This window comes from Quercus lobata, chromosome 6 (assembly GCF_001633185.2).
Source record: "Quercus lobata isolate SW786 chromosome 6, ValleyOak3.0 Primary Assembly, whole genome shotgun sequence".
In the NCBI taxonomy this organism is placed as follows: domain Eukaryota; kingdom Viridiplantae; phylum Streptophyta; class Magnoliopsida; order Fagales; family Fagaceae; genus Quercus; species Quercus lobata.
In genome coordinates, this window is record NC_044909.1 from 46842631 (window position 1) to 46914719 (window position 72089).

The window sequence follows — 72089 nt, forward strand, 5'->3', positions numbered from 1 at the left end:
TTGCTACAGTGTTTTCAGTTTTCAGTTTTCAATTTCAGCAACAATAAATTCAATCCAAACGGACCATTCATATGCATTTCTCGTCTTGTCTAGTTGCTCGCCGTTCTTGGGCTTTTATAGCTAGTTTGCTTGTCAGCCTTGGTTTTTATAATTGATTGTGATTGTTGGGTTTTTGACACTATTGGTGTCTAGTTTTTTGTAATCTTTATTACTAGATTTTGTTATTTTTTTACTAAGTCAATGCCAATGGCTTTCCTAACTTAACACATCACCAGACCGTTTGTCTTGTCAGCTTCTTTTCTCCATCAAATGGTTCTATTTGACCTTCTCTTCCACGCAAATTGATTATCTCTCTCGAGTAAGAACAAATCATTTTAATTCTTCTTTTATCTTGAATGAATATGCTTTATAGAAAAGTGTTTGGAAGCGACTAAATTTCTCGGTTGGAAATAAGTCAAACAAGTGAAATAGTTTCACAAATGCGAATTTGTATTGATGATTGTGTGGTACAATTCTTTGTGATTACAAAAGAGTTATCCTCTGATTCGATCTCCTTAAAAGACTTTGTTGATTGGATTTGTGGTAATGTGATTTTGATTCGAACACCCAATATACTTCAATTTGGCTGAAGAATAGATCGAAGATCTTTGGAACAGAATTATAATGAATCTCTGGCTATGAGCTTGTTGGAAATCCCTTGTTCTTCACGTTCTTCGTGTTCTTCGTGTGTTCTTCGTCTTCGAAGGTTTGTGGTGTAAGTTCTTCGGTGCTTTAGAGGCTTAAATTAGTGGAGCTTCACTGATTTGTGGTTGTTTGAGGTTTCTGGAGGCTTTTGAGCTTGATTCCAGTGAACTTTGAGATCTAGGCAGATAGTTTGGATGATTCTGCTTCGAATGTTCTTTGTATTTGAAGATTTGTGGTGGAAGTTCTTCGGGGCTTCGGAGGCTTGAATCCGTAGAGCTTCACTGTTTTATGATTTGATGATGTTTTCGGACCTTTGAGCTTGATTCCCGCAAACTTTAGGATCTAGGCAGATGATCTGGATGATTCTGCTTCGAATGTTCTTCGATTTTGGGGTTGAAGTTCTTGAAGTTCCTGGAGGCTTCAGGGCTTGATTCCAGCAGGGCTTTTTCACTTTTGAATCCTGTTCCTCTGAATCTTCGTCCTCTGAATCTTTTAGGAAGGCTTCTATTTATAGGAGTTTGGGGGTGGGTGAGTGACATGTGGCGAAGCTTGATTGGTGACACATGTCACAGCCTGATTGGTCCGCTTAAGTCATCGCTTACTCGTGCGAGGTTGCTTGTGTCATCGCTTATACGTGTGAAACTGCTTGTGTCATTGCTTACACGTGCGAGGTTGCTTGTGTCATCGCTTACATGTGCGCTAATGTGTGATTGGTTTTTGCATGACACTTAGAGAATTTCCATTGGCTTTTGAATAGTGATAGCAAAATCTAGTAGCAATACATGGTATTCTGTAATCGGCTGTATTTTGTGGACTTGATAATGCGACGTGTCAGCTTGTGATAGGTCGGGAATTTTCCCTCTCTACAAATGCCCCCTCGAGACTCGTTTACGCACACAGTCTCGGAGTGTGGTGTGGGAATGAGTTTTGAAACAATGGATTTTTGGTACTTGACTCTTTAAGTGAAGTAGTTGAAGGTGGTGAAGCTATTGAAGGTGGTGGAGCTATTGAAGGTGGTGGAGCTTTCAGAAGGATGAGATAATTTCCAAAGAGTAGACCCACCGATATGAAAGGCATTGATGAGACTGAAAAAGGGTCTACAAGTATTTGAACGTACTTGCGTGATGGAGCCTTCTTAGCAGATGTTAAGTTGAAGTAGTTTCAAAAGAGTATTTTGGATCGTTGGCGGCGATCACAAGATGTTGAAGATGGGGAAGATGAGAGAATGGTGGCTGGATATAACATGCAGGGTCATGGAGCTAGCCTCGTGTTCTTAAGAACTTCTGGTGAAGTTATTTCAGAAGATCATGCTTCATATTACAACAAGGACAGGTGGGAAAGTGGTTGAATGCGCATGCGTAACTGTATCACTCAAGTTAAGTTGAGGTAATTTCAGAAGCTTATGGATTCTGGGTATGCTGGTGGTGGCAATGAAGAAGATGGAGATGAAGCAAAGCAAATGGGCAAAACTTACACCACCATTGTGCTGGCCCTGTATGCTAGGACCCTTCTGGTGTAGATGTTTATGGGAAGTACATCTTTGAATATGGGACTGACTGTATGTTGAATGAGGTCCGGCAACAAGTAATTGAATGTGCCTGTGTAATGGGACCATGCTGACGGACGTTAAGTTGAAGTAATTTCATAAGAGTATCTTTTGAAATCCTTCAAGCTGATTTTAAGTTGGAGTAATTCCAGAAAATGAGTTTTAAGGTACCAGCAACGATGACCTTTAGGTCCCATAGTAGTGGGAACATGGAATAAGGCTTTGGTGACCATTTACCGGCACCAAAGGTTGAATTCTGATGAGCTGGCGCCTTGGAGGTTGTTTTAAGTGTTGGATGGAAAACAATTTGTAGGATACCCCAACACTTTTTACCATCTTCATCTATTGCCATTTGGTGGAAAAGCACAGAAAAAATGAAAGATGGAGCTAACTTGTGAACCTGGTTTGGAAACCAAACAAGTTGCTGTTTTTCCTGAACCACTACTTCTGCTGGAAGATCAAGCAATTGGAAAGAGACTACAGGAGCCCTGAGGTTAGGAACAGGCGTGTCCGCTAGACTTGGGTTTCCTGGCCAACCAAGTCCACGGAAGCATGGGAGGACAATGCAGGCCTTGTTATGAGTAATTTTATGGACAAAGGTGGTCGTTAAGTGGAGAAACAAAGTTTGTTTGGATCTCAAAACTGCAATGATATTGTAAATAGGGTTTCGACCAAACCATGGGAGGGTTGATCTCAAACTGATTATGAAGCAAAATCGGTTGCTAGGTATTGAGAATGATGAGGTCATAGTGAGAAATGGTTGTGAAAAGGAGGATTTGAAAATCTGAAAGAAGCAAATCTTCATTTCATGATTCAGTGTTTTTTTTTTTTTTTTGGATGAGTTTTTGATGAACCCGACCCTCCTATTTGTAGTAGAGAGATGAAGAATGGTAGGTAGGTAGTTAAGAATGGTAGTTGAGAATTTTTGGTGAGAATGGTAGGTGGGAACGGTAGGTGGGAATGGTAGGTGGGAATAGTAGGCACCGAACGGGAATGGTAAGTTGGAGACTGGTAGGCACCGAACGGGAATAGCAGATTGAACTAATGACCTAGTGTAATTTCAAGACACACTTGTGAGAGTTCATTTGTACTTTGAAAGGTAAGTCTTGATGAAATCTGGAGAATAACCTTCAGGGGATCCCAATTAAATGGATGAATCTCAAATTTTGATCTCAGGAGCTTAAGTTTGGACATCGTCAATACTTCAAAGATGTGGGTTTGATTGGTGATCACCAAGTCCAAAACAAATAAGTGGATTTCAAAATTAGAATCTTTGTGAAAGTCCGAATAGGACAAGCTTTGCTTGAACGTCTTGATTCTTGGTCAAAGTTCACTTTAAAGCCAATAGTTGTAGAATCACACCATTTGAGCAATTTTGGATTCTCAAATGAAGAAATAGACCCCAAATTCAGAATGTACATGAAAAATTGAGTAAGGCAAGTGTGGCTTGAAAATTTTGACTTTAGGTTGATTTCAACATAAAAGTCAATTATTTTGGAATTTGAGCCATTTGTGCAATTTTTGAGTCTCAAATGATGGAACGGACTCCAAAATCGGAATGTACATGAAAAATTGAGCAAGATAGGTCCATCTTGAAAAATTTGACGTTTGGTCAACATTTGCACAAAAGTCAACTTTTTGGAAATTGGACGTTTGCACAATTTTCAAGCCTCGAATGAAGAAATGGGTCTCAAAATCAAAATTTACTCGAAAAATTGAGCGGGACAGATTCGTTTTGAAATTTTTGACTTTTTGGTCATGGTCAAAGGTCCGCTTAATCAAAGAACCCCATTTTTTTTTTTTTTTTTTAATTTCAGGCGGTTCAGATCCGGGTCAAACCGGGTCGGTCCAGGTCAAAGGGTCAGACCGTAGTGGGTGGTGACGTCATGGATGACGTCACTGCTCTAGACACGTGTGGCACGAGTGGAGGATGACGTCATCCATGACGTCATAGGGCACGTGTGGCACGTACGAGCGCCTGGCTGTCAGTGTCGGCGCGTGAAACTGAAGGCAGCATTTGTCGGAGCTTCAAGAGGCGCGTGGCGGCGCGTGGCTGTGTTTCTGGCCTTGAATTTTTCAGGTTTTGTAGTTCTAAGGCAGTAAAAGACCCCTGTATGGTCAGTTTTGTAAAATTCTGAGCAGGTTTGCACAAATTTGAAAGCCTAGGTCGCGGTTCATTGAGATATTGTGGCGGCGCGTGGTGGAGTGTGCAGCCGGTTTTGGGCTTGAAATTTTTGGGTTTTGTTTATCGTGGGCCGATGGATCTAGTGATGGCACCCGTTTTGTGAAAATTTTCTCAGACTTGTGCAGATTTGAATGAGAAACCGGCGGGACGTTTTGGAGTTTGTGGCGGTGCGTGGCGGCTCCGTTGCTGAAGATCTTCCTGGGTTTTGTTCATCAAAGTCCTTAGAAGATTTCTGTGGGTTGATTTTTTGTGAAATCTTGTTAGAAATTGTAGAAATCTAAAATGGGAGACCGCAGCCATTGTTGGACGTGTTGCCACCTTGGTCTTCTTTGGCGGTGGCCATCCTGACAATATTTGACAATCCAGGCAGGAGTGGCTTCAAAGTAACCACTGAGTGTCTCTGCTATTTCTCAAGGGGTTGGTGGCACAGTGAAACAAGAAGCTTCCCTTTGCCGGCCTAGAACCTCATTCACAGTCTAGTGCTATAGTTTTTTCCTCTCTGTAGGCCAATAGGTTGTTTTTGAGGTCTAGTGTAATTTTTTTTTTCTTTCTGACAGCATGATACATTTATGAGCTTTTACATTTGTGATTTTTCAAATGGGTATGTCACCCTTTGAAAATATGGCACTTTTAACTTTTTACATGTGTTTTTCCTTTTGTCTGCTAGCTTCTGAGGATCTCTATATAAAGCCACTCAAGGCATGCACTAACTTGTACAAGCAGCATCTCTGATGGGTAGCATAATACTCTAAGTGTAGAGAAATTATGCCTTTTTTTTTTTTTTTTTAATTTTTAGATATATATATATATTTTTTTTATGACCTGCTTTATTCGTACTGATTTTTTTTTCACAAGCTAGATATTGGAAATGAAGCCTCTTTTTTTTTTTTTTTTTTTAGATGTGCCATGAGATTTTCTTCTGATAAGCTCTTTGTTGTTGCTTGTTTTTGTTATGCAGCATGCTCTCCTTGGCAATTAAGCTGCACCAACACTTTTCTTTTCAACGCAGCCATTTCAAGAGTCTTTGCAACGTGGCCGCATCAAGAGTTTTTACCACGAAGCCGTGCCAGCATCTGTCCTTGTATTGAAGCCGTGCCAACATTCAATTTTGTCATGAAGCAACGTCAACACTTCATTCGTGCCAACATTCATCTTTGTCAGAAAGTTGCCTCGACATTTTATTTGCATTGAGGCCACATCTACACTTCATCCATGTTGAAACTGTAAAAATATTCATCTTTGCCATGAAACCATGTCAACACTTCATTTGTGCCGAGGCCATGAAGTCACGTCAACACTCCATTTTCACCGAAGTCGTGCCAACGTTCATTTTTGCCATGAAGCTACGACAACACTTCATTTTTGTCAAAGCCATGAAGCCACGTCAACACTCCATTTTTGCCGAAGCCGTGCCAACATTCATCTTTGCCATGGAGCTACGACAACACTTCATTTGTGCCAAAGCCATGAAGCCACGTCAACACTCCATTTTCGTCGAAGCCGTGCCAACGTTCATCTTTGCCATGAAGCCATGACAACACTTCATTTGTGCCAAAGCCATGAAGTCACGTCAATACTCCATTTTCGCCGAAGCCGTGCCAACGTTCATCTTTGCCATGTTGCCACGACAACACTTCATTTGTGCCAAAGCCATGAAGCCACATCAACACTCCTTTTGCCGAAGTCATGCCAACGTTCATCTTTGCCATGAAGCCACGACAACACTTCATTTGTGCCAAAGCCATGTAGCCACGACAACACTTTATTTGTGCCAAAGCCATGAAGCCACGTCAACACTCCATTTTCACCGAAGTCATGCCAACGTTCATCTTTGCCATGAAGCCACGACAACACTTCATTTGTGCCAAAGCCATGAAGATGTTGAAACATGCTACCAAGAATTTTGATATTGCACGAACATGCTGGTAGAGGAGAGATGATGCCACACCGACTTCAGATATATAATTTATCATCATTCTGGAGGAAGTTGACGTCATCCAGATTTCAGAGACATGATGTGAAATGACACCACTCAGAAGGGAGATGATGTGGTTCTAATTTCAGGGCTATGAAGTGGCACAACCTAAAAGAGAGACGATGTAGCCTAGACTTGGAAGGTACAAAGAGATGCCCCCAGGAGATAAATGATGCAAAGTATACCTCAGAGATGTGGGAGGATGGCCACAGAAAATGAGCAATGCCATGAAGACTTCATTTCTTGCAAAAGAGGTTGGAGATTTTATTTTACTTCACAACCAAGCATCAACCTATGTTTATCATCATTTCAAAGAAAGTTAAGCAACATCAACTCCTTACAGTCTTCATTTTCTACTACGTCGATCTTTGGTCATTCTATTGAGCAATGCCTTGCCAACCAAAGAGACCTTAAAAGCGCATTAATGACTGTTGGAAAACTCCTCAAGTTAGACTAGTCATCCTTCTTCTTTTCATGTGACTGGCCATTCTATTAAGCTGCCTACGTACCCCGGAGAGGGATCAAGTCATCACGTAGTCCAAAAGATCTTTTTTTTTTTTTTTTGATGATTTCCTTTTTCTTTTTTTTGATCTTTTTTTTTTTTTTTGATGATTTTTTTTTCTTTTTCTTTTTATTTTTTTTTTTTTTTCAATAATTTTTTTTAGTGCGTGACTGAACTCAGCAAAAGATACTAAGTTGCCTACGTACCCTGAAGAGGGATCAAGTCATCACGTAGTTCAAAAGATTTTTTTTTTTTTTTTTTTTTTTTTTTTTTTTTTTTTTTTTTTTTTTTTTTTTTTTTTTTTTTTTTTGCAAAAAAAGGGGCGCAGTGTGTAATAGTGGGTATCACCATTGATCGAACCCGAGACCTTGGCCTCAAGGGAGACACGGGCGTCCAACCGTTACGCCACATTCGCAATTGTTGACATGGAGTGGAATTAATTTCTCCTTATTGGTACACTTTCAAGCCTAGAAGCATTTGAGGAACTTCCCATTGATGGGGCCGATCCTTGCATCATCATTGTTGATCAACTTGTGAGCTTGGTTAGTGTTTGCCCCCTACTTGAGAGTTGGAAGTACATCATAAGCAACGGTCATATGGTTCGACCTAACAACTTCATTGAAGTCTAGATCAATCTTGTTTTCTTTGGCAAAAAGGAGGGCTCACGTGTGTAATCCTCGCCCCATGCCCCACAGTTTTTCATGGGTACCAATTGTGCAATAGTGGGTATCACCATTAATCGAACCCAAGACCTTGGCCTCAAAGGCGACATAGGCATCCAACCACTATGCCACACTCACAAATGGTGCCATAAAGGGGGATTAATTTTTCTTTATTTGTACATTTTCAAAGGTAATGAGAAGACATCACGTACCCTTGCAGCGGTATAGTGGGTAGTTTAAGCTATTACCGAGGAGCAATTCTCGATTTTCAAGTGTAGAAGTGTTTAAGGAACTTCCCATTGATGGGGCCGATCCTTATGCCACTATTGTCAATTAATTTGTAAGCTCCAATGGTGTTTGCCCCCTGCCTGAGAGTTGGAAGTACATCACAAGCAACGGTCACGTGGTTTGACCCAACAGCTTCATCAAAGTTTAGATCAATCTTACTTTCTTTGGTAAGCTTCATGATTTGTTCTTTGAAGACAAAGCATTTTTGGATTGGGTGGCCAATGATGCGATGATATTTGCAGTAGTTAGGGTCATCAACTTTCCCCATGTCTTCTAGCCGCTTGCATTCTGGCAATTCAATCAACTTCAACTGCAATAGTTGTTCTAAGATGTTTGGCACATCTTCATCGGGGAACGGATATAGTTTTTGCTCACGTTCCTTAAAGGTCAAGCGACGCACTTCGTTCTTTTGCCATCCTTCGTTCTTTGAGGTTGCTTTTTGCATTCCTATCATTCCTCCTTACTTCCTTTATGCTTTCCTCAAGTATGGGAGGGTTTGTACTTCCGCGGCTAGCAATGCTCAACTCCATGTCATGAGCATGAGTTGCTAACTCTTCAAATGTTTGGGGCTTTATCCCTTGAAGGATGTAAAGAAGTCCCCAATGCATGCCTTGGATGCACATCTCTACAACAGATATTTCAGAAAGTCTATCCTTGCAATCTAGACTCAAAGAACGCCACCGATTGATATAATCGACCACTGGCTCATTTTCCCATTGCTTGGTATTAGTAAGCTCCATCATGCTCACCGTGCGACGTGCGCTATAGAATCGGTCAAGAAACTCTCTTTCAAGTTGCTCCCAACTGTCAATTGACTCAGGTTCTAAGTCTGTATACCAATCAAAGGCATTTCCCTTGAGTGAACGGACAAATTGCTTTACAAGGAGGCTTCCTTGAGTCCCTGCATTCTCACAAGTTTCTACAAAGTGAGCAATGTGTTGCTTAGGATTTCCTTTGCCATCAAACTGCAAGAACTTGGGGGTTGATACCCATTTGGCATTCTTATTTTGTCGATGCGCTTTGTGTAGGGTTTTGAATATGTGAGAGAACTTGTAGAAGAACCTCCATATTGTGCTCGGATGGTATTTGTTATCATGTCTTGTAATTGTTGGACTGACAATGAAGCAACTGAAGTAGATTGTTCTCGTCGGGGAGTGTTTTCAATTTCTCTCCCTTCGTCATCCTTTGCAGATGTGAATTTATGACCATGGCTTGATTCACCAAGATCTTGTACTTCAAGTTTGTTCATCAAAGTTGCAATTTGGAGGTCCTTATCTTCAAGTGCTTTTGTGAGAAGGACAACCCTTTGTTCCATTTCGGCCATCTTTTCTTCCATGGTAGAGGTGTTAGTCATCATGACTGACACAACTTCCCAAGATGATGGAGAAGAAAGTGATTTGATGTGAGCACGTGGAATCTCATCTTTTGGGTTCCCTTTGATGGGAGAGAAATCGTGTGACCAACTTCTTGTGAAGGAAGAAGGGGATTTGCCCCCATACTTGAAGTGTTCCAAGGTGGAGACGTCCTTGTTGATGACCTTGTTTCTTGTAAGAGGGTCTAAGGAGATGATTGTCTGGATCTTGGCTTCCTTGGTTGTTTGATATTGAAGTTGATTGTTTGCTTTGGGTTGGCTACAATTGATTACACCAATGCAGTTGTTGGTGGTAGCCGTACCAAGTTTAGTTGAAGCAGCTATTGTTGAAGCTTGAATGTTCTTGCTAGAAGCCATTGGAGCTGGTAGCAAGATGATGTAGATTTCTTTCTTTGAAGGAGAATGAGATGGGAGGCAGAGATGTCCCACTGGGCGTGCCAGAATTTGGAAGCGACTAAATTTCTCGGTTGGAAATAAGTCAAACAAGTGAAATAGTTTCACAAATGCGAATTTGTATTGATGATTGTGTGGTACAATTCTCTATGATTACAAAAGAGTTATCCTTTGATTCGATCTCCTTAAAAGACTTTGTTGATTGGATTTGTGGTAATGTGATTTTGATTCGAACACCCAATATACTTCAATTTGGTTGAAGAATGGATCGAAGATCTTTGGAACAGAATTACAATGAATCTCTGTCTATGAGCTTGTTGGAAATCCCTTGTTCTTCACGTTCTTCGTGTTCTTCGTGTGTTCTTCGTCTTCGAAGGTTTGTGGTGGAAGTTCTTTGGTGCTTTAGAGGCTTGAATCAGTGGAGCTTCACTGATTTGTGGTTGTTTGAGGTTTCTGGAGGCTTTTGAGCTTGATTCCAGTGAACTTTGAGATCTAGGCAGATAGTTTAGATGATTCTACTTCAAATGTTCTTTGTATTTGAAGATTTGTGGTGGAAGTTCTTCGGGGCTTTGGAGGCTTAAATCCATAGAGCTTCACTGATTTATGATTTGATGATGTTTTCGGACCTTTGAGCTTGATTCCCGCAAACTTTAGGATCTAGGCAGATGATCTGGATGATTCTGCTTCGAATGTTCTCCGATTTTGGGGTTGAAGTTCTTGAAGTTCCTAGAGGCTTCAGGGCTTGATTCCAGCAGAGCTTTTTCACTTCTGAATCCTATTCCTCTAAATCTTCGTCCTCTGAATCTTTTAGGAAGGCTTCTATTTATAAGAGTTTAGGGGTGGGTGAGCGACACGTGGCGGAGCTTGATTGGTGACACATGTCACAGCTTGATTGGTCCGCTTAAGTCATCGCTTACACATGCAAGGTTGCTTGTGTCATCGCTTACACGTGCGAAACTGCTTGTGTCATTGCTTACACGTGCGAGGTTGCTTGTGTCATCGCTTACATGTGCGCTGATGTGTGATTGGTTTTTGCATGACACTTGGCGAATTTCCATTGGCTTTTGAATAGTGATAGTAAAACCTAGCAGCAATACATGGTGTTCTGTAATCGGCTGTATTTTGTGGACTTGATAATACGATGTGTCAGCTTGTGATAGGTTGAGAATTTTCCCTCTCTACAGTGTTTTTGAATTTTGGTGTGTGGAATTGCGCCCAACATGAAGATCAATACTATAGTTTTATCTTGAAGCGCTATTCTGTATAAAAAAAAATATAAAATAAAAATAAAAAATCCATTTTATACGGAATTCTACTCCAAGTAAAAAACAGCCTTCAAAAACAACACATTCACTTAATTCTATAGTTAGTGAGATTTTTCAAATTAAACTTGCTCTTTAGTGTTAAAAACTAGTGCATTCACATAAATAAGTTCCAACAAAATCAAAATCTTCATAAAATGAAATGGCACTCTCCCCCTTCCCCTTATACAATGTTGTACACATTTGCTTAGTTTATGATCTAAGATTTACATTGCTATTGCTAGTACAATTTAAACTTAGAATTACTCTATTCTATTTACTACTATTTAAGGGTTTTCTCTTGGGATCCTCTTTTTTTTTTTTTTTTCCTTTTTTTGTTCAAAGATGCCCCTGCACTCCTATGTTTAAGTAAAAACAAAACTAAAGGACTATCCGATAAAAATACAACTCTAACTCTCACTAAAACATTGCCTAAAAATAAAATCACTCTCCTGTTGATTTTCAAATTACTTTATTCAATTATAAATTCTAAATGCAAAATATTAATGAGAAAATATGTAATCAACGTGCACTCTTGGTGTGATGGTCACTTCACAAGTATAAGTGTTTGTAGGGTGTGGAGGACAAGAATCAGGGTTCAAGTCTCCAGAAGGGAACTTTACACACATATACACTTAGATTATTCAAGAGTAAAATTTTTATCTTATATCAAAAAAATATTAATGAGAAAATGTGTAACCACGTAACCACCGCACACCCTATGTGCAGTGATTATTCCACAAGTGCTTGTCTGCGCGGTGGTTATTACACAAGTGCTTGTGGGATGTGGACGGTAAGAGTCGAGGTTCAAGTTTTTAGGAATAAGTTTCACACATATATACAGAGGTAATGTGCAAAACAACAATGCAAAAGAATTGTATATAGTTAGTTAGGCAACGTTTGAAACAATAAAAGAAAGTAGCATCTCAAGTTTTAGAAACTCGAGATCCATGTTAGAAAAAGGCCACATAGATCTCGAGTCTTTAAGACTCGAGTTTTATGCGAAAAAATTTCACCTATAGTGGCGTTTTTAAGCCTTTCAGTGACGTTTTAAATCCCTATAGCAACGTTTTCCTGGAAAAATTTTTCTTAAGTACAGATTTAATGAGTCCTATAGTGGCGTTTTTAAGCCCTATAGTGACGTTTTATAGACCTATAGCGGCGTTTTTATTCAATTAATGGAAATTGAGTCTTTAAAACTCGATTTTCAACTTAATTTTTTCCCACTTTAAACTAATCCACATACAAATCGAGACTTAAAAACTCGATTTTTATCTTGGAACTCGAGTTTTAGACACTCGAGATGCTAGTTTTCCACATTGTTTTGAAACGTGACCATTAACTAAATTTTTTAATATTTATTGTTATTTAGAAAAAAAATTTCATATATACACTTAGATTATGCTAGAATAGAATTTCTATTTTGTATAAAAATAAAATAAATAAATAAATAAATAAATAAAAATATATGAGAAAACCTATAAACCTTAAATTGGAATGAATGAAAAATTATAACACTAAAAAAAAATTACTCAAAGTCTCTGAGACTCTAAAAATAAATTAGAACAGTTGGAGTTCAGCACGTACGTTTGGAGGTGAGCACGAACATCAGCACTTACGTTTGAACTTTTTCTTTTTTTCTATCGTAGAAGTCAATGCGAGTCTGCGATCCCTTGCATACTGCATGACGAAATATCATATACAAAACCTATATAACTAATATAGAATTAACAAAGGAAATATAACTTCAAAAACAAAAACAAAGGAATGAGTCTGTCTAAAAAAGTTCATGAAAAAGTCAAACAAAGAGCCATTCATTTCACCTTTATTATATTGGGTTGGTGGTACGTACGCATCCATGACCATGAGACCAAGACAGTTGCTGATTATATATTTAAGGAACTCTGTTTTCCTTTGTTTGACACTTAGAAATAAGATAGTCTAACTCTCTGCTTTTCTTTAACCCATTAACCCACTAATTATTTTGAAATTATCTCTGAATGGCTCACAAAAGCAAGATTTTGATAATTGGAGGGACTGGATACATTGGAAAATACATAGTAGAGGAAAGTGCGAAAGCTGGGCACCCCACTTTTGCGTTGGTCAGAGAGAACACAGCTTCTAATCCTGAAAAGTCTAAACTCATTGAGAGCTTCAAGAGCTCTGGAGTGACACTTCTCAATGTATGTACAAAGTCTAGTTCTCCACAACTTGCGTGTGTTTAATACTTTGGCCTAGTATATTGATCTTGAAAGTCGTAATTTTTCACAGGGAGACATCTATCATCATGAGAGCTTGGTGAAGGCAATAAAGCAAGTCGATGTAGTTATCTCCGCAGTTGGAAATCAACAGACAGCTGATCAGGTGAATATTATTGCTGCCATCAAAGAAGCTGGAAATATCAAGGCAAGGCACATATCTTTCCTCAAACTTTTTCATATTTTCCAATTTTTTTTTTCCCTCTTTTCTAAATTTGCTTATTTAGTTTCAACAACCTTTGGCCTTTGTTACCAATCATCCTTTAAATTTAAAATGTTTTATTTAATCTCTTTACTTTCAAAATTGTTTCAAAAAGATACCAATCACCATAAAATAAATGAAAATTGAAGATGTGAGAAATGGAATTCATGTCATGTCATAAGCCCAACATCCTCAAAGTGACCTCAGTTTCATTAATTCATTTATTATTTCATCAACTTACTTTTATCAAATGATGGTAATGACTTTTTTGAAACATGTTAAGGCAAAAAAGCAAAAGTTGATGACCTAATATGCAATTTAACTTCTTCTATTACCTGTTTAGCTTGTAATTGTTGAACTAAATGAGAAATCAAGAAACTTACATTATATACAATGAAATATTGGTGGGTTTCAGAGGTTCCTCCCGTCCGAGTTTGGAAGTGCTGTGGATCCTGCCAAGGTAGTCGATCCAATTAAACATCATCTCGGGGTCAAGGCTAGCATCCGAAGATCCATCGAGGCCGAAGGAATTCCATACACCTACCTTGTGTCCAATGGCTTTGCTGGGTACTTTTTGCCCAACTTCGGAATTGCACTTACTGGTGGCACTGGCAGTCTCACAGCTCCTCCTAGGGACAAAGTAGAAATAATTGGAGATGGAAACACCAAAGGTATTAATATAAATTCAATCATCTTTCTCATTAAACTTGTCAAGACTTTCTCATTTGCTTATGTATGTGCGTGCGTGTGTGCACCTTTTACTAGATATAAGTCAACTAGATCAACTACTTTGGTTACAGATGACCAAGTAATTGTTATTTTCTATGTTAACAGTAATTTTTTCCAAAGAAGAGGATATTGCGACTTATACCATAAAAGCAGTGGACGATCCAAGAACCTTGAACAAGGTCCTTCATATTAGACCCCCGGCAAATATTTTGTCCTTCAATGAGATTGTTTCCCTATGGGAGAAGAAGATTGGCAAGACCCTTGAAAAAACTTATCTTCTGGAGGATCAACTTCTAAAGAAAATCCAAGGTTAGTAAGAACAATTTCACCTGTTGATTTATAGTGTTTTCTTATAGATCTAATTTGGTTTGGATCATATATCCCCTCCTCCCTTAGACGTGTGAGTTTTTTCGATCTAATTTGTTAGGACACACTTTGTTACCACATTCGGAATTTGGATAATTATTAAGGGAGTTGTATTATATTCTTCATTTCTTAGTACTGTTAGTCAAACCAGCTGACTGTAACACCAAAGATTCGCATATTAGAGACAATACTAAAAAAATTTAATTAGAAGTGACTATGTACACATTAGTTGTATTTGACTGTTTTTCTGAACGACTGACTTCATTTCATCAATATTTAGTGCATAACTTGTTTGGTTTCTGATTGAAAATTTTGGTTGGCATAAATATAATAAAAAAGGAAGTAATCCTCCTATTGATTTGAGCAGTTCCATGTGCTAGCCAGAGAATGTTGACAGTTTCATAGATGGTTGGGCTATCTGATACTTATTTTTGCTTTTCTGCAGAGTCTCCCAGTCCTTTAAACCTCTTCCTATCCATTGGCCACGCTACATTTGTGAAGGGAAATCTTACAAACTCTGAGGCTAAGGCTTCTTTTGGCGTGGAGGCTTCAGAGCTTTATCCAGAGGTGAAATACACCACTGCAGATGAATACTTGGACCAGTTTGTCTAAAACTTGGAACATTCCTTTGTGGCAATGTGTTTACTATCTTACAATGTACAATAAAAATAAAGGGAAATATCTATTGCACACACAGTGTTGTGTGTGAAATAGACATTGCTCAAAAATAAAATCTATGTTGTGTATGTGCCATTTGTTACTTGTTTGTTATGTCCTCGTTTGTGTCATGTAAACCTTTGGATTGGGTCCTTAATTTGTAAATTTGTTTCCCGGTGAATATGTTAGTCAAATTGTGCTTCTTGTGATGAAATTTTTAAAAATCCTTGTTATGAGGTTCTTTGTTGTAGAACATGTGAAGTACTCGGTGTCTCAAAGCAGATACTCTTTTGCTTTTGCTAATGGAGTGCCATAAAAAATTCATCCGAACCCGATGTTAGCTAGTAATTTGTGCATCGTGGGACTTGTGGTTATGAACTGTGCATCAATTAAAGTAAATATTTAGATCCAAGTATTGCAAAATAAGGTCTTTTGATAGGCTAGCAGTTTGCTTACTATGATAAAAAAGATTTTTGTTGTTCACTTGATATCTTTAAAAATTTTGTAAAATTACACTTTGCAATCAAACATGAATTTCTCTTAAATTTAATAATAAAAACAGAATTTATAAGTTTATTTTATTGATTTACAAAAAAAAAAAAAAAAAAAAAAATCCAATCATATTTTTGGGAGATTTGGTTATATTTGTTGGTGTGTGTTAACAACACTTGGCCATATGTTTAATCATATACTGCTATAATGGGCTTTTTTCTCTTTTCTTTTTTTTTTTTTTTTTAGGTAAGAAGCCTAGATGAGGTGTGAGTCCTATTTATTACAAACGTGTGTCTCACCTAGTCGCCTGTTTAGTTGCTTGTATTTCTTGGGCTTTAATAACTTGCCCCATCTTGTTGCTTATCATTCTTCGTTTTTATAGACACTAGTTGCTAACCTGGGAAAATTTAGAAAAATGTTCAAGAAATTCATTTTTTTTTTAATTCATCTTCCACTAGATTAATGAAAGCTATAAGATTAATAATTCCTAATATTCATGTACTTAAACAACAAATTTAAACGGTTAAATGTTGCAAGTTTGATGAATCCATAATTATAACCCTTAAAAATACTTCATTCCAAACTTACAAAAGTAAATTTATGAATTTTTACTCCTCCTTTGGCAAGCACAATTATTTTCCAATTAAATCTCCTTTCAAATAGTGTTTCTTAGTATTGGTACATTTTGTAGTTGGAAAAGAAATGCGCAATTCTAATACCCCTCATGGTTTTGTTCTCCCCCAAAGCACACAGTAGTGGGGGAAAAGGCCTCCACACATTAAAGGGAGGTTATTCCTTATAAACACATTCTCATGTGCTTCCCTAGGCGATGTGGGATTCCATGGAATGCAAGACCCCCCTTTTGGGTCACTACAATCCACCCCCCTTACGGGCACACACATCCTCGCGTGTGGGGCCCACACTTCCAGCTAAGGCATGGCTCTGATACTATCTGAAATGACTTCATCCCACCTGTGTAGATATTGTCCACTTTGGGGCCTCATACTCCTCACGGTTTTGTTCTTCCCCAAAGCACATAGCAATGGGGGAAAAGGTCTCTACCCATTAAAGGGAAGTCATTCCTTATAAACATATTCTCATGTGCTTCCCTAGGCGATGTGGGATTCCATGGAATGCAAGACCCCCCTTTTTGGGTCACTACAGATATATTTAATGAGGCATGTTATATAAACTAAAAAAAAAAAAAAAAAATTGTCAAATGTTTTTTGATATTCACTTGGTTGAAAACACAATCGCTGGTATCTAACAAATTTCCACTTTGAATTCATTAAATTTTATTAAAATGCAAAACTCCATTTAAGACTAACAGGTATTTGCTAAACTATTTAGCCTTGCAACTATATAAGTTGATAGTGTATATATTGTGTGCGGGAATGTGGATATGCGTACACAAAACACAAAATTAAAATATAAATTCTGTGTTCCTACTTCTCTATAAAATCTAAAAGGGAATAAAAACCGTCATCATAGTTGAATAAAAATTTTATCTGGAAGCATAATGTAAAAGACATTTCTTATTAACTTATATCCCAAAATTTTAAGGAACATCTCAAGAAGTTTAGTAGCTAAACATAGCTTTTAGTAACTATAGAATTCAGCAAGAACTTTCAATATCTAGCCTAATTTACAATTTTTTTTTTTCAATAAGTAACCTAATTTACATACATGACAGCTTAGCAACTGAGAGAAGACTTCCACTAAAACTTCTATGACAGCATCAACCCCTAAACTTGTCAACATGTGCTAATCCAAAATGGTTCCTCTTTCCTTTTGATTCAATTTTCCCACCATGTTCTATAATATGTTACATACAATCATCACAGAACTCCTAATCATAACTTGAGGCAAGTTTTCAAGAAATCCATAGAATTCCAGTTTATGGTTTTCTTCCACTCTGTGTGTGAGAGTGTACTATCAAGTACACAATTCAATGTAAGCATTCATCTCTAGTCTAGAAAAAGAAAAGAAAAAAGGTAAATAATCATCAATTGAATTATTTCCATTTAAAACAGATTTTGGATGCATGTTTGATTCGATAACTCAATAAAAAAAATAATTAATAGGAGTTTCTTTGAATATATTATTTTGAACCTATGACTTTAAATAGAATCTATATAAGATTTCAAAGAAACTATTATGCCTTTATAGCTTAATATAAATGAAAAACAAAAACCTTGAGATAGAAGACAGGTAGCTCATTATCTTTGTCTAAGTCCCCCCACATCACCATTCACATCCAGCAAATCAATACGAAATACAAAACACAAACATAGAAAACTCATAAAATTTTCCCCACAGGTAAAACTATAGTACAAATACAAAATAAGTTTGTCACTGAATCCTTTACATTGAAACAATAAGCAACGGAAATTAATAAATCGAAGAGAGCTTTAAAAAAGAGCATCAAGAACTCTCATTTCCACCTTCATGTTTGTGTATCGAATTGATGTTAGTTGCATTGAAGACTATACATAAAATAAAAACCCATAAACAATTTCATCTAGAATAAGAAAATTGTGTTATTTCAATTTCAACTAACAAATCAAAAGGCAAAGCTATATTAGGGGAGGGAAAAGAATTGAAACAAAAACATGCCTACAGACTACTTGGATGTTCATGGCCTTCATGTTGGACTTAAGTTTTTCATGGCTTTCTTGTTAGACTCAAGTTGGATTCCTAGGTAGTAAAAGTTTATAAAATTTTCACACTATTACATTCCCCAAAATTCACCAAATTTGAAACAATATTCTAACTGCAAAATTTATGAACTAAAACCCCAATAACTTGCTCAAAATTTAAAAATTAACAAAATCGAAATTCTTTCATTTAAAAAAAAAAACTTTTTGGGTAAACTCTATAAAATAAGCAAATTTAAGACAGAGAGAGAGAGACTTATTGTGCACAAAAGCCCTAAGAAACTCGAGCCCTGAGGAACTTATAGCTAAAAATTATAAAAATTGAAACCCAAAAAAAAAGTAAAAATCTCATTTAACCAAGCATAACATAATATTTAACTTCTCCAACTAACATACTACATATATAGTAGTACATTCTTTTGAAGCAACCAAAAAAAGACATAAGAAAGAACGAAGGAGGAAAAAAACTTCAAATGCAGTAATTAAATTATGCTTACTACCAAAAAAATAAAAATAAAAGAAAAAAAAATAAACAATGAATAAAGAATCATATGTAACCCTTGCTTAATGATGTACAGCTACAAACATGAAGAAAAAAAAAATGCAAGCATCTGCAACGAAAGAAGTTATTAAGGTGTTCATCTTTTGTTTGAATAACTCTTGGCCTTTTCTGTTAGTTTATCTACTCTATTATCAATTTATCATAGCTAAATGTGGCAATACCTAATTATGTGACAATTAAATCAATTAGACATTTAAATACATCCAATCAATGAAAAATCATCTATATAAACACAGGAAATTAGTATTATTGATTAAGGTACGGATATAGGCTTCAGAACAATCCATAATGACCCTCCCACTCAACATAGCAAGTAGCAAAACCACCAAATTGACATAGAAGATAGACGTACATATAACAAAGTCACATGTATTATGGCTACAATCTAAGGTTCAGATCATAAGCTATCCATTGTAGCGTGGCAAGAATAATGTAAACCACATATGGAGATTGATCTACAGGCTGCAGCTATTCAAAAACAATGAATCTTGATATGTTCCTTCTTCATAATGCCAACCTACACACAGAAGGTGGAAACATTCTTCCTCTGATCCCCTTGAAGTTGTATAGCCTCAACTTGACATAAGCCTAATAAAAATAATCATAGATTGGGGTAATTTTCCTTACCATAATTTCTAACCTTTTCTCTACAGCCAACGGCAACAACTAAAAATACACCATAAACTTAATACCCAAATAGGAAAACATAGAAGAATTAACCCTAAAATTTTTAAATACACATAGAAAATAAAATTTTAGTATACCTCGATAGCTCGTACAGAGGAGGCAGTAACAACTCCTTGCCATTAAGGTTGACAATGGCCTTGAACCTAGGCCTGTGGTCGAATCAATTTGCCTCCTGCAAAAGGATATGGATAGGAAACGAAGTGTTGATTGAATTACTAAAACACAAAAGAGAGAGCAATGCATCTAATAATTGAAATTAGCAAAACCCACTACAAGGCTCCAAACCCATCAATCTAAGCAAATCATTCAGAAGAAACAGTCCCAAATGAAACATGAGCAAAGGTGAAATACCTGAAATGAATACCTAAAGTGAATCATCCATTTTGAGCTCTTCTTTAAATTTGCTGTTTTTTTATTCAATTAAATGAGGAGTTTTGAAACCGTGTAAGATAGGAAGAGCAAAAGGACAGGAGATAGTGATGAGGTATGAAGGAGTGATTCCCTTAAATAAGGAAAGGAAGAGACAAAGAAAGGTAGAGAGAGGTTGGAGTTAGAAAGCCGAAGGTCTGAAGTGTTGAATTTGTCTTTGGAAGAGAGAGAGGTTGGCGTTAGTCATGCTAAAGGTCTGAAGAAGAAGGAGAAAGGGTTGGCGTTTAAAGGAATAAAGAGTTGGATTTGGGCTTAATGGTGGACAACAACGTAACATTCATTTTTGGGCTTTAAGTTTAACTTATTGAGATTAAAGCTATTAAGATTGGGCTTTATGGTGGAGATGGCTGGAAATCATTTTCTTCTTAATAGTATTTTAAAATTAGGGAAAAATTTAGCAAAAGTATTTTAAAATTATCGAAAAAATTCAGGAAAAAAAAAATTAGAAATGACGGGGCGGCTGATGTGACTCAACAGGAGCGTAGCAACATTAAATGCTATACTTCAACTTTTAGTAATATATAAATTTGTGACGTTCATCAAAAAAATTATAGACGTTTGTGACCATTGGATTTTTCATTTTTGAAACCCTTGGTGTGAACTTGTTTTTAATACCTTTACTTTTGTCAATCCAACAAGAATATCATTGAACCAAGAGAAAAATGTGGCAAAGGAAAATCACTCTCAAGAGAAGAAAAGACGTTTGGAAACAGCTTATTTAGTTGAAACTGAAAACTTTTTGCTGAAAGTGTAAAAATAAAAAGTATTAAAAGCTAGCTGAATAGTACAATGAGACTCGTGAATAGTACCAAAAAAGTGCAATGAGATTCATGAATAATACCAAAAATAAGCTAAAAACTCAAATATGATGAACTTTTCATCACATCTCATAATTGAACTGGTGGGAAAGTATTATAATGGTGTGTTATATAAGTCATTTACTTGGTCAAATAATAGGTTAGCTTACAAGGAAAGCTCCAATGGGCTGAACTAAACACTCATAAATGGCTGCAAAAGCCCAAAAAATGCAAGAAAATAGAAAAATAAAAGGCTCGAGGTAAAATTGATTTAGATCCACACATACAATGGGACGAGGCACATGGTATATAGTTAAGGCCCATGTTTATACAAACCCCTATATTTTAAGATATCAAAAAAAGTTCAAAAAATAGTTTATAAATTGAACAATGGTCAATGTGAGACTCACAATAAAACCCTAGTGTTGAAGAACACACCCACACCAACACACTTGATGTGGTGGTCCGGTAGAACTTCAACCGTATAAGAAGACAATACAATATACAAGAGCCCATAGCTCACCATGTCCAACACTATCACAATTGAAAAGTGTGGCTAGGTGAGATCATAAATTATATTGTATGACATCTTCAAAATGATTTTATATAAAAATTTAAAAGCAATGTTTATTACACACATGCTCTTACACACTAAAATAAATAAATAAAACTGTGACCTGATTTTAGTTATTTTTTTCTAAGGTGCGTAAATGTTTGTAACAACAGCTAGCTTGTAACAAAATTTTTTCCAAATTTTAATGGAATGAAACCCTACTTAGAAATTCATAAAAATTTTAAATTTTAAAATAAAATTTTTTTAAAAAAAAAAAAAATATGAGGGGGAACGGTAATTAGAGATCAGCATATACGTTATATTGTAAATCCTTACGTCATTTTGTTGATTAAAAGTAGACTATTGAGTGGTTCTAAAAGTAATAAACAAATAAAAAGAAGAAGCCACTATGTCTACCAGCCCGCTTGCATATTGCATGACGAAATATCATAGCAAAACCTATAACTAATAGAATTAAGGAATTATAGTTGGAGTCAAACGAAGACGTTTCTGTATACGTACTTCTATTCAAGGAGCTCTGACTGACTTTGTTTGAAACTGAGAACTACCCATAAGATAGTCCAACTCTCTGCTTCGCTTAAACCTTATTAATCCTTTTAGTTTGAAATTATCTCTGAATGGCACAAAAAAGCAAGATTTTGACAATTGGAGGGACTGGATACATTGGAAAATACATAGTAGAGGAGAGTGCGAAAGCTGGGCATCCTACTTTTGCATTGGTCAGAGAAAACACAGCTTCTAATCCTGAGCAATCCAAACTCATTGAGAGCTTCAAGAGCTCTGGAGTGACCTTCTCCATGTATGTACCAACTCTAGTTCTCCGCATCGTGGGTGTGTTTTTAGTACTTTGGATTAGTATATTGATCTTGAAAGTCATGTGATTGTTTCACATGGAGACATATATCATCATGAAAGCTTGGTGAAGGCAATCGAGTGAGTTGATGTAGTGATCTCTGCACTCGGATCACCAGAACAGATAGCTGATCAAGTGAAGATTACTGTTGCCATCAAAGATGCTGGAAATATCAAGGCAAGGCACATATATCCTGCTAAAATCTTTTTAATATTTTTCCAGTTTTTTTTTTTTTTAAATGTAAAGTTGCTTATTTAGTTCTCAACAACTTTTGGCCTTAGTCAAATCTTCCTTTTACTTAAAAATGTTTGTTAGGTTCTAAAGACTTAGGATTTTATGTATTTAAAACTCTAATTTGTATTGTTGGCAAACCATAATCAAAAACAATGTGTTTAGAAGTGTTTTAGTCTTGCTCAAATTTGTGCATTTATGTAAAGTCGGAATCAAGCTAATGCAGGAAAGCATTATGCATTTCGGCCTAGCTCGATCGATCGAAGCTTAGGCTCAATCGATCGAAGCTCGGGCAGAATGTTTTTTCTGCAGAATTTCCAATTCAGCCCTTGTTATTTTAAAACATTTTTAGGGTTTCTAATTTGTCCTAAGTATAAAAGGCAAACCCTAGCCACGTTTTAGTGTTGCTCATATTACGATTTGTGTAAATCTCTTGTGAGATCTAAAGGAGTTTTCCTTTACACAAACTTAGGGTTTTCAAGGAGAAGATTTATCTACGCCTTGATGATCAACTCGGTTGCTACCATTGAAGTTTAAAGAAAACACAAGTGGGTGTACTTGTATCTGGTGGTGAATCCAAGAAAGAAGGAGTCTGTGGATTCGGAGCTTGCACGTGGTCATGTCAGTAAGTTCTACTAATTGGTAGCAATAAGAAGTCGAGCATGGGGGCTTGTAAGTCTTATTATATGAACTTTGATACTTTCAAGATAGTGGATTCAAGTTTACCTTGAGGATAGCTACGTCAAATCCTTCTCAGGTTTTTATCGGTTTGATTTCCTGGGTGATCATATCTTGTGTTATTTATTTTTCCGCTATTTTGCATGTTATGATCTTTGTTATTGTGAAAACCTAGACATGTTAAATTGGACTAAGTAACAACTTGACTAATTATCTAGGTTAAATCAATTGTTTTAAGAGATCTAAAAACCATCGATGTTTTCCTTAATCCTTCTATTTTTAGAATTGTTTCAAAAAATACTTATCATCTACAATAATAGGAAATTGTGGAAAATGGAATTCATGCCATGTCATAGACCCCACATCTTATGACCTAGGATGATGTATTGGATAAATTATTATTTTATATACAAGAATTTAAATTAGGCTAATTAGACGCATAGTGATAACTCTTTATTTGAATAAGGTAGAAGTAGATTAGTATTGTAATTTGCTTGTATTCAAATTAATTCCTATGTTTTAGGTGATGATTTGGTTCTTATATTTTAGAATTTGTAGATGAGGTTCTTTCATCTTATTGCTTGAAATTTTACAAGCAAAAACATTAATCCCAAAAATGTTTCTCTCTTTTCAAGTTCAGGAGACTAGTCACCTAGAATTGACTAAATATCATTTTATTTTTCCAGTTCATATCACATCCTCAAAGTAAACTTAGTTTTATTCATTTCGTTTATTATTTCAGCAATTTACTTCTATATGATGGTAATAACTTTTTGAAACATATTAAAGTAAAAAATCAAAAGTTGATGACCAAATATGCAATTTTACTTCTTCTATTTGATGTTTGGCTTGTAATTGATGAACTAAACGAGAAAGAAAAAACTTACATTATATACAATGAAATATTGGTGGGTTTCAGAGGTTCCTCCCGTCCGAGTTTGGAGGTGATGTGGATCATATCCATGCAGTCGAGCCAATTAAACATCATTTTAGGGCCAAGGCTAGCATCCGAAGATCCATCGAGGCTGAAGGAGTTCCATATACCTACCTTGTTTCCAATGGCTTTACTGGGTACTTTTTGCCTAACTTCGAAATTGGACTTTCAGGTGTCACAGCTCCACCAAGGAACAAAGTAGAAATAATTGGAGATGGAAACCCCAAAGGTATCTATATATTACTAAAAGCTGAAGCGTAGCATTTAATGCTGCTGCTCTCACGTTGCGCCACATCAACTGCCACGTCATTCTTTTTTTCATTTTTTAGAAAAATATATATAATTTGTCCTACAATTTTAAAATGTTTTTTACAATTTTCAGCCCTATAAATGTAGCCCACTACTTATTTATTTACTTCCACTATCACCCTATAATAAATCCAGCCCACTACTTATTTATTTTCTTCCACTATCACTCTATAATAAATCTATGTAATTAATCCAACTCACCTCTTATTTATTTAGTTCCACAATCAAGCCCAACCCAAAACCTTTTCAGTTCAGTTTCAAAAAAAAAAAAAAAAGTCTTTTCAGTTCAGCTTTAGGGTTTTGTGTGAGCCTTCTCAGCTTCAAAAACAAAAACAAAAAACCCTAAAGCTTGAAAGGCTTCAACGTTTTTTTTTTTTTTTTTTTTTTTTTTTTTGTTCTTTTTTTTTTGTTTTTTTTTTTTTTTTTTTTTTTTTTTTTTTTGTTTTTTTTTTTCCAGTTTTCTTATAATTTTTTTTAACATTTTTTTTTAATATTTACACTTCTCCAACCTTTCTCTCTACCTTACCGTTTCATCTCCCCACTACTTCAATCTTTCTCCCTCCCTTACCTTTTCATCTCCCCACTACCCTCTACATTAATATCATTCTTCCTCTTTCTCTTCATCTTCCTTTATTTTTATCTCTTCTTATTCACACTCTCTTACTATAAATTTGTCACTATCTCTTCTATTTTATGCATAGTTTTCCCTCACAAAAGAAAAAGGTCCCCTCTCTCTCTCTCTCTCTCTCTCTAAATTTTTTGGTGAATTTTTTTTTCTTGCATCTCTACTTTAGGTTGATAATTTTTTATATTCTTTAAAACTCTATTTTGGGTTATTGCGATTTAGTTTTGTTTTTAAAATTGTGATTTATTTTTGTTTTTAAAATTCTTGTTGTTTTTTTTTAAAAAAAAAAATTCTCTTTGATTGTTAAATGTATCCTATTGCGTTCTAAAGAATTAAATATAGCATATAAAAATATAATATTATTCTATTACATAGCATGATTTGGATAGTTTGGTATTTATTCTGTTATATAGCATGATTTTTTATAGTGCTCAATTTAGATGTTAAACTATGAGACTTTACTAATTTTTGTTTATTTTATAATCCTTTGTGGTGAACAAAGTACTCTTAATAGTTGTATTAGAAGTACTCTATAATGTCATTTATTTAAAGAAAAGCAAAGGTTAGCCAAACGAAAATAATTGGATAGGTGACAAATTTTAACTTTTTCAATTTTATTTTATTATTATTATTTTATAACACTGCATGTATAGAAATTTAATTCTTAAATTTTGCTAATAATTGTTTATTTGATAATATGTTTTGGGCAGCCAAAATTATAATTTCTACAAAGAAAAAAACCTTAATAGATTATCAAAAAAAAAAATTATCCTAATATTGGTTCAATTAATCATTGTTAAGTTTTATTAATTTTTTTTTAGTTTACTTTTTTTGGTGTTTTGGATTGTTCCTATATTACATTTATGATTGTTCCTATAATAAATAAAAATATAATTACGACATACATTACTCATTATTAGATTAGTTTAAATTGTAAATTTTTTTTTTAATAAAACCACCATAAAAATAATTATCACGCGCAACACGAGAGTTCGCTGCTAGTTAGTATAAAATTCAATCATCTTTCCTTTTAAACTTGTCAAGACTTGCTCATTTGCTTTTATATATGTGTGTGTGTGTGTGTGTGTGTGCGCGCGCCTTTTACTACATGTAAGTCAACTAGATCATCAACTACTTCGGCTAAAGATGAGAAAGTAATTGTAATTTTCCATGTTGACAGCAATTTTTGTCAAGGAAGAAGATATTGCGACTTATACCATAAAAGCAGTGGACGATCCAAGAACTTTAAACAAGATCGTCTATCTTAGACCCCCTGAAAATATTTTTTCCATCAATGAGATTGTCTCCCTATGGGAAAAGAAGATTGGCAAGACCCTTGAGAAGACTCATCTTTTAGAGGATCAACTTCTGAAGAAAATCCAAGCTTAGTAAGAAAAATTTCACCTCTCGATTTATAGTGTTTGCTTATAGTGTTTGTTGAATCTTCTTCTTCATTTCTTTGTACTGTTAGTCAAACCAGTTAACCGTAATACCAAAGATTCACATACTAGACACAATGCCAAAAAAATTTAATTAGAAGTGACACATTAGTTGTAACCAAGAAGCTGTATTTGACTATTTGCTTGATGTCTGACTTAACTTCATCAATATTTATTAGTGCATAAATTGTTTGATTTCTTATTGAAAATTTTGGATGGTATAAATATAATAAAATAGGGAGTAATTCTCCTATTGATTTGAGCAGTTCTATGTACTAGCCAGAAAATGTTGAGAGTTTCATAGATGGTTGGACTATCTAATACTTATTTTTGCTCTTTTACAGAGTCTTCTAGTCCTTTAAACCTCAACCTATCCATTGCCCACTCTGCCTTTGTAAAGGGAGATCTTACAAACTTTGAGATTAAGGCTTCTTTTGGAGGCTTCAGAACTTTATCCAGAGGCGAAATACACCACTGTGGATGAATACTTGGATCAATTTATCTAAAACTTGGAACATTCTTTTGCGGCAATGTGTTATCTTACAGTGTACAATAAAAATAAAATATCTGTCGTCTATGTGGCATATGTTTCTTGTTAGTTATGCCTTTGTTTGTGTCGTGTAAACCCTTGGATTGGGTCCTTAATTTGTTACTTTGTTTTCAGGTCAATATGTTAGTCAAATTGTGCTTCCAGTAATGAAAAATTCAAAAATCCTTATTATGAGGTTCTTGTTATCTTGTAGCTGCCTATCTAGTGATAAAATATGCTCCGAGCTTCAAATGTTCGCTGCCTATCCAATGTTAGCTCATTATTTGTGCATCGAGGGACTTTGGATTATAAGTTGTGCATCAATTATAAGTAAATGAGTAATGCTACATCTACATAATAATTTAGAATATTTCTACAAACAGACATTCATTAGAAGCTGCATGGTACAAAATTTTGGAGCATGTTTATGAAGTTGCTTCAACTCCTATAGCTCTAGAAAAATGATAGGTCACTTACATTATAGCATACAATTGAAATACAATTCTCACACAAAGAATGATAGATTAGATCATGAAAGAGAGACTAATGGTGTCATTGAATATGTGGAAGCTTATGTCATTATAGACTAAAACAAATTAGTTATCAATTGACTAAAATCAGGGTAGTTTTATATTCAACTGGCCCAAAATCATAATTAGCTATCAATTGACAAAAATCAAAATCTAACTACAACAAAAAATAAAGATGACTCGTTCTGTTTTTTCCAACTCCTACAAATTCAAAATTATTTCTCCTTTCCAATGCTAAGACCCACCGTAAACATGAGTCAAGCATGGCTCTACTTGGGAACTACTGCTCGGTTTCAGTCCCAAGCTCTGAAGCTCAACAACTTCCTCGAGTTATTTGCCATAACTGTGAACAAGGAAAAGACAGTTAGACAAAGACACAAATAGAGAGAGAGAGAGAGAGAGAGAGAGAGAGATATGCATGTGTCACTTTACTTACAGAATAGAATCATTAGCCATAAATTTTCTAGTAGCAGAATTTAGGTGCCCTTGATGGAGTAGTAGAATTCCCAACTGAACCATCAGAAAATTCATCTAACTTGGGAATTTCAATGGAAGATTACATCACCATAGAGGAGCTTCTGCATATTGTAAGCATAACAGTTTTAGCCTTTCCATTGTTCGTAATTGAAAATTTTAGCTAATAAGAATAATCAAGAAATAAAACTTAACAAAATTGAAAATCAAGTTCTCAACTGTGGCATAATAATTTTAATTGTGTTCCTACTTTCAACAGCAATCTTCACTAGTGGTACTTAGTTCTCATTGTATTACTTCCAATTCTAAATGGACATTTTAGATTTTAATTCCAATTTCCAAGTTTGTTTCTTTATCGAAATCAATTGGCATCTTAAGTCAAAGACATCAATGCTTTAAAATGACTTCACTAGTGAAATAAGACAATTTTAGCAAGTAATAATTAAGCAAATTTCCATTGCATTACCTTCAAATAGAAAATTCAAGAGCAAGAAACACCAAAAGCTTGGGGGGCAGAGAGAGAGAGAGAGCTGCAAAATTATATTGCAATTCTTCACATAAAGGGACTAAATCCCAGCAAAATTATATTGTAATCAAATCAAAAAAGAAAAGAAAAAAGTGTGTAATATTTGAGTCCACATAAAAGGAATTTTAGTCATAGATGATGCAATTTTCATGCCCCACAGAGCTAATGGTCAACAAGTTTATAGTGAAATATAAAGCAAAAAATCAACCAATATTGTGGTAGAGCGATTTAGCTACAAGAAATGGATGTTATACCTGAAAATGAAGCAGATATATCATAGAAATTTGTAAGGTTGAATTTAATCAACCATGTGTTGGCTTTATTCCGTGACAAATTTGCTTGTAATATAGCACTTAGAAACCCTGTATCTAGGTGAGAATCATGTAAGGGTAGTGTGTGAGAGAGTGTGAAGAAATGCTCAAGACAGTGCAGTGAAGCAGAGACTCGCGGCTAGGACTCGCGGGTGGCTCGCAGCTTGCAAGCCGCCAAAAGTTGCACACGCGCAAAGCATGTAGGGGAGCTGAACAGTCATGCCAGTTGGAGCACTACAGGACAAAAATCCAGACTGGCCATTTAGCTAGCTCGCGGCTTGAACTCGCGACTCAGTTAAGTCGCGAGGTCAAGTCGCCAGCCAACCCTGTTTTGGGAAAAACTGACTCTTCGCATTCTATTATCACACTAGTATAAATACCCCTCATTCCCACAAAATAGTGTGGCTATTCAAAAAGAAAAACCCTAAGAGAGGTTTCTTCAAAACACCCACCCAATTAGAGAGAGCTACTCATTCTTAGAGAGAAACCTTTGTAGTCTCTTCTCATTCCCTCTCTCATTGTCATACCTATTGAGAGGAGATTTCTATCCAAACACTACCCACACCAATTTAGAATGTTGAGTGTTTTTGGAGTTTTGGGAAGCATTGGAAGATGCCAAGGATGGCGAATGCTACGGTCTAGTAGCGGAATCCGGTAAGCTAGAAAAGAAAAAGGTTCGGCGCAACCTCGTTGGAGCAAGAAGCTTGGAGGGCTTAGGTACATCGGGTAAATTAGGCTTGGAGGGTCTATTGCTGTTCATGTATCCCAACTACATTTTCTAGTGGATTATTGACCGCTTGGAGGGCGGCGGAGAGGTTTTACGCCGAGGGCTTCGGTTTCCTCTTCGATAACACATCGCGTGTTGTCTTTGTGTTTGCATCTCTCTTCCCTTTATATTTGCCTTTTATTTTCTGCTGTGGATGTGATTTTAATTGGCATAGATTGTTTTTCCAATTCTGTATTAAGCTTTTGTTCATGTTCCGCACATTAATTGTTTGATATAAAGCTTGAATTGGTAATTTGTATATTGGGGGTCTAAACATTCAAGGGTGTTTATACACATATTTGAACTTTCAAAATTTATGGTACAACATAGGATAGTATAAAGTATCATCATCTTCACATTTGAAACTCTGATTGAGAAGAGTTCAACCAAGTAGAAAAGTTAGCCAAACATGCAGTGGATCAAAAAGCTACAAACATCTATCTAAGACATTATATTGGACAAGAAGGTCTAAGGCAGTTAACAACACTAAATCCTCATATCATTACCATCAGAAAAAAGTTTCAATAGTGATGAAGTTGCAGTGCTGCCATCCTTATTAATTCAAATATTACCAATTAATAGAAGAAAAAAAATTACATATAAATACCTCTGGTTTATATCTAAAGAAACACTTCAAACAATCAAGTAGAATTATATTCTTCCATAGATCCCACCCAAAGGCATTTAGGAAACCCAGTAACTTAATTTTTGTCTAGCCTGTCTTCAATGAAATGCCAACCTAGTAAAGTATTGTAGACTTGAAAGGTTCAAAGCAAAACCCCTCAACTCATTGTAACAGCACAAATGGTTTGCTAGACATTTCCCTATTATTTACTTTAAACACCAATAAATACTTAGGAAATCTAGAACATTGTAGATTTGAAAGGTTAACCAATAAGAAGGATGGTTTATACACATCTCTCCATTTCAAACATTGGTTAGAAACCAGGAAGTGCAATGAAGATTATACACATCTTAAGTTTGTATTTTGTTTCTCTGAGCTCAAATTTAAAATCTTGGTTAGACATTGCAGCTCTCTTGTTGTCATAAATTAGTTACGGTCTGATTAACAAAGCCACTCTTGAACTGAGACCAACTCTTACGAATGAGAAAGCTCTCATACAAAGGAAAAAAAAACTCAGTCCAATTCATGCAATAATATTCCTAGCTCAGTTTACTTATCTATATATATATATATATATATTCCCTGCTCAGTTCAAATTGTCTTTTACAATTTGGAAGGCTAATGCCCAAATCAGACATAACAAATCTAGTAACTCCATCATATGTATGATCTACTCAAACTTCTTAGTACAGCCAAAAACCTTTTATTCATAGGTTCTAGTGTAACCTTTTAGAAAATATGATTAAATCCATTTTTCAAAGAGTTGCATTAATTCCTGGAAAAGAACTTGGTACACTTCTGAAGCTACAAAATCTCCACTGTTACAAAGGCCAAAGTCTAAGTAATACAACAAAGCCTAATTAGTTGAAGGATTTCATAGAGCACTAAGCTCGGGTTTAGCTCATTTAGTTTTTCAATCCAACAATCAATAAAAATACACATTTCATTCATAGTAAAAGGTATAAAATAGCATGCTTAAGTGAAAAAAGAAGGTATAAAAATCATATAACAAAGAATTCTTAGAAGATAAATTCTTGAAATTGATATCATCCTACTTTCTACAAACTCTTTTGATTAAGTTTATTATCCATCAATTCCAACTATACTAGAGAGGTATCATCAATAAAAATAGAGGAGAAAAGAAAATAACAAGGGCAAATGAAACAACCGAAGTAAAGAAGGAGACAAATCTTGTCATAAAATGCAAAAGAAGTCAAACACTCAAACGGAAACAACAAAGGAGAGAATAGTTCCAAGGCTATGCTCAGATGGAGGCATATTTCTTTCACATTCAATCAATACGTTCTGCTCTTCTTCGATGGTGAAGTCAAATTGGAGTCAGAATCATTGTCAATAAACTGAGTCCCATTGAAGATGAATCCATATCCATTATATGCTTGATTAAACTCTTTACTTCTTCATACGAACAAAAACTTCATATGCTCTGGAGTATCCTGTTAGTAATCAATACTTCATCAGTTGGGTCTTTTTTTCCCTCGAGCACTTAATCAATTTTTATGAGATGCTGTAAACTTAAATAAATGTTGTGATTAAATACACTTATAATGATTGCATAAAATTCATGGAAAAGAACTTGGGTACACTTCAACAAGCTACAAAAAATTCGATTGTTACAGAGGCCAAGTAATACAACAAAGCCTATTTAGTTGAAGGATTTCACACAGCACTCAGCTTGGGTTGACTCATTCAATTTTTCAATTTGGCAATCAAACAATCAATAAAAAGGTAAATGAAAGTTCAAAAACGTGTATAAACACCCTTGAACGTTTAGACCCCCAAATTACAACTTAACCAATTCAAGCAATATGTCAAACAACAAGTGTGCGGAAACTTAACATAAGCTATAATATGGAATTGGTTAAAAACTATCTAAGCCAAAACAAAACACAATCCACAGCAGATAATAAAAAGGCAAAGATAGAGAGGAAGGAAGATGCAAACACAAAGACAACACGCGATGTGTTATCGAAGAGGAAACCGAAGCTCTCGGCGTAAAACCTCTTCGCCGCCCCCCAAACGGTAAACAATCCACTAGAAAATACAGTTGGGATACATGGACAGCAATAAACCCTCCAAGCCTAATCTACCCAGTGCACCTAAGCCCTCCAAGCTTCTTGCTCCAACAAGGTTGCGCCGAACCTTTTTCTTTTCTAGCTTCCCGGATTCCGCTACTAGACCGTAGCATCAACCAATGAAGATTGGTTCCTTCCTAACTGCTTCCCAGAAATCCAAACAGATGTCTCACAGTGATGATGATGGTGAGAACCAGGTTTGGTATAATGCCTCTCAAGGATTTGACAATAGAGAGGAAGAGAGTTGAGGAATTTGAAGAGACTCTAATGTATAGATTGTGGGTGAATCAATCTTGTTTTTCTTTAGGGTTTCTCTCTCAAAATTCTCTCTGGAAGCTCTCTCACAATCGTGGGTAAAAGGGGTATTTATACTGGATTGGGAGAGGAATGTGAAACGTCAGGTTTTACAAAACAGGGGTGGCTCACGGCTTGACCTCGCGGCTTGACTAAGTCGCGAGATCCAGTTGCGAGATAACCGTATGGCCAGTTATCCTGTTTTGTCCTGTAGTGCTCCAGCTTGCATGACTGTTCACCTTCCAGCATGCTTGGCACGTGTACTGCGTCTGGCGGCTTGCAGCCGCGAGTCACTCGCGAATCTCTGTTTTCTTGCACACTCTTGAGCAATCTTCACTCTATCTCACTCACTACCCTTACATCAAACCCACCTAAATACAGGGTTACTAAATGCTGAATTACAAGCAAATTTGGCACGTAATAAAGCCAATTAGATGGTTGAATAAATTCAACCTTACAGTAAACATTCCATTTCATAGTAAAAGCTATAAAATGGCATGTCCAAGTGAAAAATAAAAAGGTCAAACCAAAACAATATAACAAAGAATTCTAAGAAGATCAATTGTTGTTGCCCCAGATTAGAGATCTCAATAATTACTAATTCATACATGAAATGCTAAATTCATAAATGGATCAACCTAGAATTTAATACCATCCTACTTTCGAGTTTCCACGATCTCTTTTAATTAAGATGTATTTTCCTTCAATTTTAACTGTACTGGAGAGGATATCATCAATAAAAAATAAAGGAGAAAATATATAATTAACAGTAAATGCTAAACTGCAACTAAAGAAGGAGGCAACCCTTGGCATATATCTCCCGAATTCAATCAATATTTTCTCCTCTTCTTTAATGGTAGATTTAGATTGGAGTCAGAATCATAGTCAACAAGGGTAAGGGCCATTGAAGACAAGATACTAGATTTTTGAGGACAACATATACATTCTACTTTGACTCCCCCCCTTCTAAGCTCAAAAGAACATTCGAGGTCCCATTCATATGTAACCTCAATGTGATTGTAATCAGATGGATTTGATTCATTCAATAGCTTCTGCAATTTGAGATGAGATCTAGAAAATACCCACAGAGTATCAGAATCATCACCTAGCACAATCTCATTAATCCAAACTTCTTCAAAACCATTAATGGAGAGGTAGACATTTAATGCATAGTGTGCGAAATCATCAAATGGATGCTTCTCCAGTCCAAAAGCGAAATAGACGGCAAAAACATTTGGAAATTTGTGACCAACATGGAATGATATGGAATTTCCAACACTTTGATGCTTGGAATTCAACCACCTTGGAATCTCTGTAATTGGTACTATAAAACTACGCTTCTCCCCTTCATCACCAAAAAATTCTCCAATTAATGACCGTGGATCCACAAATATGTCGCTTCTTTCTCCTTCACATAAAATTTCTCCAATCTGCATATAATTAGCAAATTCAACGAATTAAATTAAGAAAGAAAGTAATAAATAAATTGTTTTATTTTTTATTTTTTTTATTTTATCTTGAAAAAGAGAGACCTGATTCAATAATCTGCTTGAGGATTGTTAGAAATACAAAATAATTGTATTGTATTTCATGAATTAAAAAATATACATCAGTGCCTTTATATAGGAGGCATATGTGTGCGGTACAAGTAGAGTGTAGTGCAAGTACAAATGCGCTATACAAGTAATCTACCTGGGCCTAAAGCCCATAACATAATATATGTTAACAAGGATTGTGCATCTAATGATGTACACTTCCTTGCATCTACATCTTTAATAGATTGTGGAAGCCTAAAAATTTGTCGTAGCTACTGGCAATTTTCTATATTAAGCCTTTCTAACGTAGTAAATCTGTTTAGGCTTTCAAGGATGCTAACAATATCAGAGCCAAATAGCTTTAGAGCTTTCAATATGGGAAAGTAACTGGGCTTCATCCAAAATTCTAATTCATTGATACACAATTTCCTTAAGCTTGGAAACCCATATTCAAAAAGTCCATCAAAAGAATTACACGGTGGTCTCAATTTGGCAGTGTTACTACGTAAGACCTCAAGCATTTGCAATTTGTAGATGCTGTCAGGAAGATCCCTCAGGTTGTGGCAACCATTTAACCCTAATTCAGTAAGCTGAGTAAGATACCCGATTGATGAAGGCAACTCTCTGATGCCACTATAAGATAATTCTAATTTCTTTAAACGTTTCATTTCTTGATGAATATTGGGGAATTTCTCAAGCATAGGGCATGCGAAAAGATTCAATTCTTCAAGCGATTTCAACCTGAGGTTGTTTGGAAGATTTTGAAGACTGTCACAGTTTTTGAGGTCCCATTTCCGTAGCCTATCAAGAAATCCAATGGACTCATGAACCGAAACTAACTCATAACAATAAGAAAGTTTCAATGTCTCTAGGTTTGTGACACACAATTCATGAACCGTAACTAATTCACGACAAAAAGAGAGGTCCAATGTCTATAGGTTTGGAGCACACAATTTAGGTAATTCTGTAATGGAGTCATTCTGAAGTTTCATATGTTTTAAAATATTAAATTGGATACCCTGCAGTTAAAAAAAAAATCAAAATTTAGTTTTGGCCAACATTTAAAAAAGTATTAAGAAATTAAAATTCATAAATACTAATAATCATACCTGCTTGAATATTTTCTCCATTCTAATGCGACTACTCCAACTCATGTGGAGTGTAACAAGCTTTTGAGAACAATATTTAGATGGCCAGGAAAAAGGAAATTTATGCCATTCAAGTAACCGTAACCCATTAGGGAGATATTGAAATTCTTCACAAATGTGTACATTTTCAACTAAAAGAAATTTAAAATTTTTCATCCTTTCAAAAGGTTCACTCTGCAATTTCATGGTTACTAGTTTAGGTGAGCACAATATCATTGCTTGAATTTTATCAGTCCCCTAATTGAACAAAGAATAAAACAAATAAGTTCGATATATAATTTTTTAAAAAGCATAAAAATTTTGAAATTTTAAACAAAAAAAATATTTGGAAAAAGGAAAAGTGAAGTAAAAGAATTTGTACCATATTTCTAGTTAGCACTTCATAAGCATCCTCATAAAACCATATCCTACTACGATTTTCAGGGTTTTCAGATTCTTGTTGAACGATTTCCCTGCCCATTTGTTGTAACAAGTCATGCATCGACAATATGCCCCATTGATTAACAGTTATGAGACACTTATCGATAAGTTTGCAAATACCATCACGTGGATATAAATTGCAAGTTTCTAGTATATTTGTAACGTAATCCTTCTCAAATCCCTTGAAAAAACAAGCAACATGGAGAAAAATATCCTTTTCAGTTTTTCCCAATCCATCATAACTTATTTTGAGCTTTTCTTGAATTTTTTTGTGAGGAATGCTTTTGTACTTTTCTAATGCATTTTCCCATTCATGTATACTTTTCCACACAAATCAGAGCCTATTATTTTTAGTGCTAATGGAAGACCATTAGCATAATGTATAATTTGCTTTGCAACTTCTGAATAGTCTTCCCTTGGTTTATTCATTTGGAAGGTGTGCAGCCTGAAGAGTTCATGAGCTTCACATTGATTCAATTTCTTAACCTCATAAACTAGATGATCTTTTCCAAGAGTGGTTACCACTTGTTTGTCTCTTGTTGTTATAATAATTCTACTTCCGGAACTAAACCAATCACAACTTCCAAGCAAATTTTCTATCTGGTTCCATTCATCCACATCATCAAGAATTAAAAGAAGCCTTGTATGACAAAGCCTATCCATTATCAGTTCAATTCCTTTGGGAACATTGTCCACCTTTAAATATGTGTCTTGTAATATCATAGAAAGAAGTGTCTCTTGTAGTTGGATTATGCCATTGGTTGTCCATGACTTTTCTCTAATATTCTCTAGAAAGTAGCTCCTATCAAAACGACCAAAAATTCTATTATAAATAGCTTTTGCAATTGTAGTTTTACCTACTCCTCCAAGACCAAGAATCCCTAGCATGCGAACACCATTTGACTTTGTATCCAAAAGCAATTCTATCTCCTCCACACGAGAATCTATTCCAACTGGATATTTAGCGACAAATAGTTGTGTCCGATTTGATGTGGTACTTGATATCTCTTTTATAATTTTTTTGATAAACTGAGTTTTGGATTCAAAGCAACTGCAAAGCACAAAAGCATAAGAAGCATTTGATGTGTTAGACTATATGAAAATTTACACTATATATATATATATATATATTCATATGAATTTTGGTCATCTCCTAATTGTAAGTGGTGGACAATCATTTTCATATGAATCAACCACTTTTCTACATCACCCACAATCAAACCATTATAACTGTAGTAAAAGTTGTGTTCCTAAACTTTTTCCTCAATTAAATTAAGCACCCAACTTAGGAAATGCTTCCTCCCACTTTTTGCTCTTTTACCTTTTTTCTAGAATTTTTTCTCAACATTTTCCTCTATAATAATGTCTATTTATTTATTTATTGTCTTATTCTCAAATTGTTGCTTGGTAAGCAATTAAGGATGTGATTATGAGATTTTCTCTCCTTCCCAATATGACAGTATTTCAAAAACCATATCAAAATGTAAACGGAAAGGGAATCAGCAAAGAGGAGGCAATCTAGACTGGACCTATGGGTTATCTCTTGTTTATTTCCTACTCTGTACATGGACATAAAATTGAGAGGTGAAATCATTTACCTTTAAGTTTATATCCTTAATATATTAATTTAGATATGAATGCACATTAACTTATGTATGACGAATTTGAAGTTTTAAAATGTGCTAATTTTGAGTATGTACAATTTAAATCCACTGGTCTATGGGATTACAAGTTATATATATATATATATATATATATAAAGAGTAAGTGAGTAACAAAAGTAATATTAAGGGGTGTTTGGTTCGCCATGATATTACATTATACCATAATATTACGTTATTATAATCTTAAATTAATGTAATCTCAATGCAAGAATACAACATTAAATTGTTTAGGAAGGTGATGAGATTAAGATGATATGATATATTTTGTAATTTTAAATTATGGCAATGTTAGAAAAAATAAAATAAACCAAAAACCTTAATATCACATTATTATAATGTATGCATCATATCAAGGGTACATAACAGTGAACCAAATGCCCCCTAAGAGTAATTGTGTTTCATGTTACGATAAAGGAAATTACTAATTATTCAATTACTAACAATAAAATAGAAAATCGGTGAGCAGGTTAAATGCAATAGAGTAGTTGCTGAAGCCTTAGTTGAGCTTCATAAGAGCTAGTTTTATTTTCATTTAGTTTTTACTTTCCATTTTAGTAGTTTTAAGCTCAACTTAATTTGTAGAGATGTTTGTATATATAAATCAACAGTTGAGCGTTGGAACTTTTGATGTAATAGGGGATTTTAGTGTGTGAACTTGTGGTATATTCCAAATTGATGATGTTTGTTATTATTTGGAGAAAGATATTAGATAAGCTATTTATCAACTAACAAATAGACAATTTTTTGTTCACAGGTTTACTTTGGTTCATATTAACATCAGTCTTAAGCTTGGTATTGACATGTTGGTCTTGGTTGAAAATGTGGAATTCATTTGGATTACGAGTCGTGACAATTTTTTTTTTTTATATAAATATCTTATTCTGAAATTTTTGTATGGCAAGTGATTATGGATGTGATTGTGACTTTTCCTCTCTCTTAGCTTCTCGAAAAACCGAATCAAAATCTATATGGATAAAGGAAGCAGCATAGAAGAGGCAATCTAAAGTGGATCCAATGTTTCTCTAGTCTCTCTTGTTTATTTCCTATTTAGTACATGGACATATATAACATTGTAAGGTGAAATCATTTACCCTTCTAGAAGTATATATTTTTCTGTGTTAATTTAGAAATCAATATTCTTCTACCTACATGATGACTTTGAAGTTTTACCATGTACTAACTTTGAATATGCAATGCAAATCCTTTGATTATTTGGAAATAAATGGTAATAACAAAACTATTAATGTTTTATACTACAAGAAGGCAAAAAAGTAGTAATAGATACATACCCATCCTTGTAAGAGAATCCAACCAAATAAGTTGCTTTGGTTAAAGCTGCCCTCCAACTCTGAACCTTATCTTTGTTATGCTTTTCTTCATGTTCAGTTAGTGCAATCCCAAACTTTCCCTCTTGTTTACGTACTTCTGATGGATTTACTTTGTAAAAAACAGGTAGAATTAATTGGTCAAAATTCTTACACTCAAGAATTTTGACAAGTTCATTCAAACACCAAGTTGAAGATGCAAAATTTTCAGAAAATACAACAATCAAAATCATTGACAATTCTATGGCTTTGAGAAGCTCTGTTGAAATTTCTTCTCCTCTTTGAAGGTTATCATCAATAAAGGTGTTAAAACCTTTGTCACATAAAGCATGATATAAATGACCAGTAAAATTATAACGAGTATCTTCACCTCTAAAGCTCAAGAAAACGTCATACATGTGTCGGGCAGTGGAAAAAGAAGAGCCTCCTTCGTTGATTTGCAAAGCCATCGAAATCTATAAGAATTGAGAAAATATAGAAGGAGAAGAAGAGAATGAAAGAAAGATGTGATTAAACGAAAATTAAAAGAGATATGAGTGAAGAAAGCATAACGGATTGTGTAAACAACCTTTCTTTTATACTAGCCTCTGAGCACACACTCACATGCGTGCTCAGAGGCTCTTCTATTTTTTTTAGAAAATAGTTAATAAATTGCATCCATTATAATGTTGGATTACTACATTTTCCAATCACAAAAAAACTTAAAGGTGTAATGAAAAATTATTTCACCTGCAAACTCATAATACTCATCACACCCCTAGATTTTTTTGTGATTGAAAAATGTAGTAATTTCAAATTATAATAGATGCAAATTATTAACTTTCCAAAAAAATAGAAGAGCCTCAAAGAGGCTAGTGTTTATTTTATTGAGTATAGTTGTAGCCTTAGGTTACAACCAATTTTGTACTTAAACTTTGTGCTTTTTTTTAATAGCAATTCAAACACAAACTCTCACTAACATATTTTCAAAAGTTTTCCCTTTTAATTTTTATATAGGAATTCAAACACAAACAACACTTGATGATAATTCAGTAAAAATATATCTTTAACTCTCACATAAAACTAAACTATTCTTTTTTTCATCAAATCCTAAATTTTAACCTCTTTTATCTCTCTATTTATTTTTAAAAAATTGCTGTTTTTTTAACATTTCTGTCTCTTTACAATTTCAATTCTCACATTTTTTTTTAGTATTTTTTTTCTAAATCTCTTCTTCCCTATTTGAAAAGTATATTTTATATTTGAATTCGGTTCCTTCCTTTCTTTTCTTTTTTCTTTTTTTTTCTTTTTTTTTAAAACTCAAATACTCTTTTTTTTTTTTTTTTTTTTGAGAAATAAACTCAAATACTCTTAGTTGTCTGGTTATTCTTTTTTTTTAATCTTTTTTGGGGAAGTACTTTTTTTTTTTTGGGAACCATTTAGGGAAGTATGTTGGGTTACTTTAAAGAAAAGAAAGAAAAACGAAGTGTAAAAAAAAAAAAAAAATTCTCCTCTCAAAATCACGATTTTTTTAAATCTCAAACAAAAATAATTGAATTTAAACAAAGTGATAAACATCAATTTGTTATTGATAAATGTGGGTACCTAAGGCATGCTTAGGCATGCTTGGCAACGTCCTTGGCGGACCTCGGCATGCCTTGTAATGTCCTCGGCATGCTTAGCAACGTCCTAGGCATGCTTGGCAATGTACTTGGCCAACCTTGGCATGCTTTGCAACGTCATAGGTCACATCGAAGAGAAATCCCCCCACTTTCTACCTTATAAGCTTTGAAGCGAAGGAGTAGTGTACCACTACTTCTTTAAAGAAATAGTGGTACACTGCTCCTTCGCTTCAAAACTTATAAGATAGAAAGTGGGGGGATTTCTCTTCGATGTGGGACGCCTAGGACGTTGCAAAGCATGCCAAGGCCAGACATGGACATTGCCAAGCATGCCTAGGACGTTGCTAAGCATGCCGAGGATGTTGCAAGGCATGTCGAGGTCCGCCAAGGACGTTGCCAAGCATGCCTAGGACGTTGTAAGCATGCCTTAGGTACCCACAATAAACTTCTCAGATTCAAATCCTTTAAAAAGAGTTTGTGTTTGAGTGAAAATTTTGAAAATATCCACACACAAAAGGAAAAGATAAGCAAAAAAAAAAAAAAATGAAATCTTATACAGGTAAATAAGTATATTTTCTATTTGAATTCGGTTACTTCTTGGTCCTTCCTTTCTTTTCTTTTCTTTTTTTAACCCAAATACTCTTAATTGTTTGGTTACTCTTTTTTTTAAAATTTTTTTTTGGGAAGTATGTTGGGTTACTTTAAAGAAAAGAAAGAAGAAAAAATTCTCCTCACAAAATCATGATTTTTTTTTTTAAATCTCCAACAAAAATAATTGAATTTTTTTTTTTTTTTGCAAGCAAACAAAAATAATTGAATTTAAAACAAAGTGATAAACACCAATTCGTTATTGATAAACTTCTCAGATTCAAATCTTGAAAAATAGTTTGTGTTTGACTGAAAAGTTTGAAAATATCCACACACAAAAGGAAAAGATAAGCAAAAAAAAAAAAAAAAAAACCTATACACATAGATACAAATGACAAAGGTATACAACAAATACTCAAATAGAGTTTCATGCCAAAGTGATTCCTTTTGGGCTTTATTATACGTATAGACAACTTCAAAAAAAAAAAAAAAAAAAAAAAAATTGTTTGTGTGAGTTAAAACTTAAAACTGAAAAGTTTGAAAATATCCACACACAAAAAGAAAAAGGAAAAAAAGAAAAGAAAAAGAAAAACAGATACACATTGGTGCAAAGGAACAAAAAAGAAGAAGGAAAATATAAGGGAAAAAAAAGAGATTTTGAGGCATGTGATATTGAAGCCAATCACAGGTAATAAGCAATAGTCAAATACCATTGAATCCCTATAAAAATCTCATTCACCCATAGGTAAGTACACCTCAAATTCTAAATCATTGGTAGCCAAATTCTAAATCATTGGTAGCCATGGAAGGTAAGAACTCAAACAATAGTCAATGATGAAGAAAAGAAAAAACAACTTGCAATTTAGATTAGAGGTGCAGAAGATAGAACTTGAAAAGCCATTTGAATTGTGTAAATTATGTTGAATTGTTTAGAACCCAAATCTAGAAATAGAAGAAAAAGAAAGAAGAGGACGTACCATTGAAACTGAATTTGCTAAATTTGTGTAATTTGAAGAAGAATGAGAGTAGATGTTATTCGTGTAGAGAGGGAAAATTCCCGACCTATTACAAGCTGACACATCACATTACCAAGTCCACAAAATACAGCCAATTACAAAGCACCACGTATTGCTACTAGGTTTTGCTATCACTATTTAGAAATCAACAGAAATTTGCCAAGTGTCATGCAAAAACCAATCACACATCAGCGCATGTAAGCGATAACACAAGCAGTCCAGCACGTGTAAGCAATGACATAAGTAGTCCAGCACGTGTAAGCAATGACATAAGCGGTCCAGCACGTGTAAGTAATGACATATGCAGACCAATCAAGTTGTGACATGTGTCACCAATCAGACTCCACCACGTGTCGCTCACCCACCCCTAAACTCCTATAAATAGAAGCCTTCCTAATACATTTGGGGGGACCAAGATTGAGAAGTAAGAAAGCTCTGCAAGAATCAAGCCTCAAAACCTTCAAGAGCATCAAGAACTTCAACCCCAAAATCGAAGAACATTCGAAGCAGAATTGTAACACCCCATAATTTTGACACCAATTTAATTATTATGCGTAAATTATAAAGGAGGCCTACAATTAAATGGATTAAATTGATTTAGGCCTAAGATATTAAAAATAAGATAAGTACTATGAGATATGAAGCCCAAATGAGGTGGCATAAGTAAATATATGGGCCTTGAAAACCCTAGTCTTTTTCCTCTTAAATTACATGTATATATACATAAGAAGTTCCTTTTTGTTTTCAGCCGCAACATACAAGTAAGCTGTTTCTTGTCTTCTCTACGGCTGTGTAGGAGAATCAGGTCAACTATCCTCTTTATTTGGGTTCTTTTATTTATGTGATACCTAGCATGTGTCTATCTAGCTTAAGGACTATTGATATATCACACAGCTAGGATGGAGGATTTCGCATACATAAGTCTTTGTGCTGCACAAAACACAGGGGTAGGTGTGGACTTGAAATTCAACGTTGTCATCATGTTAATAAATAAAAAATAAAATAAAATAAAACCTGATTATGACTAGAAGATCATCCCACGTTTTCAAGGAGGAATTGTGCATGAAATGGCTTTAGTAGCTAATAGGACAAAAGGCATGAATTCATAGAGTCTAACCTTTCAATATATTAAAGAAAAAGGAAAGTCTAAGCATAGGTTCTGATCTCAACACCCCCCACTTATCCGTATTTTATGGGAAAGGATATCCTATGGTTATTATAATATTAGATTAGAGTGATGGATATAGCTACATGACAAGAAAGGATGTGAATTGTAGATTGATGAAATTTCACTTATTCGGTCATTTTGAAGCCTTGAATATCCATGATTATATCAATGGAAAAATCAGAGTAGGCAGCAAAATTTTTATGTCCAAAAAAAAATCTGATCAAGCTGAAAGTGTGTTGGATAGTTAAGTGAATAAATAGAGGATTTTGGATAAATTAATATTGTTTAGGATGAAACCGTTTAAGTGTGAAAATAGATTTTTAAGTGGGAAATTGTGTATAGATGAACCTATTTTTGGTGTTGCTAGGTTCTAATTCTACTGAATTGTTGTTATTCAAGGGAGGTTGATTTCCTTCATTTTGCAAGTAAGAGGTAAGTGGTGTTTACTAATTTTGGGGGTTTTTCCAAACATTGTTGGTTATTAAACTATTATATATATAAGAGATATATTGTTATTCTATACATATAAATGGATATTTAATAATTTCTTGATGTGCACATTAATTATTCGTTTTATGAAAAACTTGTGGGACAACCTAAATTTATTTAAATTTGTATGTGCGATATATCCTTATATTTTCAAGAATTATGATTGGATTATTTTTTTTGTGAGCATCTTGAATGGATTATTTATGTGAGTATCTTGTATATGTTTGAAAACCTATGGCAAGTCGTGATTAGAAGCTCAATATGGTGTTTAGTCCTTAGCAAGGGACAATCATGCTGCAACTAGTCCTTAGCAAGGGACAGTCCCAAAAGGGGACAGTGCACATTTGATAGCTCCTTAGCAAGGGAGCATACTATTGAGGATCCAAAAGGAAGCTCCTTAGCAAGAGAGTGTACCTTTAGGTTCCAAAGGAGCCATCCTTAAGAAATGGGATGAAAGGAGGTTTCAGTCCCAAAAAGGGGACAGCACAATCCTGTCAACGAGGCGTAAACGTTGACCATGAGAAAAGCCTAGGAAATTGTTTATGTGATGGTATCAATATATATATTATGATGGCTCACAATATAAAGATATTATTTTCTTTTACATGAAATAGTTGATGACAAAATATTGATGAATTACAAGTTGTGAATGTGTTGAAAGAATTATTTATTTGAAAGGTTTGTTCCCACACCCCAATGCTAGTGAATTCCACTTATTGAGTTATCTCACCCCCCCCCCCTTTTATTTTTCCCATTATAGATACTTTAAAGAGATTACTGGAGTAGAGATTCTTGGGAGACATAAGTTATGAACTATTTTTGTAGAATTGAGGATTTTATTATTATTTTATGGCATTAAACATTGTATTGGAGAATTATTTTGAGGATGTTTTGTATTTGGTGAATTAGAGCTCTGACCCTTGTGATGAGATTCAAGGTTGCTAGTTTCTTTTATTTAATTTTTTTTTTATGGATTATTCAGTTTGAATAGACTTTTAATGCTTATGATTTTGGGGCGTTACAAGAATCATCCAAACTATCTGCCTAGGTCCTAAAGTTTACGGGAATCAAGCTTAAAGTGTCCGAAAACATCAACAAATCACAATCAGTGAAGCTCTACGGATCCAAGCTTCTAAAGCCCTGAAGAACTTCCACCACAAACCTTCGAAGACGAAGAACACATGAAGAACATGAAGAACACGAAGAACATGAAGAACAAATGATTTCTAACAAGCTCATAGCTAGAGATTCATTATAATTCTGTTTCAGTAATCTTTGATCCATCCCTCAACCAAATTGAAGGATATTTTGTGGTCAAGTCAAAATCATATTACCACAATTCCAATCAATAAAGTCTTGCAAGGAAATCGAATCAGAGGATCACTCTTTTTTAATTTCAGAGAATTGTACCACATAATCATCAATACAAATTCGCATTTGTGAAACTATTTTACTTGTTTGATTTATTTCAAACTATAAATTTAGTCGCTTACAAATTCTAGCACACCCAGTGGGGATGATTCATTACTTATCTCCAAATCCTTTGAAGCAGATGAATCTTTAGTGGTAGCAGAATTTGTAAGCGACTAAATTTCTAGTTGAAATATATCAAATAAGTAAAATAGTTTCACAAATGCGAATTTGTATTGATGATTATGTGGTACAATTCTCTGAAATTACAAAAGAGTGATCCTCTAATTCAATCTCCTTACAAGACTTTATTGATTGGAATTGTGGTAATATGATTTTGACTTGAACACAAAATATCCTTCAATTTGGTTGAGGGATGGATCGAAGATTGCTGAAACAAAATTACAATGAATCTCTAGCTATGAGCTTGTTAGAAATCCTTTGTTCTTCATGTTCTTCGTGTTTTTCGTGTGTTCTTCGTCTTCGAAGGTTTGTGGTGGAAGTTATTCAGGGCTTTAGAAGCTTGGATCCATAGAGTTTCACTGATTTGTGATTTGTTGATGTTTTCAGACACTTTAAGCTTGATTCCCGCAAACTTTAGGATCTAGGCAGATAGTCTGGATGATTCTGCTTCGAATGTTTTTCAATTTTGGGGTTTAAGTTCTTGATGCTCTTGAAGGCTTTGAGGCTTGATTCTTGCAGAGCTTTCTTACTTCTCAATCTTGGTCCCCCCAAATGTATTAGGAAGGCTTCTATTTATAGGAGTTTGGGGGCGGGTGAGCGACATGTGGTAGAGTCTGATTGGTGACACATGTCACAGCTTGATTGGTCCGCTTATGTCATCACTTACACGTGCTGGACCGCTTATGTCATCGCTTACACGTGCTGGACTACTTGTGTCATGGCTTACACGTGCTGGACTAATTGTGTCATCGCTTACACGCGCTGATGTGTGATTGGTTTTTGCATGACACTTGGCAAATTTCTGTTGATTTCTGAATAGTGATAGCAAAACCTAATAGCAATACGTGGTGCTTTGTAATTGGCTATATTTTGTGGACTTGGTAATGTAACATGTCAGCTTGTGATAGGTCAGGAATTTTCCCTCTCTGCAATTGGGTTGTAAATTGGCAAAACGTACGTGAATTTGTGGGTTATTAAAGTAAAAAGGTTTTATTTTACATATTTATCCCTGTTAGTTAAAAATTTGTAAGTGAATAGTATAGGGGTATTTTAGAATTATGAAAATGAGGAATCTAAAAAAGAGAAACTCCTTAAATAGTAGTATAGATGAATTGCAGTGTCCATAAGAGTAAAGACCCCTATTTAGTCTTTACACAAACTTCTGTTCCTTGACTGGCAATGTCCCTAAAACTAAAAACCTCTATTTAGTCTTTACACGAAATTTATTTAGTCTTTACAAGTAACCGACGTTCCCACACGTTTTGACTTTTATAATCCAAATTATATAAGCTTTGAGAAACGTCGAAAGAACTAGGTTGCCGATTCCAAAATTGGTTTTTTTTTTTTTTTTTTAGAGATTTATTTTTTCAGGGGTAACTTTGTAATTCTGATATTGGGTTTAGTAATATTTAAACCTAGTTGTAACGTGTAAATCCTAGCCAACCTAAAAATTTATTTGTGTTTTTGCATCTTACAGCTAAGGATTTCTAGAAGAGTAGAAGCCGTCCACCCCCCTTGCTCTCTTTCTCGTTTCTATCCTATCTGAGAAACCAATCCGTGACGTGTTGATAAATAAAAGATTGAGCCAAAACCAATTATTTGAAATTGAAGATTTATTCTAAGGACTTAGTCTTTCACGTGTATGTGTTGCATCTTTGCTTTGTGTCTCCACGGTGTTGGATGGCATTGAGACTTGAGGCCCAAGGATCTTAGTGACAAACTTGTTTGGAGTAAATTCTTTATATGGTTTGCTAACGGTTTACATTGGAGTGGTCTTGGAAAATTGCAAGGATATTGAATAGGCATTGGATTGATGTAAGGAACCTTTCTCCTAATTGGTTTTATTTACTGTATTTTAGCTACTGAATATTGTTCTACAATGGTTATAATTTTATTTCAATTGTTAGCTACATTGATTTAAGGTAAAGAATAAATAATCTTCATGAATTTATTTGATTACTATAGATATATATATATATATATGATTTTTTATATGTATTTGAATGAGATATATTTTTCTTTGAACTATGATTTGATATATATGATTTTGGACAATCGAACTATGTTTTGACTCTGATACCCGGCCAATGAGGGTTATTCATTAGTATCAAAACTAGTTGTATCTGGGATATCATGAACCTATCGTGTTTCTAGATCCCCTAATGGAGGATATACATTACCACGGAACTAGTTTCATCCATAGTTCTTAGAACTGAACCAGACCAAGAGGTCGGACCGTGAAAACCAAGAACTGGGATGAAAACCCATTTTTTAAGCATAAAGAACTGGGCATATGTGGCAATTCCGTGAACCCCTAAAACCGGGGTTGGACCGTACAAACCAGTGGCAAGAACCGTGCAGTCCAACCGCTTAGCAATTTTTTTTTTTTAATAAAAACAACTTAACACAATTTTATTCTACTTAATTAAATTATCCATCTCTTACAAGGAATAAAAAAAATTATAATTAAAATCCTTCAAAGATATTCAACTTTACTTCAAAAATTAATCATAAATTTTAATGTTTTCATGGTTATTATTTTATTTTATTAACTTTCTTATTTTTTAATTATTAAATATATGCTTGAAAATCATTAAATTTCCCTCACATATATAGATATATTAGTCAATTTTGCTAGTTTTATAAATTTAATATCTATATTTAGGCTTTAATTAATTATGACGTCATCACGATTCGACCTCGGTTCAACCTCAAAAACCTTGAACTTCTCCCTTTTACGATTCAATAAACAGTCCAAGTCTGAAAACCTTGGTTTCATCAAAATCATTAGCTAGTCATGGGATAATTGTGACCATAGTCATAAAAGATTGTTAAGAATATGAATTATGTTTGAGTATTTGAAATATTTGAGTCCTTGAAACTACTTATGTGTTTTTGGAACCTATTGTAAATTACAACTTTTGATATATGGAAAACTGATTATTTTCTAATCCATCTATGATATATTTGTAAGATTAAAATATTTAATTTATGTATGTACAACTTATTATTTTCCTGATCCATTTGCTTGATAGAACTTATTAGGATTTTAGTTACTTATTGAGTTGTCAACTTACCCCCTTTTCCCCTCTAGATTTAGATTATGAAGAATAATAAGTTTTGGGAATTTTGCTGTTGTGTTGTGAGCAGGGAAAGAAGTGTAGTGATTTTAGGATTAGATGGTATTGTAATAGTCTTATATTTATTAGCCATTTGGCATTATGTACATAAGGTTTGGATTTTGTTCCTTTCAAATTATTGGAGATCTATTAATAAAGAAATTGTTGAGGTATTTTGGATTTATTTGATGTAAATTTTTTGGATAAATTTTAGTTGCAAAGAAGATCTTGCACACTTGTAGGGTGCTTACTTTATAAGCATGTGGCCATTGTCACGTGCCTATCTTTCTAGTTGGGTTCGGGGCGTGACAATAGTATAAATAGATATGAAACAATAAAACAATGCGTTGGAGACAAGTTATAAATGGGAAACGTCAAAGAGTAATGCTACTACCACAACTTCTTCTACAATTTTTGCAACAACTTGCCACATAGTGAGTTATAAGTTATGGAGATATGGACCCACCACTTTTTCTCCATCACTCATAACTTGCCACATGGCGAGTTGTGGAATAAGTTGTGATCTTAGCACTACTCAACATCAAAGACTCAAAACCGCTATTCAAGTTGTTTTGAATAGATTATTGCACCATTGTGCACCTTTGGCATTATGGTCATTCCACGAGTATAAGTGTTTGTAGGGTGTGAGAGGCAAAAGTTAGGGTTAAGTTTTCAAAAGAAAGCTTCACACACACGTATAAATTTAAATTATTCTATAAAAGAATTTCTATATTGTATTAAAAAAAATTAAAAATTAAAAATTATTGCAAACCTATAAAACCACTATTCATGTTGGGTTTAAATTTGGGTACCGTGTGCAAATTGAGGTTCGGGTCTCAAATTAATTAGGTCTACCCGACCCAAACCTGGCTTGTGGCCATCTCTAAATATAATACCATACCGCAGCCTATAGCTTGCCATGTCCAACACTAACGCAATTCAAAGTGTGGCCAGATAAGAACATAGATTGTATTGTATGTTCAATCTGATTATGAAACTCTACTTTGAGATTCTAAAAAAAAAATTTTTTTTTTTTTTTTTTTTTTGAAACAGTCGGAGGTCAGCACCTACGTTAGAGCGTTTTAAAAATCTTATGGTTATTAGATGTGACCCTATTCTACAAAATTATATTATAAATCCGTTTTGATATTATGCTCAAACAATTGTGTGAAAATGTCAGACCAAGAAACCATGCATCCTGGGTTTGACTTCAATCTTTTTTTTCTTTTTCTTTTTTTATACAAGATAAAATTTATACTCTAGCTTAATCTAAGTGTATATGTGTGTGAAGCTCCCTCTTGAAGATTTGAACCCCAACCCTAGCCCCCCACAAGCATTTATACTTATGAAGTAACCACCACACCAAGAATGCGTGGTGATTTGACTACAATCTTAGTACTGTACCAAGTTAAGAAATTAAACTTGAATAAATTCAGGAACTTGAACCTGGACAGGAAAGATATCCATGTTCCTTACTGATGTCTTTGTTGATTAAAGTAGACGATTGGGTTGTTTTAAAGTTGATAAACAAATGAAGTAGAAGTCACTATGATAATTTTCCATATGAAGTAGAAAGATAAACAATTTATATTTTAATTTAATCCTTACATTTTGTTAGCAATTATTCATATAATTTTCAACATACAATTAATTTAGTCCCTACCGTCAACTCACTAATAAGAAATGCCTAAGTGCCTAACAGATTGCACAATTGGCACTTTAAAACATATGTAGCATACTAAAAAATAATAATAATTGTTATCTTAAAAGCCACATCAACATTTAAAATAAAAAAATAAAAACCTTTTCAATATCTCAATTTTAAATAATAAAGAAAAAAGTAAAAACATTTCCAACATTTTCTTACACTTTCTTAACAACCAACACTATTTAAATTTGCCAATCTCCAACTCTTGACACAAAAATAACCCTAGTACTATACTAAATTGAAAACCCTTTAAACCCAAAATCAAACACCAAACCACATATCTACAATAAACCCCAAAACCCCATTTTCCAAACCCAGCAATTAACCTCTCTCTCTCTCTCTCTCTCTCTCTCTCTCTCTCTCAATTTGGTTGTGTTCCATTTGATTCCAAAGAAAATCAATAGGAAAACACAAAGGTTTGAGTGAAAATCAATTTTTGGGTTCCAAATATCGATGTGATTTGTAAGTGTGTGTTTGCAAATGAAATTTTCCTTGGCATCATAGAAAATTTCCGTTGTGGCAATGTTGTGGTGTGGTAGTGGAGTTTAGTGATTGAAATTTTGTTTGGATGCCAAGAAAATCCCACTGCGATTTTTTCTTTTTAATTATTAGTTTAAGTAATTTTTACATGTAAGATTGTTAATATTTCATTTGGATACTAAGAAAATGATGGAAATATTGTTGGAATTCAAGTTTGAAGTAGAGATGGAGATTGTTGGATTTTGTTTGGATGCCAAGAAAATGGGGAAAGAAAATAAAATTATTATCTTTTTTTAGTTTTTGTAGTTTTGGGTTTTAGATTTTGGAAAAAATACACTTTTAATCCCTACATTTTAGGCTAAATCCTGTTTTGATCCCTACCATTTTGGAGCTCCTATTTTTGTCCCTAAAGATCAAAAACAGTTATCATTTTGGTCTCTACTGTCATCTTAGAAACGGAAAAATCTTACATAGGAGATAGAGACTCTAACATGGCTAATAAAATTAGAACAAAATATTTTAGTTCTATTTAATAATTCCATCTTAGCATTTAAATTGAAAAATAAAAATAAAAACAGAAAAGTTAATTTCTCAACTTTAATTTAAAATAGAAAAAATAAATAAATAAAAACTACTTTTGTTAGGTTCTAAAGACTTAGGTTTTTATATATTTAGAACTCTAATGTGTATTGTTGGCAAACCATGATCAAAACAATGTGTCTAGTAGTGTTTAGTCATGCTCAAAGTTGTATATTTTATGTAAAGTTGGAATCGAGCTAATGCAAAAGTTACTGTGCATTTCGACCTGGCTCGATCGATCGAAGCTTAGGCTTGATCGATCGAATCTCGGGCAAAATGCGTTTTTCTGCAGATTTCCAACTCAGCCCTAGTTGTTTAAAACATTTAGGGTTTTCTAATTTTTCCTAAGTATAAAAGGCAAACCCTAGCCACATTTTAGTGTTGCTCATATTGCTGTTTGTGTAAATCTCTTGTGAGATCTAGAGGAGTTTTCCTTTACACAAACTTAGGGTTTTCAATGAGGAGATTTTATCTACACCTTGATGATCAACTCGGTTGCTGCCATTGAAGCTTAAAGAAACACAAGCAAGTGTGCTTGTATCTGGTGGTGAATCCAAGAAAGAAGGAGTCCGTGGATTCGAAACTTGCACGTGGTCGTGTCAGTAAGTTCTACTGGTGGGTAGCAATAAGAAGTCAAGCGTGGGGGCTTGTAAGTCTTATTGTATGAACTTTGATTCTTTCAAGATAGTGGATTCAAGTTTACGATAGCTAGGTTAAATCCTCCCCAAGTTTTTACCGGTTTGGTTTCCTAGGTGATCATACCTATGTGTTATTTATCTTTCCGCTGCTTTGCATGATATGATCTCTGTGATTGTGATAACCTAGATTTGTTAAATTGGACTAAGTAACAACTTCGCTAATTACCTAGGTTAAATCAATTGTTTTTAAGGGGTCTAAAAACTATCAACTTTCATTTGTAGTAACTTTATCAACTTGTATTGAACTTTCTTGACAATCAAAAACGTTCCAAAAAACAAATTTACCAATCTTTTTATATTTTCAATTTTCTTTTTCACCTTCTTGCTATTTCTTGGTAACCAGACCTTCATTTTTATTTTCTCAATTTTCTTTTTTACTTTCTTGAAATTTCTTGGTAACCAAATAGTGTCACATGCATTAGTTTCAGCACCACAATAACCCAGATCCATCACCACTGAACCTGAATTACCACCACCAAAATCATCCAGCACCACCACCAAACTCAGATTCATCACTCACAAATCCATCAAGTCCAAACCCTACAATCAAATTTCAATCATAACTCAGACATATTTTGAACCATTTAACAACTTGAACCCTTACACCATCACATATCAAAGAAGGAGAGACTGAGTGGGTGAGTCCAAGAACAAGAAGAAGATGGGCCATTGTGTTCCTCTTTCTTTCTTTCATTTCCATATGAAAAAAACACAAACCCATTAAACCAATTTTAATGGCAATGGTTGTTGTACACTTTTACTTAATAGATCCATGGGATCACGTGGTGGCCCTGGTGGATATCAGTCTAGGAGATGTGTTCGTGTAGGGTTATAAACGAGCCAAGCTTTTTCAAGTAGTGCATATTTGAGCTTGGCTCGTCAATAAAAATTAAATGCTCAAGCTTGGCTCGAGCTTGAGACAAGTGTAAAAATAATATTTGAACTCGAGCTCGTGAGAATGCTAAAAAGCTTAATCTTGGCTTAGCTAGGCTTGGCTTGGCTTGGCTTGAATAATTAGTCAAGCCAAGCTTGAAACTCAAGCTTGAGTCAAGCTTTTTAGCTTCAAATCCAACAAAAAAAAAAAAATTGCATTATCAAATGCTTATATCACCAAAAATCGGGTAAACAAAAAAAAAAAAAAAATTAATGGGTAGTGGTAAGTGGTCTCATGTGGACTATGTTATTATTAAGTATGTCATAATAATGAGTTTATTTAGTAAACATATATCAAGCTATAAACAATCCTAAACTCAGCATGTTTTGTATCGAGCTCTATTGTTCATGAGTTTGTTCACAAACAATTTTTTTTGCTTAGGCTCGGCTTGTTTATCAAACAAGCCTAAAACTAAGGCTCAAGTTTGGTTTATTTATAAACAAACAAACATGAATGAGCTTTTTATCAAGCCGAGCCTAAGTTGTTCATGAACGGCTTGGATCATTTACAGCCTTATCCGTGTATCAGGTGATGGGTTTGGTGGGTGGGTAAAGGCTACCACTTTGAAATTTGGTTATTGTGAATTTTCTGGTCTGAATTTGATTTTTGAGGTTGAATTCTATGTGTTCCTGAGTTCATCATTTGCGTTCTTGTGTTCACGAAATGCGATTTTTTTTTTTTTTTACTTTTTAATTCTTTTTATTTTATTTAGTTTAAATTGTTACCAAATAATAAAATTTACTAATATTTTATTAGCCATGTTAGAATCTAAAGTGACACATGTGCACTCCATGTGCCAAGTCTGCAATTTTCGTTGCTAAGATAACAATAAGGACTAAAATAATAACGGTTTTTGGTTTTCAAGAACTAAATAAGGTGCTTCAAAAAAGTAGGGACCAAGACAAAAATTTGCCCAAAATGTATGACCAAAAGTATATTTTCACCTTAGATTTTTAAGCTAGGTTGATTTTTGTGTCTCTGCCAAATTTGATTTTTGTGTATGGTTGATGAGAAAAAACCAAGAATGTTTTTGTAACACCCCATAATTTTGATACCAAATTAATTATTATACGTAAATTAAAAAGGAGGCCTACAATTAAATGGATTTAATTAATTTGGGCCTAAAATATTAAAACTAAGATAAATACTATGGAATATGAAACCCAAGTGAGGTAGCATAAGTAAATATATGGGCCTTGATAAGCTTTTAAAAACCCTAGTCTTTCACCTCTTAAGATACACACAAACACACACATATATATATAAAAGGTTTTCTTTTGTTTTTGCCGCAACAGACAGTTGAACAACTTCTTCTTTTTTCTGCTTTGCGATTGAACATGAGACTACAGTAGGTATGGTTTCCTTTTGCTCTAAATTTAGGGAGTTGAATATTCAATGGCTAGACTTGTACCACATTTGCAGGAAAGAGCTGTGCTTGAAATTACTTTAGTAACTAATAGGATAATAGGCATCACTTTATAAAACCTAACCTATCAATATATTAAAAGAAAAAGGACCTCTAGGCATATGTTTGACCTGTCAATCTCCACCTATCCTTATATTAATGGAGAAGATGACTTATAATTGTTATTATATTGGAGTAAGAATGATGCATATAGCCTTTTTGTTTTCCCTTATTTTCATCGTCAAATATAGTCTTGACCTTTCAGCCACTAGAAGGTTGAGATGCCTTCTTAAAACAAGAAATTTCCAACAAAGAAAATATCTGATATTTCTTATACCTTTTTCAATGAGATCAAAATAATGTTTTCATTGTCTTTCTATATTAGTAAAGAAAACGTCCGCTAACTAGGAATGAAATTGGCAATAGAGAGGGAAAATAAATTTGAGCAAAACTAGGCCCTACATATAGTTTGAATTATAAGGCAGCCTTAGTATCGCAATCAAAGTGGCACAGAGAATCTAACATCTCCGTAGGCTTTAATATTGATAGATTAAACTATTTAAGTGTGAGAACTGATTTTAAGTGGAAAATTTGTGTATTGATGAACCTATTTTTGGTGTTGCTAGGTTCTGATTCTACTGATTTAGTGTGACTCAAGGGTGGTTGATTTCATATTTTTGCAAATAAGAGGTAAGTGGTGTTTACTAATTTTGGAAGTTTTCCCAAAACAGTATTGATTATTAAACTATTTTATATCAAAGAAATATGTTGATATTCTATATATAAATTGATACTTTATAAATGTTTGATGTGCACATTGACTATTCGTTTTATGAAAAACTTGTGGGACAACCTAAATTTATTTAAACTTGTATGTGTGAATATATCTTTATATTTTTGAGAATTATGAATCGATTATTTTTGTGAGCATATAGAATATGTTTAGAAAACTTATGGCAAGTCATGATTAAAAGCTCAGTATTGTATTTAGTCCTTAACAAAAGACAAGCATATTGCAGCTAGTCCTTAGCAAGGGATGGTCCCAAGAAATGGAACAATGCACATTTGATAGCTCCTTAGTAAGGGAGTATACTATTGAGAATCCAAAAAGGAAGCTCCTTAGCATGAGAGTGCACATTTAGGTTCCAAAGGAGCCATCTTTAAGAAAATGGATGAAAAGGAGGTTCTAGTCCTAAAAGGGGATAGTACAACCCTGTCAACGGGGCGTAAACATTGACCATAAGAAAAGCCTAGGAAATTTTTTATATGATGATATTGATATATGTATTATGATGACTCACAATATAAAGATATTATATATATATATATGAAGTATTTGATGATAAAATATTGATGAGTTACAAGTTGTGAATTTGTTGTAAAAATTATTTATTTGAAAGGTTTGTTCCCACACCCCAATATTAGTAAATTCCACTTATTGATTTATCTTACCCATCCCCCTTTTATTTCCCCTTACAGATACGTTAGAGGGATTATTAGAGTAGAGATTCTTGAAAGACAACAGTTACGAAATATTTTGTGGAAGTAGGGATTTTATTATTATTATTATTATGGCATTAAACATTGTACTAGAGAATTATTTTAAAGATTTTTTACCTTTGGCGGATTAGAGCTCTAACATTTGTGATGAAATTTAGGTTGCTGGTTGCTGGTTGCCTTTATTTAATATTTTTTTATGAATTATTTATGTTAGGTTTTAAGTTTGTAATATTGGCAAACCATGACAAAACATGACAAAAACTAAGTCTCATTAGTTTAGAATGTTCTACATTGAAGCCCAAGACAAAAAACTCAAGTTCAAGACAAAAACAAATGAATTACAAGTTGGTTGGTTCAATTGATCAAAAGACAAGCTCGATCGATCCAAAATCGCATATCAGCAAAATCAGCAAACGTAAAAAGGCCATAACTTATCCGTTTGAAACCCAAATCGCGAGCCATTTTTTTCAGTATTTAAAGGACATTATAAGCTAACCCTAGGTGGGGTTTTGAGAGTTTTTTAGAGAGATTAGAGTGCATCTTGTGCCTCTTTTGTAGATCTAGGGTTTTGCACCCAAAAAGCTCTCTTATGTCTTCTACCGGTGTTATTCCTTGAAGAATCTCAAGAATCGGTGTTGTAGAAGTTGCTACCTTTTCTTTTCATCAAAGGTGTTGATGATCTAAACCTTCAAGGGTGGTCTTAGAGTCACAAACAAGAAAGTTTGCATTGCTAAACCTTTGAGTGGAATCTCAAAGTCACAAATAGAGGTGTTTGTGTTTTGCAAAAGCCAAAGAAAGAAGGAGTCCGTGGATTCGGAGCTTACACGTGGTCATGTCAATAAGTTCTACTGATAGGTAGCAATAAGAAGTCGAGCATGGGAGCTTGTAAGTCTTATTGTATGAACTTCGACTCTTTCTAGTGGATTTGCTTTTTTTTTTTTTAGGATAGTTAGGTTAAATCTTTCCTAGGTTTTTTACCGGTTTGGTTTTTCTGAGTTATCATATCATTGTGTTTTTATTTTCCGCTGCTATACATGGATATGATATATTTGTGTTAACCTAGATATGTTAATTTGACTAAGTAATCACTTGACTAATTACCTAGGTTAATCTAATTGTGGTTTTAAGGGGTCTAAAAAATAACAAGTGGTATCAGAGTCGGTAGCTCTTTTGTTTTAGATCTTTTGATCTAAGAGCTGATCCTTGACCCCTGTTGTCATGGATAATTTGAAGTTTCTTCCTGATCATGTTTCTACTCATGCTTCTGTTGATTTTATTGATGCCTGTGAAACTCTTCATATGGAATTATTGAAATCTATTAAAATTGCTAAGAAATTCAAGGAAGAGTTAAAATTGGCTAATCTTGAAAAAGAGGAATTGATTGTTAGATTAGATGAATCTAATAAAAAGAATGAATTTTTGAGAAATCAAATTTCCTCTCAAGATGAGAAGATGAAAAGCTTGGAATAAGAGTTAGTTGAATCTAAAGCTAAAATTGAAAATTTGACTAGTACCAAGCCTGGTGTTGATAACAGAAGTGTTTTTGTTTCTCTTAAGCCTAAAACTAAGAAAGTTTATATCCCTCCTTTCAAGAGGAATAATAAAGAAAATGCTTATTTTGCTAGGTTAGACAAAGGTAAAAGTTCTGATGTTAACGCTGATGTTTCTAAACCTATGTCGAAACCTACTGTTAGAGAGCATAATAAATCTGTTTTTGTGCCTACCTACCACCTTTGTGGTGTTGTTGGTCATATTAGACCAAATTATTCTTTGTTGAGGCAAGAACCAATGCTTGTGACTGGGAACCCCACTAGAAATACTGATGTTCCTAAATTTGTTCCTGTTTGCCCCTTTTGTAGTATCCGTGGTCACATTCGTCCTAATTGTCATAAACTAAAATTTAAACATTCAGTGTTTCAGTCTAGGATATGTGATGATATTTCTCCTGTCATAAGTCCATATAAATTGTTTTATATTATTTTGAAAAATTTAAGCTTGTTGGCTTGTGAAAGGAATTTGCAGGATTTTAGTCTTTCTTAGAAGATTGGTATAATTCCTCAAATATACTCTGCTTCTCATGGATTTTCACCTACAAAGCCGAAAACTCGTACGATATGGGTGAGAAAAATTCTCTAAGGTGAGTGTTGCTGACTTGTCCCTGATTTAATTCTTTCAATTGTTTATGGACATGTCTTGTTTTTGTTTTTGGTTTTTTTTTTTTTTTTTTGAATGTTTTTTTATTTAATAAAAAAATCCAAAAACATTGAAAATTTTTCAAAAAGACAAAAATATTTTATTTTGAATCTTGTTTTATCTTTCTTGAGGATTACATGAATTATGATATCTCTCTTGATTTAGAACATACTTGACATTGTGGAGAAACTTGAATAGTATGTGTTATATAAGTGCTAAGCTATTTTTGATTTTCTGTGAGTATGTACTAGTTTGTACATGTACTCAAGGGTTAATTAAGAAATTGATATTTCTTGTTTATGTACTCTCTATAGCTTAGTTAAGCACTGTCATGCATTGCATTTGTATTGTTCATTTAGCATAATGTGTGCTTTTTTTTTTTCAGTCATAATTTTTTTACCAAAAAGATTTTTGTGTTTTGTATTTCACATCTTAGATTTATAATCAAGGATTGGCCATATTATCTTTACATAACATGTTTATGTACCTTGGTTAGCTTGGATGAGCTTCTTTTATTGCACTTTACTAGTTTGAACTTTGTAGTGCATGTTATGTGGGATATGTTTATAGTTTTTGATCACTTTGTCTTGATCTTGAAGTCACGTGTCTTTGACTGTCAGATTTGAACCTTTTGAGAAAGACATAAATAATCATCTCACCACTGTTTACTAGCCAATCATGAACACCTTAGTGCATATCGTAAGATTTTGTACTCGAGAAAGTGTAGCACATGCACAAAAAGAACATAAGGTGTAGCCTCGATTTAAATGTTAAAATTGGTGTGTACATTATTGGACTTAATGTTAAATCAATCAAATAAAAATTGGTATGTACAATATGAGGCAAATCAAGAAACTTACATGATTACAAGCTTCTTTTCTAGGAGATGTGGGAGTTATATGATGTAACTCTTTAGGTGATAGTCTCTTTCAAATTCTATGTGATGAATTTTGTAGATTTTGTGATTGATTTCTATTTATATATCACCTCACATGTATCTCAAATTTTTGCTAGTTGCACATACTACGCAAGTTACTCTTTGTTAAACTTGGTACATTATATTGTGTGTGTTCTTATTGTGGCCATCCAAGATTACATGTTCCTAAATTTTGAAGCAAAATGTCTTTAATATTTGAGATTTGTGGACAAATTGATTGAAAATCTTGTTTTTGGAAGATTGAGGTTGAATTCAAGTGTTTTTGAAAAACTTTTAATCTCATACTTATGCATTTCATTCATGAAATATTGTGCTTTGAGGAGTTTCTACATTAAATTGCTCTGTTTTTCAAAAATTTGATTTTTCCATGCATCATTTATGTTTAGGATTCACATGAATTGCATTGATTTTTTTTGTATCCACCTTGCAGTTTTGCAGTCATATCTCTCATTGTTTTCACACATAACATGCATACACTTTGCTAAATTGGGTACTCAACTTGATTTAAAAATTGATTGATTAAGTTTTTGAGTTATGTACTTTTTAGTATATGTTATTTTTATGTGTGAATTACAGAAAATATTTTTTTTAAAAGATATGATGGATAGTCAATGTGCAAATATTTTCTCTACTCATGCAACTGTTTATGGGTCACATAGTGTCAAGTTTGCATATATTGAAAAAGAGAATATTTTTATTTATGTGTATCCTCAACTTAATTTTTTTTAAGATTAGGTTTGTGTGTGTTTTTTTTCCCCACCTCCTAAATTTTCTCCAAAACTGTTTTTCCCAACACTTATTTTGTGTTTCCTATTTTTATAGGGGGAGAATTTTTATTTTAACCTTTGTTGTTCCTAGGAGGAGTTGTCTCTATTTTTTTGTAGAGCTAAACTGTTTTTTGTTCCCTTGTTTTTTTTTTTTTTTCCTCTCATGTTTTCTGTCATTCTACACTTTGTTTGAGTTGTCTTTGTCAATACGTGACAAAAAGGGGGAGAAATAAATGAAATGTGGGAATCTTGTTTGTTTTGTTTAGGGGGAGTTGATATTGTTTTTGAAAGGGAGAGTATAAAAACTTTTTGATGCATCTAACTTAGGGGGAGAGTTAGAATTTACTTTTGTTTTTTTATATTATGTTTCATATTATTGTTTATATGTCTTTCTTTCCACACATGCGGTGATGTGTTTGTTGAGTATTTCAGGAAAGACAGGTACATTCTAATCAAGACCTTCTACCTCTTCTTGCAACTTCTAGGTTAGGAGTCTTAGATTGGGATTTGTGATGTGTTTGGGAATTTTATTGTATATGGGCATTATGTTGTATGTGTGTTTTGTCACGGATTGCCAAAGGGGGAGATTGTTAGATTTTAAGTTTGTAATGTTGGCAAACCATGACAAAACAAGACAAAAACTAAGTCTCATTAGTTTAGAATGGTCTACTTTGAAGCCCAAGACAAAAAACTCAAGTTCAGGATAAAAACAAATGAGTTACAAGCTGGTTGGTTCGATTGATCGAAAGACAGGCTCAATCAATCCAAAATTGCATATCAACAAACGTAAAAAGGCCATAACTTATCCGTTTGAAGCCCAAATCTCGAGCTGTTTTTTCCAGTATTTAAAGAACATTATAAGCTAACCCTAAGTGGGGTTTTGAGAGTTTTTTAGAGAGATTTGAGTGTATCTTGTGTCTCTTTTGTAGATCTAGGGTTTTGTATCCAAAAAGCTCTCTTATGTCTTCTACCGGTGTTATTCCTTAAAGAATCTCAAGAACTGGTGTTGCAGAAGTTGCTGCCTTCTCTTTTCATCAAATGTGTTGATAATCTAAACCTTCAAGGGTGGTCTTGGAGTCACAAACAGGAGAGTTTGTGTTGCTAAACCTTTGAGTGAGATCTCAAAGTCACAAACGGGGGTGTTTGTGTTTTGCAAAGACCAAAGAAAGAAGGAGTCCGTGGATTCGGAGCTTACACGTGGTTGTGTCAGTAAGTTCTACTGGTGGGTAGCAATAAAAAGTCAAGCATGGGGGCTTGTAAGTCTTATTGTATGAACTTCGATTCTTTCTAGTAGATTTGCTTTTTACCTTAAGGATAGCTAGGTTAAATTCTCCCCAAGTTTTTTACTGCTTTAGTTTTCCTGGGTTATCATATCGTTGTGTTTTTATTTTCTGCTACTATACATTGATATGATATATTTGTGTTAACCTAGATATGTTAATTTGACTAAGTAATCACTTGGCTAACTACCTAGGTTAATCTAATTGTGGTTTTAAGGGGTCTAAAAACTAACAATTTAAATTGAATAAACTTTTATTATTTATGATTTTGGGACATTACAACCACGCACCCTTACTGCGATGGTCACTTTACAAGTACAAGTGCTTGTGAGGTGTGAAGGACAATGGTCGAGGTTCAAGTTTCTAGAAGGGAATTTCACACACATTTACACTTAGATTATTTTAAAGTAGAATTTTTTGTCTTATATCAAAAAAATATTAATGAGAAAATGTGTAACCACTGCGCATAAGTGGTAAGGGTCAAGGTTCAAGTCTCTAGAAATAAGTTTTACACATATATACACCTCTGTTTGTTTTAGCATTAACATTTTTTGAAAAATGGTTTATTTTCCAAAGAGCATTTTCTAGAAAGCTGTCTTATTTTCCAGTATTTGATAACAATCTTGAAAATGAGCTTGAGAATGTTTTCTGGTATTTGGTATGCAATTTTTTTAAAATATTTCTTATATAATTTAAAACATGTATATTATGTAAACTAACTAATGTAATCATTATAAATAAATAAAAAAACCAAGAATGAATTTGGTTTTCACACTAATAAATTTAAAATTTTGATAATAGATACAATCAAAATTAATTAGTTGTCAAATTTTCATGATCTCTACCACTTATCTTGCTAATATATATAGACAGTAACGTACGTACACACACACACACACACACACACACACACACATACACACACACACACATATCAATCATTTGTCTACTATGGGCAACCACAACTCTTCAATATTACTCTAAATTATGTATTTACATAATGTACTGCATAATATATCATCGTTGCATAGTATCTGCCAACAAAAAAAGTATTTGCCAACAAATGCAATTCTCCTAAACAATTATCATTTATTATATAACAATATTATTAGTCCACGGTAAAGATTGTCTCATGTAAAAGCAATTAAGGGCAATTTAGGTACTATGCTTAAAATTTTCATCTTTTACTTCATTCATTCTTTCTTCTTCTTCTTCTTCTTCTTCTTCTTCTTGCACTTTATGTACGAAAAAGAAGTAACTTCGGCCTAGAATCCATCAAACCGAAAATTTCTTAGAGAAAAAGGAAAATCAAGCTTGAAATTCAAAACAAAGAATCGGGATTTTGCTAGAGAGGAATGAAATAATTACCATTGCAAATTTGTTCTTCTTTGCAAGTTGGAGCTATTGACCGATCAGTGAAGGAAAAAAAAATCTAATCAAAGAATTGTGTTACAGAGAATAAGAGAAACATGGAGAAAAGAGAGAAGAGAGACAGTTAAAGAGAGAGATCTATGGGAAGAGGAGAGACCATAGTTAGTGATAGTGGGGGTGTGAGGAGAGAAAAAGTAAAGAGAAGAGAGAAAAAGCAAGAAAACTTACCATGAGAGAGAGAAGACGCCAAAAAATTATGTTTCTCATGGCTATAAACTAAGATAATATTTATAGAAGATGTAACGCATGAGAGAGAGATTGTTTTCTAATAAAAAAATTTGGAAAACAACTTATAGAAAATAAGTCTTATTTTTATTAAAGTTTTCCGTTGACCAAAGATAGTTTGCCATTAACCAGGTTTTTTTTGTGCTACCAAATACTGAAAAATATGAAAAACTATCTTTGCAGAAGGTTTTTTCAGCAAACAAACGAAGCGTTTATGTTAAAATAAAATTTCTATTTTGTATTAAAAAATGAGAAAACATGCAAACCTTAAATTGGAATGAATGAAAAATTATGACACTCTTGCTCAAAAAAACAAATTATGACATTCAAAAAAAAAAATACTCAAAAGTATCTAAGACTCTAAAAATAAATTGGAAGAGTTGGAGCTCAGCACGTACGTTTGGAGGTTAGCACGAACGTCAGCACGAACTTTTTCCTTTTTCCTATTGTAGAAGTCGATGCAAGTCTGCGATCCCTTGCATACTGCATGACGAAATATCATATACAAAAACTACATAACTAATATAGAATTAACAAAGGAAATATAACTTCAAAAACAAAGGAATGAGAGTCCGTCTAAAAAAGTTCATGAAAAAGGCAGCCATTCATTTCACCGTTATTATATTGGGTTGGTGGTACGTACGCATCCATGACCATGAGACCAAGACAGTTGCTGATTATGTATTTAAGGAACTCTGTTTTCCTTTGTTTGACACTTGAAATACACTAAGATAGTCCAACTCTCTGCTTTTCTTTAACCCATTAACCCACTAATCATTTTGAAATTATCTCTGAATGGCTCACAAAAGCAAGATTTTGATAATTGGAGGGACTGGATACATTGGAAAATACATAGTAGAGGAAAGTGCGAAATCTGGGCACCCCACTTTTGCATTGGTCAGAGAGAACACAGCTTCAAATCCTGAAAAGTCTAAACTCATTGAGAGCTTCAAGAGCTCTGGAGTGACACTTCTCAATGTATCTACAAAGCCTAGTTCTCCACAACTTGGGTGTGTTTAATGCTTTGGTTTAGTATATAGTGTTGGGAAAAATTCTATATTAATGTGAATAAATTTTAGCAAGCACAGCGGAAGCACAACCACACAAAAACACAAAGATTTACGTGAAAACCCTTTCTCCTTGAAGGAAAAAACCACGGGACAAACTCCGAATAATTTCACTATATAAAATAGAGATTACAACACTTAGAGATACAACTTGAGTAAAAAAAACTCTCTTTTTCTTTTCACTCACTGCTCTCTTCCTCACTGTGTATTTTCTCTTACTCTCTATTTTTCTCTTCTCTCTTGCTTGCTCTCACTCACGCAGCTCTTCAAGACTGCACTAGTCCTCACACTTTGGGACTTTCACCCCTTTTCTTCACCTCTGCACTGGCCGAATGGCCTCTCTATTTATTTCTTCATCTTTTCCTTCTTTTCTTCCTTTCACACTCTTCACATCAAGTCACAATAAGTGCAAGCCACTTACTTTGACTTTGCTTCAACCAAAATCTCTTTCTTTAGCTCTCATTGGCCGAATGGCCTTGCTTGTTTCTTTCCTTTTTCCTTTCAGCTCTGCCATAGCAGAATGAGTCTTGCTTTTGCTTCTTTCTTTTCTTTCTTCCTTCAGCATGTTGGACACGCCTAAGCCAACCGCTCCAATTACTCATGGTGACTTTTGTACATAATGAAGAAAAGATAAGAAACATTAAAGACAAGCTCATTAAATGAGCTCTTGACAAAAACATGTGGGCTGGACGCAAGGTGCAGTGCACCCAACATATAGATCTTGAAAGTCGTAATTTTTCACAGGGAGACATCTATCGTCATGAGAGCTTGGTGAGGGCAGTAAAGCAAGTCGATGTAGTTATCTCTGCAGTTGGAATACAACAGATAGCTGATCAGGTGAATATTATTGCTGCCATCAAAGAAGCTGGAAATGTCAAGGCAAGGCACATATCTTTCCTAAAACTTTTTAATAATTTCCAACCATTTTTTCCCTCTTTTCTAAAGTTGCTTATTTAGTTTTCAACAACCTTTGGCCTTTGTTATCAAATCGTCCTTTAAATTTAAAATGTTTTATTTAATCTCTTTACTTTCAAAATTGTTTCAAAAAGATACTAATCACCATAAAATAAATGAAAATTGAATATGTGAGAAATGGAATTCATGTCATGTCATAAGCCCGACATCCTCAAAGTGACCTCTGTTTCATTAATTCATTTACTATTTCAGCAATTTACTTTTATCAACTGATGGTAATGACTTTTTTGAAACATGTTAAAGCAAAAAAAGCAAAAGTTGATGACCAAATATGCAATTTAACTTCTTCTTCTAGCTGTTTAGCTTGTAATTGTTGAACTAAATGAGAAATCAAGAAACTTACATTATATAGTTTCAGAGGTTCCTCCCGTCCGAGTTTGGAAGTGCTATGGATCGTGCCAAGGCAGTCGATCCAATTAAACATCATCTCGGGGTCAAGGCTAGCATCCGAAGATCCATCGAGGCCCAAGGAATTCCATATACCTACCTTTTGTCTAATGGCTTTGCTGGGTACTTTTTGCCCAACTTCGGAATTGCACGTACTGGTGGCACTGGCAGATTCACAGCTCCTCCTAGGGACAAAGTAGAAATAATTGGAGATGGAAACACCAAAGGTATTAATATAAATTCAATCATCTTTCTCTTTAAACTTGTCAAGACTTTCTCATTTGCTTATGTATGTGCGTGCGTGTGTGAACCTTTTACTAGATATAAGTCAACTAGATCAACTACCTTGGTTAAAGATGACTAAGTAATTGTTATTTTCTATGTTGACAGTAATTTTTTCCAAAGAAGAGGATATTGCGACTTATACCATAAAAGCAGTGGACGATCCAAGAACCTTGAACAAGGTCCTTCATATTAGACCCCCGGCAAATATTTTGTCCTTCAATGAGATTGTTTCCCTATGGGAGAAGAAGATTGGCAAGACCCTTGAAAAAACTTATCTTCTGGAGGATCAACTTCTAAAGAAAATCCAAGGTTAGTAAGAACAATTTCACCTGTTGATTTATAGTGTTTTCTTATAGATCTAATTTGGTTTGGATCATATATCCCCTCCTCCCAGACGTGTGAGTTTTTTCGATCAAATTTGTTAGGATACACTTTGTTAACTCATTTGGAATTTGGATAACATATTCTTCATTTCTTAGTACTGTTAGTCAAACCAGCTGATTGTAACACCAAAGATTCGCATATTAGAGACTACAAAAAAAATTTAATTAGAAGTGACTATGAACACATTAGTTGTATTTGACTGTTTTTTCTGCACGACTGACTTCATTTCATCAATATTTAGTGCATAACTTGTTTGGTTTCTTATTGAAAATTTTGGTCGGCATAAATATGATAAAAAAGGAAGTAATCCTCCTATTGATTTGAGCAGTTCCATGTACTAGCCAGAGAATGTTGACAGTTTCATAGATGGTTGGGCTATCTGATACTTTTATTTGCTTTTCTGCAGAGTCTCCCAGTCCTTTAAACCTCAGACTATCCATTAAGCACGCTACATTTGTGAAGGGAAATCTTACAAACTCTGAGGTTAAGACTTCTTTTGGCGTGGAGGCTTCAGAGCTTTATCCAGAGGTGAAATACTCCACTGCAGATGAATACTTGGACCAGTTTGTCTAATACTTGGAACATTCCTTTGTTGTAATGTTTTTACTATCTTACAATGTACAATAAAAATAAATAAAAATAGAGGGAAATATCTATTGCACACACTCACACACACACTGTAGTGTGTGAAATAGACATTGCTCAAAAATAAAATCTATGTTGTGTATGTGGCATTTGTTACTTGTTAGTTATGCCCTTGTTTGTGTCATGTAAACCCTTGGATTGGATCCTTAATTTGTAAATTTGTTTCCTGGTGAATATGTTAGTCAAATTGTGCTTCTTGTGAAGAAAATTTTAAAAATCCTTGTTATGTGGTTCTTTGTTGTAGAACATGTTAAGTACTCGGTGTCTCAAATCAGATACTCTTTTGCTTTTGCTAATGGAGGGCCATAAAAAAATCATCCGAACCCGATGTTGGCTAATATTTTGTGCATCTTGGGACATGTCGTTATGAACTGTGCATCAATTAAAGTAAATATTTAGAGCCAAGTATTGCAAAATAAGGTCTCTTGATAGGCCAGCAGTTTGCTTACTATGATAAAAGGATTTTTGTTGTTCACTTGATATCTTTTAAAATTTTGTAAAATTACACTTTGCAATCAAACATGAACTTCTCTTAAATTTAATAATAAAAACAGAATTTATAAGTTTATTTTATTGATTTACAAAAGCTCAAAAAAAAAAATCCAACCACATTTTTTGGAGATTTGGTTACATCTGTTGGTGTGTTAAAAACACTTGACCATATGTTTAATCATATACTGCTATTGTGGGCTTTTTCTTTTTTTTTTTCTTTTCTTTTTTTTTTTAATATTTTAGGTAAGAGGCCTAGATGAGGTGGGAGTCCTCTTTATTACAGACACGTGTCTCTCCTAGTCGCCCGTTTAGTTGCTTCTCTTTCTTGGGCTTTAATAACTTGCCCCCATCTTGTTGCTTATCATTCTTGGTTTTTATAGATGTTTGTGACATTCATCAAAAAAATTATAGAGGTTTGTGACCATTGGATGTTTCATTTTTGGAACCCTTGGTGTGAACATGTTTTTAATATCTTTCCTTTTGTCAACCCTACAAGAATATCATCGAAGCAAGAGAAAAATATGTGGCAAAGGAAAATCGCTCTCAAGAGGAAAAAAGGCATTTGCAAAAAGCTTATTTAATTAAAACTAAAAAAATTTTGCTGAAAATGTATAAGAAAAATGTTAAAAGTTAGTAAAATAGTACAATAAGACTCATGAATAGTATCAAAAAAATATAATGAAACTCATGAATAATACTAAAATGAAGCTAAAAACTTAAATAAGCTGAACTTTTCATCACATCTCATAATTGAACGTGTGGGAAAGTGTTATGATGGTGTGTTAAATAAGTCATTGACTTGGTCAAATAATAGGTTAGCTTACAAGAAAAACTCCAATGGGCTGAACTAAACAGTCATAATGGGCTACAAAAGCCCAAAAAAGGCAAGAAAATAGAAAAATAAAAGGCTCAAGGTAAAATTGATTTAGATACACGTGCAATGGGATGAGGTACATGGGATATAGTTAAGGCCCATGTTTATACAAAGCCTCATATTTTAAGATATCAAAAAAAGTTCAAAAAATAGTTTATAAATTGAACAATGGTCAATGTGAGATTCACAACAAAACCCTAGTGTTGAAGAACACACCCACCACCAACACACTTGAGATGGTGGTCCGGTGGAACTTCAGCCATATAAGAAGACAATAAAATATATAAGAGCCCATAGCTCACCATGTCCAACACTATCACAATTTAAAAGTGTGGCTAGATGAGATCATAAATTGTATTGTATTGACATCTTTAAAATGATTTTATATAAAAATTTAAAAGCAATGTTTATTACACACATGCTCTTACACACACTAAAAAAAATAACAAAAACTGTGACTTGATTTTAGTTTTTTTCTCTAAGGAGCGTAAATGTTTATAACAATAGCTTATAACAAAAATTTTCCCAAATTTTAATGGAATGAAACCCTAGTTAGAGATTCATAAAAAAATTTAAAATTTTAAAATAAATAAAAATGAGGAGGGGGAACGGTAATTGTAGATCAGCACATACGTTATATTGTAAACCCTTACGTCATTTTGTTGATTAAAAGTAGACTATTGAGCGGTTCTAAAAGTAATAAACAAATGAAAAGAAGAAGCCACTATGACTATGAGCCCTCTTGCATATTGCATGACGAAATACCGTAGCAAAACCTATAGTTGAAGGAGTCAAACAAAGACATTTCTGTATACGTACTTGTATTTAAGGAGCTGTGACTGACTTTGTTTGAAACTGAGAACTACCCATAAGATAGTTCAACTCTCTGCTTTGCTTAAACCCTATTAATCCTTTTAGTTTGAAATTCTCTCTGAACGGCACAAAAAAGCGAGATTTTGACAATTGGAGGGACTGGATACATTGGAAAATACATAGTAGAGGAGAGTGCGAAAGCTGGGCATCCTACTTTTGCATTGGTCAGAGAAAACACAGCTTCTAATCCTGAGAAGTCCAAACTCATTGAGAGCTTCAAGAGCACTGGAGTAACACTTCTCCATGTATGTACAAACTCTAGTTCTCCGCATCGTGGGTGTGTTTTCATTACTTTGGATTAGTATATTGATCTTGAAAGTCATGTGATTTTTTCACAGGGAGACATATATCATCATGAAAGCTTGGTGAAGACAATCATGCAAGTTGATGTAGTGATCTCTACACTTGGATGTTGGATCACCAGAACAGATAGCTGTTCAAGTGAAGATTATTGCTGCCATCAAAGAAGCTGGAAATATCAAGGCAAGGCACATATATATATCTTGCTAAAATCTTTTTAATATTTTTCTTTTTTTTTTTTTTTTAATGTTAAGTTGCTTATTTAGTTCTCAACAACTTTTGGCCTTAGTATCAAATCTTCCTTTTACTTTAAAATGTTTTCCTTAATCCTTCTATTTTTAGAATTGTTTCAAAAAATACTTATCATCTAAAATAATAGGAAATTGTGGAAAATGAAATTCATGCCATGTCATAGGCTCCACATCTTGTGACCTAGGATGATGTGTTGGATATATTATTATTTTATTGACAAGAATTTAAAATAATTAGGCTTAGTGATAATTCTTTATTTAAATAAGGTAGCAGTAGATTAGTATTGTAATTTTCTTGTATTCAAATTGATTCATATATTTTAGAAAATGATTTGGTCCTTATGTTTTAGGATTTATTGATGAGGTTCTCTCATCTTAGTCAATTTACGTAAGTTGAATGTCTCAAAAGTCATTTTCTCCCTTTTAAAGTTCAAGATACTAGTCACCTAGAATCGGCTAAATATCATTTTATTTTTCCGGTTTACATCACATCCTCAAAGTAACCTTAATTTCATTTATTATTTCAGCAATTTACTTCTATATGATGATATTGACCTCTCGAAACATGTTAAAGTAAAAAATCAAAAGTCAATGACCAAATGTGCAATTTAACTTCTTCTATTTGCTGCTTCGCTTGTAACAATTGAACTAAACGAGAAATCAAGAAACTTACATTATATACAATGAAATATTGGTGGGTTTCAGAGGTTCCTCCTGTCCGAGTTTGGAGGTGATGTGGATCGTATCCAAGCAATCAAGCCAATTGACAGTAGCGGAGCCACATTGGGACCCAAGGGGGTCTTGGCCCCCCCAAAATATTTGAAAAAATTAGTATATATATAGTAGAGTTATTTTAATAAAGAAATGTTATATTCACAATATTTTTACAATAAATCTTAAGTGGCAAGTTATTATTGATTGTTACGTGTGCACAAAAAAGTTATTTAAGTTGTGGATTAAAATTAGAACTAATAACAACTTACCACTTAGGATTTATAGTGAAATTGTTATAAAAATATTGTAGATGTGGCACTTAAATTATTTTCCTCCACTGCATAACCGTGTGTGGTTAAAATACTTCCTGCAAAAGCAGGTGTGTAGCTGTGTAGGCTACTCTCACTTTCTCATTTTTTTTATTTGTTTTTAAAATATTAATTAAATAATCAATGTATCATAACATCATAAATGTATATGATTAAAATATATTATTTTTATCATTTAATTTATATATAAAATAATATAACATGTATTTGGTTGTAGTTATAGCTATTTTTTTATATATTGAAATTTGAATGATTGTTTGTCTTTTATTTAAAAATCTTTAAATTATTAGTATTTTTTAAAAATTTTAGTCATTATATTTAAAAATTTAAAAATTTTTCTAAGTGTTTTTCGCGACTGGAAGGTTTACCCGCGAGGGAGTCGCGAGCTGAGCCGCGAAAATCTCTAAGTAACCCTCGCGACTGGACCTTCCACTCGCGAACAAGTCGCCAAATATGACCCGTGAACACGCGACTGAGACACGCGACTCGACTTACCCGCGACTAAGTCACCAAAACAGGGCAAAATGGATTTTTGAAAATTTTCAGATTTTTCTAACAAAATACTTTCCAAAAACACCTAAAAACACTCAAAAATCTTTTTGTGCTTGAATTAACAAAGATTGAACATGTGAAAACACATTTTATCAAGTACAATCACACAAATGAATATGGCATTTATTGAACATAAACTTGTGTGTTGTGTGTGGATATCAACAATGAGATAGTCCTTAGTTTAATGTGAAACTTCAATGATCAATTCAACCAAGTCATACACAATTAGCACTAGGTTATGAGATCCATCTCAATTATAGAAATATGTATATATGACCTCCCACAAAACTTGATAACATATCTTGAAGCTTTACATTTGACTCCACTTTCAAACACACCATTTGATCTTTTTGATCCTTTTTGAGACAATCACCTCTCATTGTGAGAGTGATATTTGATATTTCACTTTAATGAATTAGCCTTTGGCTTTTTGAATAAACACTCACTTTAATTTTAGGTCGCTTACCCTTTTTCCTAGTCGAATACTAGAATGTGCGACAGGCTTTTGCAGCTCAATATCTCTTTTCATTTAGAGATTTACATTTGGTGAGCTCCTTTTAGCAAAAACAAAAATAAAGAGTGGGAAAATATATAGACACAAGTCTATGCATGTCTCAAGATCATCATAACCATTCACTAATCATTCATGACAAGTTTGAAGATTTATTTACAACAATCACATAGATTTCAAGATTTTTCTCACAGTGATATGAGTGCAAAGAAACAAGCAATGCTCGAAAATGCACAAAGCCATTAGCACAAAGGTACAAGGCAAAACACGTTTTGAGACAAAAGCTCAACAATGTCAATCAAACTTTTTGATTTTCTAATTTTTATGTGATTTTTCGATTTTTGACATAAAAGAAGAAAAAGATTGATCAAAAATAAAAAGGAGCAACAGTATTCACAAATAGACAAACAATCAATAATCATGCTGCACAAAGAGCTAACAAAGTAGTGTGTGCCCCAACACAAACACGCTTATCATATTATAAATATGTAAAGCACACATCACACAAGAGAGTCAAGGAATTGTACCAACACCAATAGTCTTACGGAGTGATTCAAACTGTGGACCATCGAGAGGCTTGGTGAAGATGTCCGCCTTTTGATTGTCGGTGTGTATGAACTCAAGACACACAACTCTTTCCTCTACCAGATCCCGAATGAAATGGTAACATATCTCTATGTGTTTAGATTTTGAATGCTGGACAAGATTCTTGGAAAGATTAATGGCACTAGTGTTGTCACAGAAGACACACATCGTCTCTTGAGAAATTCCATAATCATGAAGTAATTTCTTCATCCAAAGAAGCTGAGTGCAGCAACTTCCAGCGGCGATGTATTCTGCTTCAGCAGTAGATAGAGACACGGAATTTTGTTTCTTGCTCATCCACGAGACAAGATTGTTACCAAGGTAGAAACAGCCGCCTGAAGTACTTTTCCGATCGTCTACACTACCAGCCCAATCAACATCTGAATACCCGACAAGACAAGCATTTGAGTCTTTTGAATACCACAGACCATAGTTTGAAGTACCATTCACATATCGAATGATTCGCTTAACAACAGTCAGGTGAGATTCCTTCGGATTAGCTTGGTATCTAGCACAAACACCAACAC

General features: G+C 34.1%; 3 protein-coding genes, 1 long non-coding RNA gene and 2 pseudogenes across 4 annotated transcripts; 4 read left to right on the forward strand and 2 right to left on the reverse strand.

The window, feature by feature from the left end:
- Nucleotides 1–12866: 12866 nt before the first annotated feature.
- LOC115995455 (phenylcoumaran benzylic ether reductase Betv6-like) lies at nucleotides 12867–15260 on the forward strand. The gene is made up of 5 exons (XM_031120027.1): nucleotides 12867–13091; nucleotides 13180–13314; nucleotides 13784–14039; nucleotides 14203–14406; nucleotides 14909–15260. Exons 1-5 carry the CDS (start codon nucleotides 12909–12911, stop codon nucleotides 15073–15075), a joined length of 945 nt encoding a protein of 314 aa, XP_030975887.1. The 5' UTR covers nucleotides 12867–12908; the 3' UTR covers nucleotides 15076–15260.
- Nucleotides 15261–19159: 3899 nt separating this feature from the next.
- Nucleotides 19160–20124, reverse strand: LOC115994312. The gene is made up of 3 exons (XR_004093187.1): nucleotides 19870–20124; nucleotides 19596–19690; nucleotides 19160–19419 (listed from the first exon to the last, which is right to left on the reverse strand). It is a non-coding gene; the product is annotated as an uncharacterized LOC115994312 (long non-coding RNA).
- Nucleotides 20125–21935: 1811 nt separating this feature from the next.
- Nucleotides 21936–26893, forward strand: LOC115950597 (annotated as a pseudogene).
- Nucleotides 26894–33365: 6472 nt separating this feature from the next.
- LOC115950383 (TMV resistance protein N-like) lies at nucleotides 33366–39076 on the reverse strand. The gene is made up of 5 exons (XM_031067589.1): nucleotides 38592–39076; nucleotides 35960–36689; nucleotides 35580–35819; nucleotides 34412–35002; nucleotides 33366–33965 (listed from the first exon to the last, which is right to left on the reverse strand). The coding sequence occupies exons 1-5, from the start codon at nucleotides 39074–39076 to the stop codon at nucleotides 33366–33368; spliced, it is 2646 nt and encodes an 881-aa protein (XP_030923449.1).
- A 23994-nt stretch (nucleotides 39077–63070) lies between these two features.
- Nucleotides 63071–66338, forward strand: LOC115993945 (phenylcoumaran benzylic ether reductase Betv6-like). Its single transcript, XM_031117947.1, has 5 exons — nucleotides 63071–63316; nucleotides 64150–64284; nucleotides 64739–64994; nucleotides 65158–65361; nucleotides 65843–66338. The coding sequence occupies exons 1-5, from the start codon at nucleotides 63134–63136 to the stop codon at nucleotides 66007–66009; spliced, it is 945 nt and encodes a 314-aa protein (XP_030973807.1). The 5' UTR covers nucleotides 63071–63133; the 3' UTR covers nucleotides 66010–66338.
- A 2044-nt stretch (nucleotides 66339–68382) lies between these two features.
- LOC115993946 overlaps nucleotides 68383–72089 on the forward strand; it is a 9838-nt pseudogene continuing 6131 nt past the window's right edge.

Excerpts from the sequence above, each read along its gene's own strand:
- LOC115950383 (XM_031067589.1), bottom strand. The coding sequence starts at position 39,076 with ATGGCTTTGCAAATCAACGAAGGAGGCTCTTCTTTTTCCACTGCCCGA. Across the intron at positions 35,820-35,959 it reads GCTCTGATTTGTGTGGAAAA|GGATTTGAGAAGGATTACGT; the intron begins GTATACATGAAT and ends TGTTTTTTCAAG. Across the intron at positions 33,966-34,411 it reads AGCTATTTGGCTCTGATATT|ATTGGAGAAATTTTATGTGA; the intron begins GTTAGCATCCTT and ends AATTATATGCAG.
- LOC115993945 (XM_031117947.1), top strand. The coding sequence starts at position 63,134 with ATGGCTCACAAAAGCAAGATTTTGATAATTGGAGGGACTGGATACATT. Across the intron at positions 63,317-64,149 it reads CTGGAGTGACACTTCTCAAT|GGAGACATCTATCGTCATGA; the intron begins GTATCTACAAAG and ends AATTTTTCACAG. Across the intron at positions 64,285-64,738 it reads AAGAAGCTGGAAATGTCAAG|AGGTTCCTCCCGTCCGAGTT; the intron begins GCAAGGCACATA and ends ATATAGTTTCAG.
- LOC115995455 (XM_031120027.1), top strand. The coding sequence starts at position 12,909 with ATGGCTCACAAAAGCAAGATTTTGATAATTGGAGGGACTGGATACATT. Across the intron at positions 14,040-14,202 it reads TGGAGATGGAAACACCAAAG|TAATTTTTTCCAAAGAAGAG; the intron begins GTATTAATATAA and ends CTATGTTAACAG. Across the intron at positions 14,407-14,908 it reads ACTTCTAAAGAAAATCCAAG|AGTCTCCCAGTCCTTTAAAC; the intron begins GTTAGTAAGAAC and ends GCTTTTCTGCAG.